Genomic DNA, 72,089 nt, shown 5'->3' with positions numbered 1-72,089 from the left:
ACATTGTAGTGAAGCTATGGGGAGATATAACCTTGCAGGTTAGATTTATGTGTCCTATTCTATGATGTGAGACGGGTTCTCAGCCCTGCGTTGTGGTGGTTCTGGTGAGCTTGAGGTATAACCCTTTCATTTGAGTTATTTTCATGATTTGAGTATGTTCGGACCGTTGCTTATTGGTGCGCGTATTATGCTAGATGTGGCTTAGGACTCTATTGGTGTGATATGTCACCAGGGTAGTGTGTTGGGTCAGAGGAGATCGTTGGGATCATTAATGAAAATAAATGGATTCGATTTCAATATGTTTGATGGGTAAACATCGAGGTTCGGTTCAAAAAACAATTGCTATGGTAATTGCCAGAGGAGAAATGGCTTCATGAATGGTTGATCTGAGAAATGGTTATGGCTTATTGTGTGTTTCATTTATCATTGGCAGTATATGAAAGTATTGGAATGAGACTTTAGCTGATAAGAGGTTTTCTATCGGTATTTGGTTGTTATGGGCAGCTGCTGTGAATAGAAGTTATTGCTGCGAGAGTTAGAGTTATATAGTATATCATGGGATTTCTCTCGAGGTTGCAGGCATGGGTTACTACAGCTAGTTCGTGTCTATTCAAAGTATAGGTGTGAGGTTTTGATTGTATTGATGGTTTCAGAAGTGAAAATGTGGTTCTATGGTTTATGGGCTAGATTGAATTGTGTAATTTTAGTTAAATGGTATTATCGGACCTATATGAGATAGGGTGACGTGGGATCACCCCTGGCTATATGCATGGTAGGGTTATTTAGCTATTGGTGGGCTTTCAGAATAGCTCTAGGTACGTTCGAGGACGAACGTGTGTTTAAGTGGGGGAGGATGTAACGACCCGACCGGTCGTTTTGAACTTTTGCACTTTGATCGCCACTTCCCGGGCATGACTTACCTCGTGTAACGTATTATGACTGATGTAGATCGTTGGTTTTGGTTTTCAGGAAAAATCAGAATGAATTTGAAGGAACAGTCTCAGTTGAAAGCTTTGAATTTGAAAAGTTTGACTAAGAGTTGACTTATTTGGATATGAGCTCGGATAGGAAATTTTATGATTTGGATAGCTTCGTTGGGTGATTTATGACTTAGGAGCGCGATCGGAATGCATTTTGGAAGTCCGTAGAAGGATTTGGCTTGAATTGGCAAAGTTAATATTTTGGCGAATTCCGGTTGATAGGTGAGATTTTGATTAGAGGTCCGGAATGGAATTCTGAGAGTTGTTGTAGCTTCGCTATGTCATTTGTGATGTGTGTGCAAAATTTCAGGTCATTTGGACATCGTTTGGTCGGCTTTTTATCGAATTCGGATTTCGGAAGTTTTGGAATTCTTAGGCTTGAATCCGAGGGCGATTTGATGTTTGATGTTGTTTTGAGCATTCCGAAGGTTGGAACAAGTTTGAATTATGTTATGGGGTGTGTTGGCATGTTTAGTCGGGGTCCCATGAGGCTCGGATATGTTTTGGAAGATTTTTGCCGTTGTGAGCATAAGCATGTAATGATCCAAAAGTCCATTTTTAGTTCTAGAGATCGAAATTTGATTTCGAGACTTCCCGAATTTTGATAATGAATTATAGGACTGATCTGAAAGTTTGGTCTAATTTCATCAAGCCGCGATTGGGTTTTTGACACGAAACATGAGTTAATTGTTTAACGAGCGAAATGGGTATTGAACTGAGCAAATGAGCTCCGAATTGTATTTTGACTGAAGGGCTATGTTCATATTATTATTTGTGACTCATAGGAACAAGAACCATTGAATTCCGAGTTCGTATGATGGAGTTAGAGCCTTTTTAGTGAAAAGAAAAGCTGCTGCAATTTTCTGGTCAATTTCTGCATTTTTCGCACGTGTGAACAGTAACCGCATTTGCGTGAACAGTAGCCGTGTACAGTACCATGTACAGTAAACATGAACAGTATCCATGTACAGTACCCGTGTATAGTACATATGAACAGTACCCCATGAATAGTGTAGTGAACAGTACCGCGTGAATAGTGGCCCCGACATTTTCTGGGCAGATTCTTAAGTTCTGAAAATGGGACTCGTCCCATTTTCCATTTTTATCAAATTGGAGCTCAGGGAGAGGCGATTTTCAGGAGACTTTTAGAGAAAATAACGGGGTAAGTGTTCTTAACTTAATTTTGGTTAGATTACCCGAATCTATTACTAGTTTTGACATTTAATTGGTGATTTTAGTTGGGAAAATCTTGAAAACTCTCTTGGTTTAATTTGAAGATTTGAGGGTCGAGTTGATGTCGGATTTTAGTAAAATTGGTATGGTTGGACTCGTGGTTGGATGAGGTTTCATATTCCGTAATTTTTGTCGGGTTCCAAGACGTGGGCTCCACAGGCGAATTTTGAGTGCAATTTCGGATTTTTAATGGAAAATGTAGAATTTCATATGGAATTAATTCCTATAACTTTTATTAACTGAATCGAATTATTGTGGCTAGATTCGAGGCATTCGAAGGTCGATTTGAGATACAAAGGCATCGCGAGCTAGAGGATTAGCCGGTTCGAGGTTAAGTAATGATTGTAAATACTGTCCTGAGAGTTTGAAACCCCGGATTATACGTCGTTGTGTTACTTTGAGGTGACTTGCACGCTGGATGACGAGCGTGGGGTAGAGCACCATTAGGGATTGTAACCTAGTCCATCCCGAACGAATATTTTAATGCGTATTTGATAGTTAATTGTTTTACATTATTATATTTTTGGGTTGTATGCCATGTTTGGGGCCTTGTGCCGACTTGTTGAGACCCTTAGGGGCATTTTTACTATCTTTCCTCACTCTATTTGTTTGAAAGCATATTCTCAGTCATGTTTTACCTGTTTACTGCTCAAATCTGGCTTTATCACTATATTCTTAAAATGTGGAAATTGTTTTGGGCTGAGTTCCCTGTTTTACTAAGATAGACCGAGGGTCTGATTGTGAGATTGATGACTGAGATAGACTGAGAGTCTGATGGTGAGGTTAATGACTGAGAGAGGCCGAGGGCCTAGTTGTGAGGATTATATATCTATGGATCGGGCTGCACGCCGCAACAATGTATATATATGTGAGGTAAATGACTGAGAGGGGTTGAGAACCCAATGGTGAGGATATTATATATGTTATGGATCGGGCTGCACGCCGCAACAATACTTATATGGATCGGGCTACACGCCGCAACAATATAGCGTTTGGGCTGTAGGAGCCCCTCCGGAGTCTGCACACCCCCAGTGAGCGCAGTCGACTATCTATATGGATTGGGCTGCACGCCGCAGCAGTTATTCTGATTTCTGTTATTATGAGAGATATATGGTGAGAGATATACGGATCGGGCTGCACGCTGCAGCGGTTACTATATGGTACCAATTGAGCATGAATGCTGAGTGCGAGTACTGATTGGTAAGAGTTGAGTCACGAGTGACAGAGAGGCTAGCCCGAGGGGCGATAGATATATACATGCATATGAGTGATGTTTTTGCCTGAGAGGTCTGTTTATGGACTTATTGATTTCACTCCTCTTTAAAGTGAATTTCTATCGAATATATTGATTTATCGACTATTTTCACTCATCTTTATGTTGATCCTCTGTCAGAAAGTTGAACAAATGTTTTAAAATAACTTTTATTTAAACTGGGGTTTATGAGATGTTCAGAAATTAATCACTGATTTGGCATTGGTTATTTCCACTGATTTTTAAGTTATGAAGTGTTTATGATTACTGTTTTGCCCGAGGGGCTGTTTTACAAACTATGTTTTGCCCGAGGGGCCGATTATGTCTTTAATCTCTATTATTATCTTAAATGGCATTAAACCCCTACCAAAACTGCTGGAAAGTATTTCAAAATGATTTTTACTAAAAGCTGGATTTTAAAAGGGAAGATTGACTCGTATTATGATTTGAAGGCCTGTTGTGTTTATTGAGCCTAATGTGAATGTGGATTCATTGTTTCCTACTGCTCAGCCTTTATTTCTTTTATTACTTACTGGGTTGAAGTACTCACATTACTCTCTGCACCTCGTGTGCAGATTCAGGTATATCGAAACCCGGTAGCGGGTGTTGATAGCTCAGTCGCGGAGTCATCAGAGTTAGCAAGGTGGCTGCATGACGTTTGCAGCACCGCTTCCTTCCCCTCATTGTTGTTACTGTATTTAGTAAATTTTTAGACTTTTGTTGTATTCAGACCTTGATAGTTGCTCATGACTAGTGACACCCCAATGTCAGGCTGGTATTTTATTCTACACTGTTATTCCAGGATTTTATTATGAAACATTGTTTAATTTAAAGACTTAAAAATGACTCTTAATGCTTAAAAGGTTAAGGTGAGTGTTGTGTCGGCTGGCCTTGTCTTCACGAGAGGCGCCATCACGACCGGGCCGGTTTGGGGTCGTGACAAGGATTCAAGAATTCGAGCCTCTTAACATGATTTTTACTTGGCTTTATTTATTGTTGATATTACTGTTTTCTGTGAACCTTTTGTGCTAAATGTTATTTGTTTACCGCTTTAATATTGTTTGAATTGTATATAACTGTCTTCTTAGGCCACCCCTCCGAGTCTTCTGAAAATGGTGCACACGTTCGTGTGGCCCGCTTTTTCTGTAGAAATTGTACCAAATAAAACGAGGATGGGCTAGCAACAAGGCCGGGTAGACTTTAGTGCTCTCGGTACGTTGCCCCCTCTTTGGCTCCAGTTGTCCGCTCGGGTAACCCAAGTTTAGAACAAAACCCCAGGATTCAAACCTAGAAAAACACAGCCTCATGTCAGATCCTTAGTAGGAATGTTTGCCCGCATCACGTGCATTTGACTTTGGGGACTCAACACTGGGTTTGGGTCCGTCTAGAACAGGTGTACCCAAAATAATAGACCATCTTGATGCATACTATGTGCTACATGTTGCATTTCTTCAAGGGTAAAAGGGTCATTTGGCGGACCAATGATAATTGAGGGCGAATGAAAAAAAAAGAGGGTGAAGTGTGAGGATAAAGCGAGTAGGGCCCAATTATGTTTTCTGTCACATTTTGTTAAGAAAAAAAAGAGCTTGAAAATTCAAAAAAAAAAAATTGCACTTTTTCATCATTTTCCGAAAATCAAAAAATCAAAAAAAAGAGAAAGAAAAATCCAAAAAGAGTTTACATGTTTCATCATTTTTAAAAAAAAAAGGGACAAAAAATATATTTTCTCTAAATTAGTTATTTTTTTAATTCTCGCCCGTATCCAATCAGTCCGAACTACGCATACCTGATTCTCGTCTTTTGGGTCGTGATACGTAGGCAACCCACATAGGGTCCGGTCTTCCTAGTGAATCTTAGGTTCTTGACTTTGCGGGGTCTTAGCCAAATTTTGCACTTCTAGCCACCTTTTGGCCCAACAAACCATTTTGCAAAAATAGCCTCAACCATGCCTTGCATGTGTCTAGTAGGGAATGTTATTGTCTCACATAGTGTTGGTTTCAGTTTTCTCATAAAGGTGTGGATCTACTTATCTGAGTTTGAGAATGACAGAAACCCCGGGACTATCCAGTCAGGATCGCTCATTCAGGAGTTTCTTAAGGAGATTTTTTTTTATTTTTTATGTTTTGAGTCTGTTCTTCATTTTATATTGTCTTTTACTTTCTAGTTTTGTACAGTAATGTCGAGTCTTTTGTTATTGTACGTCCTACATTATATTTGAAAAAGTGTGTTGTAACTCAAAAATCCAAAAAAAAAAAAGATATTGCGTTTTTATATTTCTGTTAGATGTTTTCTTTAGAATACTAACTCTAGAAGTTCAAAAACAATCTCTTGTGGTTTTCCTTAGGAAATTAATACCTAAATAAAAAATTACTTTTATATTTCCTTTTAGTACATTAAGACTAAAAATTAAAAAAAAAGAGAATTTTCTTTAGTACCTCTTTAAAAGTTTTCTTTTAAGATATTAATTCCAAAAATCCAAAAAGATTTTCTTTTGAGGTTCTTTTTTGGGAAATTAATGAAAAATAAAAAAAAATCTTTTTATTTTCATTAGAACTTTAGGATATTGTACATAGAAGAAGAAAAAAACATACTTTATCTTTTGTTTATCTTTAAAGTTTCTTCCTTAGGTAATCAAAAGCTTAAATTTAAAAATATTTTTTTATCTTGTTCAATTCGCGTTTCGAAATACTTCTTCAGGGATATCAAATGAAAATTCAAAATATTTTCTTGGTTTATTCTTTAGATTTCCTTCCTAAAAAACAATCAAAAATATTTTTCTCTTTAGGGTTTTTTCCTTTATAATTTCCCATAGAGTATTTGTTTCAAAAATGAAAAAAAAAGATATATCCTCGTTAAGCTTGAGTTTAGAATAGGTTATAGAACGTTACGTCTAGAAAATTAAAAAAAGGGATTTGCTTATTTTATTTCTCTTTTCTCATCAGAGTAGTCATTAAGGTAAAAAGAAAAGAAAAAAAAAAGAAAATGAGAATGTTAGTTTGTTTACTTTATTCCCGATCTTCTCGAACTACGCAAAGATCTGATTCATGCGGCGTCATGATACGTAGGCAACCTACATAGGATTCGATCGAATCATTTTTTTATTTATTTTTTATTAAAAGGAAAAAAAAAAGAGAAAAAGGAAAAAGAAGAAAAAAAAAGAGAAAAAAGAAAAGAAAAAAAGGGAGTGAACTTATGGGATATGAGAAATGAGAAGAAAGAAAAGAGTGATAATTAAAAAAAGGAAGGAAAATGAGCAAGCAAGGGCTAGAAAATCAAAGAAAAGAGAGGATTGAAATGAACAAATTGGGATAATGCCAATTGACCTTCGTACCCTCGAAGTCATTTTAGAACCGATAATTGTAGCTAGGTGTATTGTACATAAAGTGAGATTATCTTATGTTAAATGCTCTAACGCTAACGTGATGACTTCATCTTCATAGCAGAAAGGTGGTTGGTTTATGGTTCTTAAAGTGATAACTCTTCTCTACAACATAAAGTCGAAAGGCAATGGCAGACGGCAACGGAATTGAGTTGGTTGGTACTGGTGCCCAAAAGCAATTGGTTGAACAGGGGGCAATGGGTTGGTTGAAGAGGTAAGGATGTTAAGACAACACATTGCGGACATGTATCGGGCTTGGATGACTGGGAAGGCACCAGCCCCGCCACCACCTAGCTTCTTAGATGCTACCCTTACCCAAACTTCAGCCATAGTGCCAGATGATCCCCCATACTCTCCAGATCCACCCGCTTATCATAGCTTTTCCAACCACCCTAGTAGCTTCATCACTCATCCTCCAATTACCTCTCCCCAAAATTGCCCTCCTGTCATATCCACTATCCCCATGATCACAACTTCTCAACAATCTTCCCTTCATAGATCCGACAATGAACATCTACTCAAAGCCCATGATGTCCAATATTACCCCTCAGAGGTTACCCACAAGGTACCTGACTCATACAATCAGAGCCTTCGGAATGAGCCTCATGTTGAAAATAAAAAGTTCACAGGAAAAGAAGGGCGTGATGAGCTATCCAGAAAGCTGAAAGGATCTAAAACGCCAAACCTTAATTTATATGATGGACGTGGAGATCTAGTAGCCCATCTGAGAGGTTACTGTAGTGAAATAAGAAGTGTTGGCGGGAAAGATAATTTGTTGATGGCATATTAAATGAGAGCTTGACTGGGGTAGCCTTGCAATGATATACTCATTAAGATGTCAATAAGTGGCATGCATGGGACGACATGGCTCAGGTTTTTGTTCGACACTTTCAGTACAATCTAGACATTATCCCAGACCGCTCCTCCCTATCCAAGATGGAAAAGAAACCGGAGGAAAGCTTTAGGGAGTTTGGGCTCAGATGGAGGGAACAGGCTGCTCGAGTCAGTCCCCCAATTGGTGAAGAAGAAATGGTTGAGCTTTTCCTACAAGCCCAGGGGCCCACCTATCAGTCATTTGATCCCAGCCTTAGGTAAACCTTTCAATGATGTGGTAAAAATGGGGGAGATGGTAGAAGAGGGAATCAAGTCAGGCAAAATCATGAGTTATTCTGCATTGAAAGACACTACAAAAGACATTCAGAACATCTCAGTAAGTTTGGATGGAAGAAAGAGAAATAGAAAAGATGTTGTTGAGACGCGTCAACGACAAGATCCAGTGGGCATTCCTACTCAACGCTTTCAGCCTCGATATCGACCCCATGGATATCCCTGTGCTCCAGATAATCCTCCCCAATGCTACTTCTTTCACAAAACCCCCAAAGTCGTACATCACCTTCCTAGTACTCCATCCACAATGCACCACCATATGCTCCACACTCACGGGGCCCGCGATTACCTTCACCACTTCCACAAATGTCCTACATGCCCCCTCAAGCATATCAACCACCTACCCACAAAAGGTTCCAACTGAGGCCAGAGTACAAGATGAAAAGGCAAAAGCAAAAGGAAAAGACTTTCGCTCCCATTAGAGAATCATATGCCAGTTTGTTCCAAAGGTTGAGGCAATTAGACATGTTGAAGCCGATTCAGATAAAAATGTTGAACCCTCTTCCAAAGAATTTTGATTATTCTCAAAGGTGCGCATATTGCTCTGATGCCCCGGGTCACAGCACAAAAAAGTGTTGGCATCTAAAAAAAGCAATTCATAAGCTTATAGATGCAGGTGGCATTGTCATGCAAAATCCAGATGCAGTAGACACTAGCCAAAGTCCATCGCATGTTCATAATAAGATGCATATGGTGGGTATGATTTGTTTTGAAAAGGAATGTGAGAATTCTTCTGAGATCCTCGGAGGTCCACGTGCTGTAAAGTTTTCAACGCTATCAGAGGTTGATCTTAAGAACGAGCCGTCAAAAGGGACCCAAATGCAATTCGCTAAAGTCAATATGATGGAGGCTTATGAAGGTCCTAGTAATGTTGATGCGGAACTCAGTGGCTAAGATGTCGTGCTTGGTAATTGGAAAGATGCTCCATTTCTTGGCTAGCCAGGGAGGAGTCTTGGTGGTTTATTTTGTTGTCATTTTTGTTGTCCGGGTTATTTTCAGGGTTGTAATACGGATATTTTCTTATGACTCAAACTCTTCTATCCTTTTATTTTGCTTAGTTTATTTAGTCGTAGTAGCTCGTTTAATGTTGTCTAGTTTTGTTCCAGGGTTGTAATCCCATCTTATTTTACTTGTTTTATTGTGCAAACCCTTTCAACATCAGTCTAATGCAATTTCATATTTTCTGTTATTCCTAGTCAGTGTTTGTTTAGTTCTCTTTTCCTTTTATAGTTCTTTTCCTACTGACTCTAGTGACATGACATGCACGCATAATTCTAGGCCTGGTCTTAAAAGTTAGCCTAATCATGAAGCAATGAAACAATTTTGAAGATAATATGGACATTTGAGGGAAGTAAGTACAGAGATTCTGAGATCGCTTAAAGCCTGAATTGTGTGAAACTGGGGCAAATAATTTGGTAAGTTAATGGGGGACAAGAATTCATTAAAGGAGAGTGCATGCCGGACAATTTGAAGCAAGCAACTTTGAGTTCAAGTGCATCTCAAGTTACAAGATAAAGTTAAGAAAGTTTTCTCTGAATTGACGAAGGATACCCATTGTGAAGAGGGAATCACCCAACGAGGGTTCTGTACTTGACAAGGTGCTAAAGAAAAGTGGAAGGCATATCAATGATATCAATGTCGAAGACGCAAAAGAAATATTGTGCATGATCTTCATTTTTCATCTTCAGGTTGCATGTGTTATACTTGGTATTCTTAGAGATTGTGAGACCCTCTTTCAGCTATCCAAACACTTTATACCCTTTGGCACCCCTTTGATCCTGTGCTGATTTCTTTGACCTCCCTCCTTTTGGAATCAAGTTAGAATCATAAAAAAAAATTAATCATGTCCCCATAGGTTTATTTTAGAAAGTTTATTCCAAAAGGAATATTCAAAAAAGAAGAAGAGAAAAATAGAGATAAAAAAGGGAAAAAGGAAAAAAGAAGAAAAAGAGGGGAAAAGGAAAAAAAAGAAGGAAAAAGGAAAAAAAAAGAAAACAGGAAAAGAAAGAAAAAAAAAAAGAAAAGGCAAGTAGTAACAAAAAGTAGTTTAGTGAACTACGTTTGACCTGATTCTTGTCACCACAAGATATGTAGGTAGCCTTATGGTTCGGTCATACCAAATAAAATATTTCATAATCCCACGAAGTCGAGAGTGGGAAATTCCAAAAAAAAAAGAGTCAAATTCCCTTGTTTCAGAATTGGGGCAAAGTTTTTAAAAATGGATTCCAAAAGTTATAAATAATTAACCCGGTTATCTTAGTTGTTTTGAGCCTTTGTGATATCCTTCCTTTCTAACCCCGTCCAAAAGCCACATTATAGTCCAAAAAAGACCTCCCAGATAATCTTTGAAAGTGTTGAGTTTAGACATGCCAGGAACATATGATGTTTTTACTATGGGTAATGCCTTGTCATCTACGGAATCAGAGGAAAGAAGAAGAAAGGGAAAAAAATGAGAGAGTCTTATCGGTGAAAACCTTCAGAGGCACTATAAAGCGACGGTAAGTTGAAAGAAAGAACAAAATGAGAAAGGCTTGATGGTGAAAACCCTTCGGGCACTACAAGTCGAATAAGGATCGTGAATCAGAGTGGATAATCGGAGCATTGAAGCCCAGTTTTACGGTTTAGGGGTATAACAAGAGTTGAACATCAGACTTGCTTGACAGATTAGGCCACAGGTGCATGTCATGGTCATTAGAGTTGGTATCCATATTTGATAAGTTTCTACTTTGTAGTTTTCTTGTTAGGAATCATCTCTTTCCATTGTCCTTTCGTCTGTTTCTTTTGTCTTATTTACTTCCGCTTCCTGAGTCTGTTTGGTCAAAACAAGTGAGAAATGACTTCAAAATTTGCCACCAGCTTTCCAATTGCACAAGACGGGATCTGGCTAGCATATCAAAGTGGCATAAGTCAGGAAAGAACAATGTGTGCACTGAGTTGGTAACAATCAACGTGCTCTGGGATTCATGTGAAATACAAAGGTTTGGTATATGTCAATTCATGAACAATGCAACAGATAGAGGATGTTGGGTGAACGGATCAAAGGTATATTCTATGATAAGGTTGACAGAGAAAGTGGTTAACCAGTGACAAGCAAGGTTTTCCAAGCGAAAATCAAAGTTATCATGGCAAGTGAAGGAGAAATAGACCTCAAAGCCAAGGCCAGTGGTTTAAGTCAGGAAAGAACAACATGCACACTAAGCGGGTGGCAATTGACGTGCTTTGGGATTCATGTGAAAACACAAAGGCTAAGTATATGTCAATGTATGAGCACAATGCAACAGATGAATGGTATTGGGTTTGAATGGATTAGAGGTATTTTTCGTGATAAGGATGATAGATAAAGTGGTCAGTCAATAAACAGGCAAGGTCTTGCGAGTTGAAATCGCAGTTATCATGGGAAGTGAAGGAGCAATCGCCCTCAAAGTCAAGGCCGCAAACCAACCACCATGTTTAAACTCACAAGTTTTCTTTGATTGAAACAGGGGCAGGAAATTTTGTTTGTTCCGGAGAAACCCTCTATGAGGAAAGTAGGTGCCAGACAGGCTCGGCTGTAAGTTTCTAGTACCCTCCTAGATGACAGAATTTAGTAAGTTCTGAGACCCTCACGAGTGACAAGGTCTGATGAGAGTTTTATTTTTGGGAAGTATAATTTAGCAGTTAAGTTTTTCACTTTTGAGATGAGACTTGGTTTGAAACTTTTCAGGGTAAGGGAATTTAGCTTAGAACTTATTTTGATAACAAGAATTGGTTAACACTCACAGATGTTCCCAATATCAAACTGGGGCAGAAAAATTTCTTTTATTTTGTCTGTTTTGTTGTAATCAGGTGCCCACCTGGAGAACAAGGGAAAACAGTTTCAAGTAACAAGGGAAGACAGTTCAAGTTTCAAGGAAAAGCAGTTTCAAAGGAAAGCGGGTCAAGTTTAGCAATCAGGCGCCCACCTGGAGAACAAAGGAAGACAGTTCAAGTTCAGCAATCAGGTGCCCACCTGGAGAACAAGGGAAAGCAGCTCAAGTTTTAAGGAAAAGAAGTTTGAGTTTCAGCAATCAGAAGCCCACCTGGAGAACAAAGGGAAAGCAGTTCAAGTGTTGGAAATTAAGAGTCCACCTAGAGAACAAAGGGAAAGCAGTTCAAGTGTTGGAAATCAGGAGCCCACTTGGAGAACAAAGGAAAAGCAATTCAAGTGTTGGAAATCAGGAGCCCACCTGGAGAACAAAGGGAAAGCAATTCAAGTGTTGGTAATCAGGCACCCACCTGGAGAATAAAGGGAAGCAGTTCAAGTTTCGAAGAGAAACAGTTCAAGTGATGGAAATCAAGAGCTCACCTGGAGAACAAAGGGAAACAGTTCAAGTCTCAAGGAAAAACAGTACAAATATTGGTAATCAGGAGTCCACCTGGAAAACAAAGGGAAGCAGCAATGTTCAAAGGAAGACGGTTCAAGTTCAACAATTAGGCGCCCACCAGGAGAACATGGAGAAGGCAATCCAAGTTTCAAAGGAAGACAGCTTGAGTATTGGCAATCAGGTGCCTACCCGGAGAATAAGGGAATTCACTTCAGAATGCAATTCAAGTCAGCAACAAAAGAAGCTCACAGCAAGAATGCGAGTCAACAGTCCGAGATGATTAACAGAAGTTAGTCACAATCCAAAATAAAAAATAAAAAATTAAGAAAGGCAAGAAGTAAATCCAAATGCAGAAGTTGATGAAAGATGTGAGCTGCTCCAGACATGATTGAAGTCACAAGCATGGTGTGGTGTCCAGTTTTGATCGGAAAAGCTAAAGAAGAATGGACTAGCACCTGCAACTAGCGAGCGTCAAGGTTCAAATCCAAAGTCTGCATGAAGAACCATTCAAGACTCAAGATCAAGCTTCAGAAGACTTATAGATAGGAATCTTGTAACTCATAGTTGACAGGCTTAGTTAGTCTTTTTCATTTTTTTTATTTTGATGTAATAACAGGACCGCAAACCGGAACCTCGACCGGCTCACCACCTCGGTATACTCCATCACTCTTCCTAATTTTGAACTACACGTGGCCTGATTCCTTTATAGCCAAGGATATGTAGGCAGCTCAAAAACCAGGGCTCGGTCACATTCCTCTTTCTCTTAGTTTTGGTCTCTCTAAATAACGGTCGGGTCAAAAAACCTGTCTAGTCATTCTTTGTCTGAAAATACTTCATTTTTCCAGTCAAAGAGGGGTAGCTGTAGACATGTGATTTTTGACCCTCCCCAAGATTTTTTATATTATAGCATGTAAATATTTAATTTAGGCCTAATATCTCTATTTCAACTAATTTTGACTCTTTTACTTTATTTTATTACAAGAAAATAAAAATTACAAAAAGATAGTTGCATTAATGTTTTGTAGTCATTTTAATCTTGAAAAAATACCAAAAGTAGTTTTGTTTTAACGGTCAGTCTTATTTTAACATTTATTTTACTTAAGTAGGACTAATTAATAAATGAGGTCGTATTTTAGTCTCGTTCATGGATAAAGAATAAAACTTGGGCTCAAACATCCCATTTTTAGGTCTAATTTTTGGACCTAGCCCATAATTTCCAAGCCCATAATTCCTAGGCACATACCCCTTAACCTATAAAAACCTAGGGACCTAATACACAAAACGACCTAAGAAACTAGGAGCTGAAAGAACAAAAAAATGCCTAAGGAGCCGCAATTCACGGCCTTATCTGAACCCTATATTCTTCTTCATACAAAAACAAAAAAGGAACCCTAGCAGAACCTGTCATCACCGTTTTCAGAAAATCAAAGAGACCCATAGGACCTAGGCATAAGCATCCGCCATTTTTGAACAAAAATGAAGAAGGCCTAAATCCTTCCAGCTGCTGGAACAAAAAGGAGATCAAAGAGAAGACCAATGGACCTTTAACCATCCCTTACGCCGGAAAACATGGCAGAACCCTAGGGTAAGGAGACCTCAGCCGTTTGAACCCAGACCACCCCCCTAAACTTCGTCTTCCTCATCTAGACCCTAGCCTATCTTCTTCTTATCCATCTAAGACCTAAGCTACTAAACCTAGAGACTCTAGGCACGGTTGAACGAGAAGAAACGACAACACCCCTGAACCCTTTCTCCTTCGACCCATCTCCAAGACCTCTCCTCCCTCACTAGACCCGCCGGTTTATCACCGGAAACCAGTTCCCCCATTGCTGTCTCGCACCCAATAGTGACCTTACGCATACACACTCAAAAACAAGCAGAAACAGAGTGAGAAATTTCGAGGATAACAGTCATCTGCTTCAGTTATTGCAGAAGAGTCGAGTTGGGTCTGTTCAGTTCCGTTCGAGATTCTGGCGAGGTTCCGAAGCTGCTATGTTTTATTTTCAAGTCCGTATCTGTTAGTCGAGCATCGAAGCAGTATTGTGAATGAAGTTATGTTTCATCGGAAGTTCAGGTTCATATTTTTCGATTCGTTTCTTGTCTCAACCTTGATTAATTTTGATTTAGTGTTCAGTTGATATGGATTTGGTGCTTGAATGAAACAATGTTCTTGGCTCATATAACATTTGGTCTCTATGCTCGCCTACTGTTCATTTGGTTATTTATGTGTAAGGTAGTTTTATGATTAACAGTTATTGTGACTTAAGAATAGTTCCAAAGATTTTTTCTTGAAAATTAGATTCATATTAGTAGTTCCTCATCTTGGTTATCCGATCATTTTAGACGGGTATTGGATTGTCAAATTTGTGCCATTGAACAATAATGGGCCCCGGGAAATTGAATATGGGGTTTTACATTGGCACAGTATTTTTGGTTTCAATTACTGAAGTATTGATAGGAATTTGCTGAACCGTCCGTTCAGTAATTGGGCCTCTTAATAATGGGTTTGATATTTGATAAATCGGATTTGCAAGATGTTAAATAATTCATGAATATTCGTAGTAATGCTTTAGGCGCGCTCTTAATATATCACCGTGATTGTGTATACGTTCGTGTAACATAATTACGATTCTAAAAACCAATTCGGAGTATTCATTCGTGCAACTTCATCAAACTTTCTTAATAATAAACTTGTTTTAACAGGCCGCTAATTTTATTTAGTTCATATAGTCTAAGGTGTGCCATCCGCTTTTTAATCATACATGGCCCTCGTAATAATTTCATAACTTAGATGTAAAAATGGAAAATATTCGTAGTTTGCTTTAGACACGTTTAATATACTATCATGGTTGTGGACATGTTCGCGTAACATGATTACGATTTCTAAAAACAAAACCGGAGTCTGTGTTCATGCAACTTCGGCCAAATTTTCTTAATAATAATAAAGCGTTATTAATTGTGGACACGTTCGCGTGACATGATTTGTGACGCGCCAAAAAAATGGGTACACGTGCGCGTGACCCGTTTCAAGATAATTTCTTAATTAAAAGAGGAAAATACACATAGGTTCTAAAATCAGTAATTGAGCAATTTTAATAAGCCAAGAATGATCAAAGCGACCGTTCTAGAACCACGAAACTCGGGAATGCTTAACACCTTCTCCCGGATTAACAAAATTCCTTACCCGGATTTCTGTGTTTGTGGACAGTAAAACAGAGTCAATCTTTCCTCAATTCGGGATTTTAAACTGGTGACTTGGGACACCATAAATTATCCTAAGTGGTGACTCTAATTTTTAATATAAATAATCCTGTTTCGGTTGTCACTTAAATTGGAAAAAACTCCCTTATGCCCTCTCGGGGGTAGGAAAAAGGAGGTGTGACAGAGTATACTAAGGTGGAGAGCCGGTCGAGGTGCCTTTCTATCGAGGTTCCGGTCCGCGGTCCTGTTATTACATCATAAATCAAAAAATGAAAAGACTAGCTAAGCCTATCAACTATGAGTTACAATATTCCTATCTATAAATCTTCTGAAGTTTGATCTTGAGTTTTGAATGGTTCTTCATGCAAACTTTGGATTTGAACCTTGACGCTTTCTAGTTGCAGGTGCTAGTTCTTTCTTCTTCAGCTTTTCAGATCTAAACCGGACATACCATGCTTGTGACTTCGGTCATGTCTTGAGCAACTCACATCTTTCATCAACTTCTGCATTTGGATTCACTTCTTGCCTTTCTTCTTCTCTTTTTTTATTCTGGATTGTGACTAACTTCTATTGATTATCTCGGACTGTTGACTCGCATTCTTGCCGCGAGCTTCTTTTGTTGCTGACTTGAATTGTATTTTGAAGTGAATTCTTTTATTCTCCAGGTGGCGCCTAATTGCCAACATTTGAACTGCATTTCTTTCGAAACTTGGACTGTCTTCCCTTGAAACTTGAACTATTTTTTTCTTGTTCTCAAGGTGGGCGCCTGATTTCCAATACTTGCATTGTCTTTATTTGAAACTTGAACTGTTTTCCCTTGTTGTCCAGGTAGGTGCCTCATTTCCAACACTTGCACTGCTTTTCTTTCGAAACTTGACTTGTTTTCCCTTGTTCTCCAGGTGGGCTCCTGATTGCTGAACTTGAACCGCCTTCCTTTGAACATTGTTGTTTTCCCTTTGTTCTCCATGTGGGTGCTTGATTACCAATATTTGCACTATTTTTCCTTGAGACTTGAACTGCTTCTCCTTGTTCTCCAGGTGGGTGTCTGATTTCCAACACTTGCACTGTTTTTCCTTGAGACTTGAACTGCTTCTCCTTGTTCTCTAGGTGGGTGCCTGATTTCCAACACTTGCACTGCTTTTTCCTCGAAACTTGACTTGTTTTCCCTTGAAACCTGTGTTGTCTTCCTTTGAAACTTGAACTGCTTTCCTTGTTCTCCAGGTGGGTGCCTGATTGCCAAAACTTGAATTGTATTCCCTTGCTCTCCAGGTGGGCGCCTGATTGCCAAAACTTTAACTGTATTTCCTTACTCTCCAGGTGGGCGCCTGATTGCCAAAACGTTAATTATATTCCCTTGATCTCCAGGTGGGTGCCTGATTGCCAAAACTTTAATTGTATTCCCTTGCTCTCCAGGTGGGCGCCTGATTGCCAAAACTTTACCTGTATTCCCTTGCTCTCCAAGTGGGCGCCTGATTGCCAAAACTTTAACTGTATTCCCTTGCTCTCCAGGTGGGCGCCTAATTGCCAAAACTTTAACCGTCTTCCTTTGAACATTGCTGCTTTTCCTATGTTTTTCAGGTGGGTTCCTGATTACCAACATTTGAATTGTATTCCTTTCATCTGAAACTTGAATTGTTTTCCAGGTAAGCGCTTAATTGCAGCCACTCGAACCATCTTCTCTTGCTACTCATAATTGTTTTCCCTAGAAACTTGCACTATTTTCCCTTGCTCTCCAGGTGGGCACCTGATCACTGAACTTGCACTGTTCTCCTTTGAAATTTGAGCTATTCTCCCTTGTTCTCTAGGTGGGCGCCTGACTGCTGAACTTGAATCATATTTCTTTCCTCTGAAACTTGAATTGTTTTCCCTTGTTCTCCAGGTGGGCGCATGATTGCAACAAAACAGACAAACCAAAAGAAATTTTTCTACCCCAGTTTGATATTGGCAACATCTGTGAGTGTTAACCAATTCTTGTTATCAGAATAAGTTCTAAGCTAAATTCTCTTATCCTGAAAATTTCAAACCGAGTCTCATCTCAAAAGTGAAAAACTTAAATGCTAAATTATACCTCCCAAAAATAGAACTCTCGTCAGACCTTGTCATTTGCGAGGGTCTCAAAACTTACTAAATCTCGTTATTCAGGAGGGTACTAGAAACTTACTACAGAGCCTTTCTGGCACCTGCTTTCCTCACAGAGGGTTTCTTCGGAACAAATGAAATTTCCTGCCCCTGTTTCAATAAAAAAAACTTGTGAGTTTAAACATGGTGGTTGGTTTGTGGCCTTGACTTTGAGGGCGATTGCTCCTTCACTTTCCATGATAACTTTGATTTCAGCTCGAAAGACCTTGCATGTTTATTGACTGACCACTTTCTCGGTCACCCTTATCACGAAAAATACCTCTGATCCGTTCAGACCCAATTCCATTCATCTGTTGCATTGTGCTCACGCATTGACATATACTAAACCTTTGTGTTTCATATGAATCCCAAAGCGCGTCAATTGCCACCCACTCAGTGCGCATGCTGTTCTTTCCTGACTTAAACCACTGGTCTTGGCCTTGAGGTTTATTGCTCATTCACTTGCCATGATAACTTTGATTTCTCCTTGGAAGACCTTGCTTTTCATTGGTTAACCACTTTCTCTGTTAACCTTATCACAGAAAATACCTTTGATCCGTTCACCCAACATCCTCAATCTGTTGCATTGTTTATGAATTGACATATACCAAACCTTTGTATTTCACATGAATCCCAAAGCACGTTGATTATTACCAACTCAGTGTGCACGTTGTTCTTTCCTGACGTATGCCACTTTGATGTGCTAGCTAGATCCCGTTTTGTGCAATTGGAAAGTTGGTGGCAAATTTTGAAGTCATTTCTCACTTGTTCTGACCAAACAGACACAGGAAGCGGAAGTAAACAAGACAAAAGAAACAGAGTAAAGGACAATGAAAAGAGATGATTCCTAACAAGAAAACTACAAAGTAGAAACTTATCAGATGTGGATACCAACTCTAATAACCATGACATGCACATGTGGCCTAATCTGTCAAGCAAGTCTGATGTTCAACTCTTGTTATACCCATAAACCGTAAAACTGGGCTTCAATGCTCCGATTATCCACTCTGATTCATGATCCTTATTCGATTTGTAGTGCCCAAAGAGTTTTCACCATCAAGCCTCTCTCATTTTGTTCTTTCTCTCAACTCACCATCGCCTTATGGTGCTTGTGAATGTTTTCACCAATAAGACTCTCTTATTTTTTTTCTTTTCTTCTTCTTTCCTCCGATTTTGTAGATGACAAGGCATTGACCATAGTAAAAACATCATACACTCCTGGCATGACTAACTGAGCACTCTCAAAGATTATCTGGGAGGTTGTTTTGGACTGTAATGTGGCTTTTGGACAGAGTTAGAAAGGAAGGATATCACAAAGGCTCAAAATAACTAAGACAATGGGGTTAATTTATTTACAACTTTTGGAATCCATTCTAAAACTTTGCCCCAATTTCTAAAACAACGGAATTTGATTCTTTTTTTTCTGTTTTTTCTTTTTTGATTGAGTTACTAAGAAAGACCGCCCCACTCTCGACTTCGTGGGATTATGAAATATTTTATTTGATATGACTGAACCGTAAGGCACCTACGTATCTTGTGGTGACAAGAATCAGGTCAAACGTAGTTCACAAGACTACTTTTTGTTACTATTTTCCTTTTTCCTTTTTCTTTTTTTTTTTCCTTCTTCTTTTTTTTTCTTTTTCTTTCTTTTTTTTTCTTTTTTTGTTTTTTTTCTTTATCCCTATTTTTCTCTTCTTTTTTTTTTGAATGAACTTTCTAAAATAAACCTATGGGGACATGAACTCTTTTTTTTCTTTTTTTTCCGTATGACTCTAAATTGATTCCAAAATAGGGGAGGTCAAAGAAATCGGTACATGCTCAAAAGGGGTATGAAATGGTATAAGTGTTTGGGTAGCTGAAAGAGGGCCTCCCAATCCCTGAAAAATGCCAAGTACAACACATGCAACTTGAAATGAAAATTGAAGATCGTGCACAATATTTCTTTTGCGGCTTCGACATTGATATCGCTAATATGCCTTCCACTTTTCTTTAGCGCCTTGTCAAGTACAGAACCCTCGTTGGGTGATTCCCTCTTCACAATGGATATCCTTCTGTCAATTCGAAGCAAACTCCTTTGGCTTTATCTTGTTACTTGAGGTGCACTTGAACTCAAAATTGCTTGCTTCAAATTGTTAGGAAACACTCTCTTGTAACAAATCCTGTCATCCTCTCAACTTCCCGAACCATCTGCCCCAGTTTTATATAATTCGGGCTTTAAATGATCTCAAAATATCCAAATCTGTACTTATTTCCTTCAAGTGTCCCTATCATCTTCGAAATTGCTTTAGTACTCTATGATTAAACTAACTTGTGAGACCAGACCTAGAATTATGCGTGCATGTCATGTCATTAGAGCTAGCATGAAAAGAACTATAAAAGGAGAAGAGCACTAAACAACAAAAAAATGACTAAAAATAACAGAAAATTGCACTAGACAGACGGTGACAGGGTTTGAACAACAAAACAAGCGAAATAAACCGCGGTTACAATCCTGAAATAAACCTAGACAATACTAAACGAGTTACTACGACTAAAGGAACTAGGAAAAAATAAAAGGATAGAAGGGTTTGAGTCACAAGACAATATCTGAATTACAACCCTGAAATAATCCGGACAACAGAAATGACAACAAAATGAACCACCAAGACTCCTCCCTGGCTAACCAAGAAAGGAGCGTCTTTTCAATTAGCAAGCTCGGCATCTTAGCCACTGAGTTCCACATCAGTATTACCAAAACCATTACCAATTTCAATATCATTAACTTCACCAAGTGGCGCATTGACTTCTTTGACCAACCCTTCGTCATTGCAAACCATCCCAACAATCGATGCGTTGTCATCTACATGTAGATGATTATGTGTGACACTTGGGGTATTACTGCCTTGGACCACAATTATTCCTTCTTGAATCATTCTTTCTATTTCCCTTTTCAAAGCACGACAATCTTCAACATTGTGCCCCTAGGCATTGGAATGGTATTCACACCTTTTAGAAGGGTCAAAGCTTCTTGCACATGGGTCCACATGATTTGGAGGAATAGGTGCAATCATGTCATAATGCTTTAATTTCTTAAACAAGTTTGCATAGGACTCTTCTATTGGTGTAAAATTATTTTTTAGCCTTTGTTTCCTTCCACACCCTTGGCTTGAATGTGGGTTATAGAACACTTGAAAATTTTATGGAGGCTGGTGGGGATTCTGCGGTGCTCGTGCTCGCCCTTTGGAGTGACCCAATGGTTGGACAGATGGCCGGACATTGTTCGGAGGATAATACTGGGGTGGATTATGTGGAACTCGGGGATATTAATCGGATCGATATTGAGGCTGAAAGCGTTTAGCAGGAATGCCCATTGGATCATGTCGTTGGTGGGACTCAACAACATTTTTTCTATCAATCAGAGAACTGACCCGACCAACTTCTTTATTCCATCTGAGCCAAAACTCCCTAAAACTTCCCTCGGGTTTCTTTTCCATCTAAGATAAGAAAGAGTGGTCTGGGATAATGTCTACATTGTACTGATAGTGCCGAACAAAATCTTGAGCCATGTCACCCCATGCCTACCACTTATTGGTACCTTGACGAGTATACCATTGCAAAGCTGCCCCAATCAAGCTCTCACTGAAATATGCCATCAACAAATCATCTTCTCCGCTAACACTTCTCATTTCACTGCAATAACCCCTCAGATGGGCTACTGGATCTCCACGCCCATCATACAAGTTAAACTTTGGCATTTTAAACCCCGCGGGCAGACGAACATAAGGGAACATGTTAATCTGATTTCCCATCCCTTGCATGCTCCTTATGGACTGTTCTATACCTTTCATCTTCCTGGATATCTCATCTCGCCCTTCTTTTCCTGTGAACTTTTCATTTTCAACATGAGGCTCATTCCAAGAGCTCTGATTGTATGAATCAGGAACCTTGCGGGCAATTTCTGAGGGGTAATATTGGGCATCATGAGTTTTGAGTGGATGTTCATTGTCGGATCTATGAAGGGAAGATTATTGAGAAGTTGTGATCATGGGGATAGTGGATATGATAGGAGGGAAATTTTGGGCAGAGGTAGCTGGAGGATGAGTGATGTAGCTACTAGGGTGGTTGAGAAAGTTGTGATAAGCGGGTGGATCTGGAGAGTATGGGGAATCATCTGGCACTATGGTCGGAGTTTGGGTAAGGGTATCATCTAAGAAGCTAGGTGGTGGCGGGGTGGTGCCTTCCCAGTCATCCAAGCCTGATACATGTCCGCAATGTGTTGTCTTAACATCCTTACCTCTTCAACCAACCCATTGCCCTGTTCAACCAATTACTTTTGGGCACCAGTACCAACCAACTCAATTCTGTTGATGTCTGCCATTGCCTTTCGACTTTATGTTGTAGAGAAGCATTACCACTTTAAGAACCACAAACCAACCACCCTTCTTCTATGAAGATGAAGTCATCATGTTAGCGTTAGGACATTTAACATAAAATAATCTCACTTTATGTGCAATGCACCTAGCCACAGTTATCGATTCTAAAATGACTTCGAGGGTACGAAGGTCAGTTGGCATCATCCTAATTTGTTCATTTCAATCCTCTCTTTTCTTTGCTTTTCTAGCACTTGCTTGCTCATTTTCCTTACTTTTTCTTTTCTAATTATCACTCTTAATGTTCTATAACCTATTCTAAACCCGAGCATATATTTTCTCTCTTTTTTCCTTTCTTTTTGAAACAGCTACTCTATGAGAAATTATTAAGGAGAAACCCCTAGAAGAGAAATATTTTTTGATTCTTTTTTTTTAAGGAAATCTAAAGAATGAACCAAAGAAAAATGTTTTAAATTTTCACTTGATAACCTTAAGAAAGATTTCGAAACGAGAAATGAACAAGATAAAAAAAATATTTCAGGATTTCAATTTTTGACTATCTAAGGAAGAAACTCTGAAGATAAACACAAGATGAAGTATGTTTTTTTTCTTCTATGTACAATATCTTAAAGTTTTAATGAAAATAAAAAGAATTTTGTTTTTCATTTTTCATTAATTTCCCAAAGAAGAACCTCAAAAGAAAATCTTTTTTTCTTGTGATTTTTGAAATTGATACCTTAAAGAAAACTTCTAAAGAGGTATCAAAAGATTTTTTTTTTCTTGTTTTTGAATTTTTAGTATCAATATATTAAAGAAAATATAAAAGCATTTTTTTAAATTTTGAGTTCTATATGTTAATTTCCTAAAGGAAAAAACACTAAAGATTTTTTTTTGAACTTCTAGAGTTAGTATTCTAGAGAAAATATCTAACAGAATTATAAAAACGCAAAATCTCTATTTTTTAGATTTTTGATTTATAACACATTTTTTTCCAATACAAAATAGGAAATACAATAACAAAAGACTCAACATTACTGTACAAAACTAGAAGGTAAAAGACAACATAAAAAGAAAAACTCAAAACATAAAAAAGAAAAGAATATCTCCTTTTAATCCACTCCTGAATGAGCGATCCTGACTAAATGGTCATGGGGCTTTGTCATGCTCAAACTCCGGTAACTAGATCCATACCTGTATGAGAAAATTTAGACCAAATAAAGTTAAAGACTTGGAACGCTATGTGAGACAATAACCCTTCCTGTTGGACATATGCAAGGCATGATTGTGACTATTTTAGCAAAATGGCTTATTTGGCCTAAGGGTGGCTAAAAGTGCAAAATGTGACTAAGACTCCGCAAAGCCAAGAACCTAAGATTTACTAGGAAGACTGTACCATATGTGGGTTGCCTACGTATCATGCCCCGAAAGACGAGAATCAGGTTCGCGTAGTTCGGGCAGATTAGATACGGGCGAGAATTAAAGAAAAACAACTAATTTAGAGAAAATATTTTTTTTGTCTTTTTTTTGAAAAATGATGAAACATGTAAACTCTTTTTGGATTTTCTTTTCTCTTTTTTTTTTTATTTTTGATTTTTGGAAAATGATGAAAAAGTGCAAAACCATTTTTTTTTAAATTTTTCATGTTTTTTTCTTAACAAAAATGTGACAGAAAACATAGTCGGGCCCTTCTCGCTTTATCCTCACACTTCACCCTCTCTCTTTTTTTCTCTTTTTTCTTTTTTTCTCTTTTTTTTTCCATTTTCCCTCAATTATCATTGGTCCGCCAAATGACCCTTTTACCCTTGAAGAAATGCAACATGTAGACATCGGATGCATCAAGGTGGTATGTTATTTTAGGTACACATGTTCTAGACGGACCCAACCCCTGTGTTGAGTCCCTAAAGTCAAATGCACGTGATGCAAGCAAACGTTCCAACTAGGGATCCGGCATGAGGCTGTGTTTTTCTAGGTTTTAAAACCTGGGGTTGTGTTCTAGACCTGGCTTACCCGAGCGGACAACTCGAGCCGAGAAGGGGCAACGTACCGGGAGCACTGAAGTCTACCTAGCCTTGTTGCTGGCCCAGCCCCGTTCTTATTTGGTATAACTTCTACAGAAAAAGCGGGCCACACGAACGTGTACACCATTTTCAGAAGACTCATAAGGGTGGCGTAAAAAGACAGTTGTATACAATTCAAACAATATTAAAGCGGTAAACAGATAGCATTTAGCACAAAAGGTTCACAGAATACAGTAATATTAACAATAAATGAAGCCAAGTAAAAATCATATTAACAAGCCCGAATTCTTGAACCCTGAACCAGAGATTCTGGGTTCTTGTCCCCAACAGAGTCGCCAGAGCTGTCACACCTCCTTTTTCCTACCCCAAAAAGGGGTATAAGGGAGTTTTTTCCAATTTAAGTGACAATCAAAACAGGATTATTTATTAAAATCAGAGTCGCCACTTGCGATAATTTATGGTGTCCCAAGTCACTGGTTAAAATCCCGAATCGAGGAAATTGACTCTTAATTACGGTCTGCGAACACAAAAATCCGGGTAAGGAATTCTGTTAACCCGGGAGAAGGTGTTAGGCATTTTCGGGTTCCGTGGTTTTAGCACGATCGTTTCGATCATACTTGGCTTAATCAAATTGTCTAATTACTTACTTTTAGAACCTATGTGCATTTGCCTTTTTTAATTATGAAATTATCTTGAAACGGGTCACGCGTACGTGTACCCGTTTGTTTGGTGCGTCAAAAATTATGTCACGTGAACGTGTCCATAATTAATAATGCTTTATTATTATTAAGAAAATTTGGCCGAAGTTGCGTGAACGCATACTCCGGTTTTGTTCTTAGAAATCATAGTCATGTCACGCGAACGTGTCCACAACCACGATAATATATTAAATGTGCCTAAAGCAAACTACGAACATGCATCATTTTTGTATCTAGGTTATGAAATTAATACGAGGGCCATAGATGATTAAATTATGGATGGCACACCTCGAACTATATGAACTAAATTAATTAGCCGCTCATTAGCAACCATTTTATTACTAAGAAAGATTGATTAAGTTGCGTGAACGCATACTCCGAATTAGTTCTTAGAATCGTAATTATATCACGCGAATGTATACACAATCACAATAGTATTTGCACATATCTATGTCACAAAGTGAAACCTTACTTATTTTTTTCAAATCATTTAAGAATTGTTAAAACAATATCAGAACTCAACAATTAAAATCATCACTTTTTAACTCAAATTAATCCAAGAACATGCCAAATATTAAGACGATAAATCAAAACTCTTCCAAACCCTTTTAAGTAATAACTCAAAAACCCAAATGAGCATTAAGCACTCTAACAATGTTTGTGAATTGGTCGTTCCCATGCAAAAGATTAATAAGAGGAAAACAAGTCATGGAAGTCCAATACGATTATATCAAGTAAGGAAAACAAGGGTTCAAAATAAATTTTCAAAAGCACACCAACGACACTCTATTCAAGTCATGTGGGAGTTTATTTCCATTTGATTATAAGTACCTAAACAGACTTTGTACATGAGGCAATTTCAATGAACATCCACGCGGGAATTAGAATCATAAATTAGGAATCATGTATCAATTTAAAGGAGACCAAGTTGACAAAAATGCTAAAGAATCGAACCTTGATGCAGCAAAAGATTTTTCATTAACAAAAACTCCATGAATCTACATAAAAGCTTCGCCGGAACTCAACAAACCTCCAGCAACGCCGGAAAACAGCTATGGTGATAGTGCGATGTAGCTGGATTTGCTGTATTTTAAGGGTTGTTTTGAATTGGAGTTTGGGGTAGCTTTGACAGAGATGTTGGAGCTGCCTTGATGGTGCAAATGGGAGCTTTCAATGGCTGATTTTCATAGCTTCTTTGAGCTGGAGTTTAGGTGATGTTCATGGCTCGTTTTAGAGGTGTTTCAATGGCTCCATGGTTGTATTTTTGTGGTGGTGTAGTGCTACTTCCGGCTTATGTCAAATAGTATTTTTTTTTTACTAATTTTGATGGTTTATTGGAGAAGATGAAGGGAGTAGAAAGGCTACTGCTACTACTAGGATACCCTCTAAGCTCTCCAAAATGAAGAAGATGAGTGTGTGTGCTTTCTGAAATCTGCCCAGCCCCTCCCGTTCCCCAGATTTGTTTTGGCGTTTTTCTTGTGTGTCTCTTCTGTGTGTGCATGTGTTATATAGCAAGAAAAAATGCGTGAAAGGAAAGATTCCCCGGCTCTAATTTTGTCCTCATTCTCCTTTTTTCGTTCCAAATTTGAGCCTCTGTTTCCGTTTTTTTTCTTTTTCTATTTTTTCTCTTTTCCCGTCTTTTGTTCCCCTCCCCCTCTTCCTATTCTGTTTTCTGTCAGCCCTTTTATAAAATGTGTGTGTCCATCCTTATTTTGGAAGGAAGAAGAAGATAAAAAGAAGCCTTGTGGTCCCCCTCCCCTCCCATGTGCTAAAAAAACGTGAGTGGCAAATTAAAAATAGGGTGCAAGTGAGGTTTGTTATGGAGAGATAAGGTGGTGGGATCCACATTTTCCATTTGATTTCCCTTTGCATTTTTGCTTTTCACGTTCCTCTCTTCTTTGCCTATTTTCCTTTTGCTTGTTTGCTTTTCATTTTTCATTTCCTCATTTCATTCTTCTTTTTTTATTATTTTTCTTTATTCTAAAGATGAATCTAGATAATAGTTTTATCTAAAATAATAAGGAATAATTAAATGAAAGACAAGATAATCATATTAAAGAAATCTAAATACTACTCAATATTTACTAAATATGTACAACTTAAAATCACACTAAGCCAAGTAAAAATATTTTTTAACTTCTCTTTTTATCTTTTGTAAAAATATCAATAAGCTAAAATAAAAGGAAATATTTTTGTAGTTTTTTTTAATTTTCAAGATTGAATAAAGCAAAAAGAAAAAAGTTTTAAAAATGGCGTTATTAGGCCTACAACCAACATCTAAGCACTAAAAGGTATAAAATTTCGGGGAGGGTCAAAAATTACATGTCTACACACGCCATATGTCGAAGCATGTGAAATACTTAATGAGATGGCGGATACTTTTCGGCATGGAAAAGTCGAGCTAATGTGCCACAAGGTAATCCTAATGTTATTCACCTTCACAAGGAGCTCTATGACCACGGCCAAGTAATAGCCAAGTTGACTACTGCCATGAACCAATTGGCCAAAGCTCATTTGCAACAAGTTCAAGGGCCAAAACTAGTGAATGCCATGGAAGGAGTGAATATAATGATCAATAAGAGAAGGCAACGAGGTCAACAGGTTCAAAACAATCCGGACCAATTTGAGCAAAGTGGTAGTGGGTACAATCAAGATGATGTATATGATGATAAAAGTGAAGAGGTTCAATATGTGAACAATTATCAGAGTCAACGGGGCAATGCTGCGAATCAACAACAGTGGAGATCACAAGGAAATTGGGGAAATCAAGGTCAACAAGGAAATTGGAATAGTGGCAACAACAACAACCAAAGCAACTGGGGGAACAACAACGGGCAACCAAGGAAACCAAGGCAATTAGGGTGGCAACAATAATAGTAATTGGGGAGGCAATAACAATCAAGGGGGTTGGAATAACAATAATCAAGGGAATCGAGGGTAGGGCTTTCAAAGGCCTCTGATGTATCAATAACCAAACAACCCGCCTCCATATCCATCACAAGGTCCTAGCTCTTCCAATAATGAGATGGGACGGATAGAGACAATGTTTGAGAAAATGATAAAGAAAAATGCCGACTCTGATGCCCAATTTTACTCCCACAACACTTCTATCCGCAACTTGGAAGTCCAACTTGGCCAAATTTCTCAAGCTTTGAATACTCTCCCTAAGGGGGCACTACCAAGTGACACGGTAGTAAACCCGAAGGATAGGAACAATACGGTCCATGCTATGGCAGTGTCTACAAGAAGTGGTAAAGGTGGAGTTGCTAGTACCTCTAATCCAAGAAAGGTTGTAAGTGATGATGTGTTGGTGCAACATGATGATGAGCAAAGCAATGATGCGCAAGTGAATGATGAGATTGTGAATAATGAAGTGAGGATAGACATTGATTACAACGTGGAGGAGACACAAAATGATGTGAACCCGTCTAGGGAACACGTGATAGACATACCAGAAATGGTAGTGCCCAAAGCCAAGGCTCTTTTGCCAAGGCCTCCTCCACCATATCCTCAAAGGCTAGCAAAACAAAACAATGAGAACCAGTTCAAGAAATTTATTGATATGATGAAAAGTTTGTCCATAAATGTGCCTTTGGTTGAAGCTCTAGAACAAATGTCGGGATATGCCAAGTTCATAAAGGACTTGGTAACAAAGAAGATATCAATGAATTGTGAAATTATCAAAATGACACATCAAGTGAGTGCTATTGTGAACCCCATGGCTCCAAAGTTAGAAGACCCCAGTGCCTTTACAATTCCATGCATTATTGGTAGTGCCGATTTTGCCAAAGCTTTATGTGATTTGGGGGCAAGCATTACCATGATGCCATATTCTATGTTCAAAACATTGGGGATTGGGCAACCGAGGCCCACATTCATGAGATTCCAAATGGTGGATATGACAATAAAGAGGGCATTGGGGATAATTAATGATGTGATAGTTCATGTTGACAAGTTCATATTTCCCGTAGATTTTGTGATACTTGACTGTGAGGTTGACTACGAGGTGTCGATCATATTGAGGAGACCATTCCTAGCTACAGGGAAGGCCTTAGTTGATGTGGAAGCAGGGGAACTCACCTTCCAGGTAGGCGATGAAAAAATTATATTCCATGTTTGCAAGTCAATGAGGCAGCCTAATAGCAACGAAGTGTGTTCGTTTGTGGATCTTGTGATCGAGGTAATGGTTTAAGACACAAGTGCTGCGATTAATGTGGAAGACCCTTTGGAAGTTGTATTGTTGAATCATGATGTGGTTGGGAAGGAAGGCTTGGTTGAATATGTCAATGCTTTGCCAGAAAGGGGTTCATATACATATGAGCCCTGGAAACTTTCCTTGGACCTTGAAAACCGGAAGACTCCACCAACTAAGCCTTCAATCGAGGAGCCTCCCATATTGGAGTTGAAGCCTTTGCCTTCACACCTCAGGTATGAGTTCTTATGCTCTTGTTCCACTTTACCTATTATTCTTTCCTCGTGCTTAACTAACGTACAGGTAGATGCCACCCTTGTGGTGCTCCAAAGAAGGAAGAAAGCAATAGGTTGGACATTGGCGGATATTCGGGGTATAAGCCCCGCCTTTTGCATGAACAAAATCATATTAGAGAAGGATACCAAACCCTCCGTGGAACATCAGAGAAGGTTGAACGAGGCCATGCAAGAGGTTTTCAAGAAAGAGGTCATCAAGTGGTTGGATGTTGGGGTTGTCCACCGTATTTCTGATAGTTCATGGACTTCGCCGGTACAATGTGTCCCAAAGAAGGGGGCATGACTATGATTACAAATGACAACAATGATTTCATCCCCACAAGAAATGTCACCGGTTGGAGGGTATACATGGATTATAGGAAGTTCAACAAAGTGACTCGGAAAGACCATTTTCCGCTTCCATTCCTTGATCAAATATTGGATAGGTTAGATGAACGTGTTTATTATTGCTTCTTGGATGGGTATTCTGGGTATAACCAGATTCTTATTACACCTGAAGACCAAGAGAAGACCATATTCACTTGTCTGTATGGCAAATTTGCATTCTCAAGGATGCCGTTTGGTTTATGTAATGCACCGGCTACTTTTCAGCGGGGTATGATGGAAATATTCACGGATATTGTGGAGGACTTCCTCGAGGTGTTCATGGATGATTTCTCTGTTGTGGGGGATTCTTTTGATAAGTGTTTGGGTAATCTTGATAAAGTCTTGCCACGTAGTGAAGAGACCAACTTGGCACTTAATTGGGAGAAGTGTCACTTTATTGTAAAGGAAGGTATTGTCCTCGGCCATAAGATGTCCAAAAATGGTATTGAAGTGGATAAAGCAAAAATTGAAGTGATATCAAAACTCCCTCCTCCTATTTCCGTCAAAGGAGTGAGGAGCTTTCTAGGGCATGCAGGGTTTTACCGTCGGTTCATCAAGGATTTCTCAAAGGTGGTGAACCCCTTGTGCAAGTTGTTGGAAAAAGATGCAAAATTTGTGTTCAATGATGATTGCATGAAGGCTTTTGAGCTACTCAAGTATAGGTTGACTACCACTCCCATCATTACCGCACCAAATTGGAGCTTACCATTTGAGCTCATGTGTGAGGCTAGCGATGTGGTGGTAGGAGCGGTATTGGGGCAAAGACTCAACAAGATATTCCATCCAGTCTACTATGCTAGTAAGACCATGAATGACGCCCAAGTCAACTATACAGTGACCAAGAAAGAACTCTTAGACATCGTCTTTGCTATGGAAAAGTTCTGCCCATACCTCATGGGTACCAAAATGATTGTTCACACCGATCACGCGGCGCTTCGTTATTTGATGAGTAAGAAGGACTCAAAGGCTAGATTGATGATGTGGGTACTTCTTCTACAAGAATTTGATCCTGAAATCACAGACCAAAAAGGGAGTGAGAATCAAGTGGCGGACCACTTGTCCCGTTTGGAAGAGGAGGGGAGGCCCCATGATGGCCTTGAGGTCAATGGTTCATTTCCGGATGAACAACTCCTTTCCATGTCTTTGACCAGGATGCCTGTTGATACCCAATTTTTCCCTATATATTTTAAATATGCATAAATACCTTCAAAATAGCATATATGCATATATAAGCATGCACAAGGTTTTTATAATTTTTCCCATAATTTTAAGGGTTTAAATTGATTTATTTTCCCCCCTTTTATTCATAAAATCCTCAATAATTATTTCCAAAATTATTGTTATGATAATTTATTTATTTATTTCATTTCTGTACTTATACCAAAATATGGCTAATATAATTTTTATAATTACATTTAATATTTTTTTTAAGCTAAATTGCATATAATTGCAATGTTAGCCCATTTTAAGGTATAATTATATTTTTATGCGTAAAATTGGTCCCTATATTTTAAAATGATAATTATGTATTTTAAATAATTTTGGCACATTAAATTATTTTTCAGAAATTACCTATTATTTATTATAAATTAAAATAGGGAAAGTGGCTATTTAAATAATAGCCAGATTTGGCTTTCAATTGTAGCTCAAATAGGACCCCTCCCCAGCCCAATCTCCTACCCAATTAACCTGATCCAAATCCCATAAACACCTACCCAAACCCAGAAACAACCTACCTTATTGAATCCTGACCTTTGATCTCCTAGATCAATGGTCTAAACACGCCCTTTCCTTTTTTAATTCCTAAATGACCCTCTAACCCTACTCATTTCTAAACCATCGCCGCCTTCAGATGCTCTCGTCTATCTTCTCTCTCAACCTAACCCTAATCATTCTTCAACCGCCGCCTCCTTCTCCGGTCATCTCCAGCGACCACCTTTCAATCCCAAGCCTCCAATGGGTCTTCCATCGCCTTGCTCATCATCTCTGAGGCCTTCAAGGGTCCTGGGCCATGCCGATTTGGATCTAGGGTTTCTATTTCTGTTGTCCATGGCTTCTCTGGTGTGACTTTGGGCAAAATCACACCATATATGTTACGATCTGTGAAGTTTACAATAGGTTCTTTCGTTTCTATTTGGGTTTCCTTTGAAACCCTAACTCTCGTTTGAATCTCTTAGATCCGTGCTATTTTTAATGCTTTAAGTCTGTTTTTATCAATGTTTTGCACTATTCTCGAACTTCTTCTGAAAGATCCTCAACTTTAAGCCGTTTCACTTTCTTTAAAAATTAGGATTTCTCGGAGTTTCTTCTACACTTGTTTTAACCGATTTTTCTTTATGATTAAACCTCTTTCCTTGCTTATCTTGACTAATTTCATGTTCTTAATGCTTTTTCAAATCGACTCTGTTAAAAGCCCTAATTCATTAGATCCTCTTTGTTTTGTTCTGTGTGTTAGCATGACTACTTGATCTTGTTAAAGTTTCTATCGGTTCCCATGCTTCGAATGGGTTTTCTACTGAGTCTTTAGCCTATTGTGTCACTTTTGTGTGATTGTTATTCATCTTGATTTGTTCATCTCTTGCTTCTTTCTGTCGATATGGCTGACCTTACCTGTTTGCTATGTATGTTCGTTCTTCTCTATTTATATGTTGCAATATAGAATCATGACCATCTCTTGATTTGATTCTGATTCCCTTATTTGATGGTTCGATTGAAAGGTTTTCTTTAGAAACCCTAAAATTCTACTCGTCTATTTAAATTGACTAATTTCATTACCTTATTTGTTGTGGTACTTGGTTCTTGCTGAATCATTCCTTACTTGGGGGTTTTCTGAACCTAGTCCTAATTGACTACCCTATGCTTACTAAATCTTGATTCTTTCCTTACTTAGTCCTGTACTGATTTTTGTTTCTTGCCTTATATGCTGTTGTTTCTTACCGTTTGAATTAACTCCCTTAACTTAAGAGAGTACTTCCTTGATTTTCTAATTGATTGATTCTGAGTTCCTCAATTTATGATACTATGATTATTACCTTATTTTACTACATATTTTCAACTATAAATACCCTAAGTCTTTTATTAACACACACGAACACTTAGGTTCAAAAACTACCTCTCTTACTAAAAATCTCTACTCTCTCTCTCTCTTGTGCTATTTTCTACTATTAGTTGGTTGCAAGCCAAGGCTAATCATTTGTGCTCTCTTGTTCTCTCATTCTGCTTACTTTTCTCTCACTGGTATGTCCTAGTTTTAATTTAAAGCTCCAACAACAACATGCTTCTCTTATTGTTTTAGTTTCTCTTATTTCTAGTTTTCTTCTACTTGTGGTTCTATTGTGAAACTTGTAGTTAAGTTACATTATCAACAAGTTATTGCCTTCTCCCTTCCTTTAAATTAGTGTATTCCCTTATGTGTGTTTCAAAGCATGCCTTGCCAATTGTCTTTTACTTGTTGTGTACTTACCATCCTATGAATCCCCAAATCCCTATCACCCTTCTATGTGTTTGTGTTCTTCATGATTGGTTTGTGACTATGCCAGTGTCAACTGTTTCTGAGCATGTCTAAACCAGTCCTAAGACCCTTGTTGGGTTATGTGTTTGCAGCCAAATGTCTATGTGTCTCAAACCCCTTGACCCCTGTGTGACTACTGAATTCATTTGGATTCTGTAAACTAGCTATGTGTGGTCCTATCTTAAGGTGTTTGAGCTTTGTTTACTACTCAAACTTCTTTTCCAAACAATCTCTGTTGCTTTACTAATTGCTTTCAAAACAGACTTTCTAATACAGTCCTTAATAAACCTTTTTCAACTTGTGTCCTGCACTTTCACTTTACTTTTAGTCAATAGGTTCTGCCCCCTCTAGTATGTGTACTGCCTTGGGATCCTCTTGAGAGCCCTCTGAAATATGGAATACTGAGGCTGGCCTTTCCACACTGCACTGGTTCAATTCTTGGTTGTTAAGTCTAGGTGTAAGTATTGCCTAGGGTCCTTGAGACCCTTAGGGAACTTTGATGACCTAGACTCTGATTTGTCTATGGAATTGAGGCTTATGACACCATTGGAGGCTTTGGGAAACTCGTGCCTAATTGAAGGCTCCTTATAGAATAGCTTTTTGGTTTTTCTATTTTACTTATGTAATTCATTCATTGGCCTGTAATAATTTATAAATAGATATTTGGGGTATTTAGTAAAAAGGTAGGTAGATAAATACTTTCTAGGGTAATACGGGTAGAGGTCCTGCTCTTAGGACATTATTTTTAAAAGTCTGACTGCTTGCATAAATAGAAAACATGCTCATAGGTTTGCCCTCTTGAATCTGATTGTTGTGCCTAAATAGAAATCATGCCAATAGGATTTCACTACTAAGTTTGTCTGCATCAAGTAGAAATCATGTTCATAAGGTTCTGCATTTTGTCATTTTACAAACCATGTTTTTAGGTTCCAAACAATCATGTCTTAAATTAGTAGATGTCATGCCTATAAGACTCAATTCCAATTCAGTTCTAATAAGTATTCTTGTATGTTGCTGCAAATCAAGTAAAATCAGTAATCCGCCTAGATATCAAGCCTATAGGGATCTCCACTCGCAATTCTGTCTGATAATTTAAGTTAGCCTAATGAATCAACTCCAATACACCTAGTTCATTTTTTTAAAAACTGGTCTTATTAAGTGTTAAACATTTCTTGAAACAAGTTCTTTCAAAATTGCCTCAATCTCATTAGATATCATGCCTATAGGTATTAAAGGAGTCTATTTCGAAAACCTATTTGTTTCTGCACTAACATAGATACCAGTGTTCGCCATATAGGAAAACCTTAGGGCGTTTTCAAAAACTGCATTTCCCTGAAGCTGTCTCTGTCGCTTAACGTTTTTGATTCTAACAGGCTTTTAAAAAGAGTCCCTAGGCAATCACTAGGGTGTAACTTCTGAGTATAAAAGGTTTTGTCTGTTTCTACATCTTCACTTAGATATCCTGCTTTAGGACATCAATTAATAAAACCTTAACTATGTTTGAGTCGTGCTGCTTTGTATGTTTGTTTGAGAAGGAAACTTTGGGCCTCTTAATTGCTCCCATTATGTGTGAAAGTCCTAAATGTTTTGACTGTCACCTTAGAGTTTTCGCCTTTCTAAAATCTTAGAGGTACGTCTAGAACTACCTATAGGTAGAGGTCCTAACTCCCTCTGGAATCGTTAAGAAGGGACAGGTAGCAGCATGCAATAGGAATCATTGACCAAACACTCGCTTTGCATGACCAATAAGGGAATGGAAAGGGTAGACATGGGATATGATGACTACGCGTTAATGTCACGTGTATCCCCTCATTGAGGAGTGTTTACCGGATATTGTGTGGGGTGATCCTATAGGATAAACAACCTAGGACCCCTCTTTACCAAAACCTCTCTCTTTATTTAAACTTTTGTTTACAACTTGTTCAAACATTTATCTTGTCACTCGAGTTATCTAATGTGCTTTACTTGAAACTTATTTTATTTAACTGTTTATATGGACTAATTTGTGAATATAAGTTCGGCCGGGATCCACAGTTGTGGACCAAGAGGGGTGACTAACACCTTCCCCTCGAGGATACTTCGAGCCCTTACCCTAATCTCTGGTAATGCAAACCAACTCAAGAGTTAATCGCTCTAGGTGTCCTAACGCACCATAATCCGTTAAGTGGCGACTCTTCAAATACCCAATTCCCTTAAGGAAATGAGTCATTACACCTCGTGAATGTCGAAACCTGGACCTTTTCCCCCGTCAAAAAGGGGAGGAAATAGGGGGCGCGATAGCATGAAAACTCTGCTGGGGATATTTTTAGGCTCTTACCATAACAAACTTGTCTTTTACAAATTAGTCCAAGCATGTTTATCCCGTACCCTTCTCCCTTATTTGAGTTTAGCAGTCTTTTTTTCAAGCATTTATGATTTCTTTATTACCCTGAAAACTGACTTGTCTCTTTGTTTTCCTTTTTCTGTAACTGTCTTTTCAATTATTTAAATGCAGTATTTTTATATTTTTCCTACGTGAAAATACTTGCCTACATGTTATTAATTGCTGCATAAATCATGCTCCACATCATATTCCACTCGTGCGTATCAAATCCCATAGCAACGCTTTAATGAGTGGTTGCGCTCTTCCTATTTATTACCCTTAAATTCGAAAAGGCTTATTTGCGGTAAAACCAATCGATCAGCGGTGTAGTCGACGGTTCCGTGCCTTCCCCCTCAAGTTGTCCGCTTGAGGGTACCAATCTAAAACCACATAGAAACCTTACTCTGTTTAAATTGTGCATGCATCATGGTCAAACCTAGACGGGTCAGTTATGTTGTCCACATAATGATCCTTTAAGATAAGCCTTATCCAAAGTCCATCGGGTTTTCCATAGTCCCAACGGACGCAACCACATTCTGTGCATTAATTTGGAGGACTAAATGTCGATATGCGGATCATAAATGTATAAATAGTTGAGTCTGATAGGGGTAAGGCCTAACCCTTTTTATTTTGCAGAAAATGAGGCACAAGGTCCCCATATTCGGTATGGTTAGCAATATCCCTCCATTGTTGCTAGATTGGTGGGAAGAACTTTCCTCAAGTGACAAGAAGCATGTGAATAAGTACCTGGGTAACTTTCCATCCCTGCTAGATATTGAACCAAACAACAAATTGATCGAGGCTGCTACCCTATTCTGGGATAGTGAAAGAGCTGTGTTCCATTTCGATGACATAGAAATGACACTGCTTCTATAGGAACTAGAAGGACTTGCAGGGTTTACTTGGGACAGTTCTGGGCTTTCGCTGCCGAAACACCGTACGGGCAGGGGATTTTTGAAGATGATGGGGCTAAAAAAGAATGTCGACCCAGTGTGCCTGAAGGATTCCTACATACCTTTCGAATATCTCCACGAGAGGTATAGCCATAGCAAGTCTTTCCGCACTTATCATGATGAGATCACCCTCACTTCACTGGGTCACATCAACCGTAGAGTGTTCGTGTTCATTGTGTGCTTTCTAGGGCTTGTAGTGTTCCCAATGAAAAGGGGAAGAATCCACACTAGGTTGGCCATGGTCGCCAAAACTTTGATGGAAGGGATTAATGGACAAACATATACCATAGTCCCCATGATCATAGCTGACATCTACAGGCCCTGGAGCGCTGTAAGAGAGGGGTCAAGCATTTCGAGGCTTGCAACTTATTGATGCAGTTATGGTTGTTGGAGCATCTCCAAAAGGGTCACTATCGCCAAGAATTTTTGCGAAGGGCTTGGAACGATCACATTGCTTTCCATCACCCTAAGCAGATGACCTATATTCCGGAAAGATTTGCTCAGCCGAAAAGTGCTAGTGAATGGGTAGAGTTCTTCGACAATCTAACCTAGGGACAGGTGAAGTGGATGGTTGAATGGTTTCCAATGGACGAGTTCATTATTAGGTCCAGGGATGCTCCGCATTTGGTGTTGATCGGGTTAAGAGGGATATATCCATATGTCCCTATGCGAGTTATGAGGCAAGAAGGCAGAAAACAGGTTGTACCATGGGTCATCAACATGAGTCACTTCAGGGCAGATTTCCAAGACGATGACATACCTTACAAGTGCCAAGCCCAGCACATGTGGCGCTGCAAAATCAATGTGGAGAAAAGCACTGTTGAGCCAGACAGATATCACGTGGGGTGAGAGCCTCTCTACCCTACATGGTTAGAGGACAATCTAAAAGGAACGGTGATACCGGGGACTGGTCGAGGGAACAAAATCATAGACGAGGAAGCTGAACCTCAAGTCAAATACAACAGGCTGCGCAAGAGAGTCCACGACTCTGAGAATGAGCATCGGGAGATACATGAGAGGAACGTGAAGTTGATTGAGGAATGGAAAGAGATGGTGGTCACTTACAACAGGAAACTAGAATACCTGGAGAAAGGAATAGTGAAGCTAGAGGGCAAAGTCATAAAAAGGATTGAAAACTATCAGAATGCTGAAGGAGCCGAGGGAGGACATTTGGCCCGAGCCTACTTGCTGCTGGGACTGTGCGAAATGGGAGATCTGTTTGATGGTGTCCGGAATATCGAATCTGGGGAAGGTCCTTCTGGGACCAAATAGATTAGATTTACTTGTTTTTCTTAAAATGTAATAACGCCAAGTGCCCGTAGTGACTTGTTTTATTATTATTGTCGTTTTTGGATTCGTACTTTTATATTATGAAATAAAGCATTTATTGGCATTTGAAGTTCTCCAAATTTATTTGTCGCTAGGTCTACCTCGGGCACAATGAGGCTCCCAAATTAGGATACGAGTTTATATTTCGTAATATGTCTGTAAATATTGAAAACATTTCAGGATCCCCACTAACTTGTTACCTTTTTATTTTGTTTATTTTTTATTATTATTCTCATCCCCATAGGTTGGTTCATCCATACTGGCCTCGTCAGCATATCATACCAGTTCTAGAGGCCCTCCACCTCCTCCTCCTCCAAGCAACCAAAAAGCAGAGGGAAATCAAAGATGAACAACTTAAGTGGAATCTGAAAGGAAAACATTGAGAATGCAGAGACTTCTGATGGCTGTAGTAGTCCGACCCCGAATGACCTGGTTTTAAGACTTGAACAAAAGATACTAGAACTACAAGGAGAACTTGAGCAGGTCCGCAATTTGGCAAACTTGTCACTCACCCTCAACGTCCCTGATATCCACCAAGAAAACACAAAGAATCCAACGCCTCCTCAGAATACACAAAACCAACAACCACAAAATCCTACCGTACCAAGTCAATACGCAACTTCACCTTAAAATATCAATCCATTATTGGTACCAACTCCACAACAACAACATCATCAGCCAATTCCATACCCACCAACCACCACTTACCACACCCCTCAAAATACACCGCCACTCATTCCCGATCCACAAAACTCCACCAATAACCATCACTACACCCAAGTCCCTGGCACTCATCAGAGCAACCCCATATACGTGGAAACTACACCACATTCTACCCAGCCAATATCCTGTACACCGGAATCCTCCGAAAAGGACCTGCTCATTAAGAACATGGCCGAAGAACTCAAGAAATTAACAAGCCGAGTTCAAGGTGTTGAAGGCGATAGAGGAATAGAAGGTTTGAACTATGAAGATCTGTGCATATAGCCCGATGTGGAATTGCTGGAGGAATAAAAACCTCCCAAGTTCGAAATGTTCCATGGAACAGGTGATCCCAGGGTTTACCTAAGGACCTACTGTGATAAGCTAGTCGGGGTTGGAAAATATGAAAAGATTCGGATGAAGCTCTTCATGAGGAGCCTTACTGGGGACGCTTTGTCTTGGTATATCAGCCAGAATCCTAAGAAATAGTCAAATTGGGTGAGCATGGCGTCAGATTTCATGGACCGATTTAGGTTCAACACAGAAAATCCATCGGATGTCTTCTACATTCAGAATCTCAAAAAGAAACCTGCTGAAACTTTCCGTGAATATACTACTCGTTGGAGGTCGGAAGCCGCCATGGTTAGGCCCGTTTTGGACGAAGAACAAATGAATAAATTCTTCGTCAGAGCACAGGATCCACAATATTACGAGAGACTGATGGTCATCGAAAATCACAAATTCTCTGATATCATCAAACTCGAGGAAAGGATCGAGGAAGGAATCAATAGCGGGATGGTAACAAATTTTAAGGCACTGCAAGCTACGAATAAGGCACTCCAATCAAGTGGCATATCGAAGAAAAGAGATGTTGGGGCAGTAATGGTGGCCCAGGGCCCAAAAACTCCACTCACATATCAAACACCTCCACCCACATATCAAACACCTCCACCCACATATCAAGCATCATCACCTACATATCAACCCTCATCTCTTAGATATTCTTAACCAGCCATTGTCCATCATACCTACAATTCCCAACCATCTCACTTCCAATCACTACCAACCCGCCAAAATTATCTAAGACCAAGACCCAATTTCTACCGCAAGCCACCTAGACAATACACCGCTATTGCTGAGCCCATCGACCAATTGTATGAAAGGTTAAAGGCCGCAAGTTACGTCACTCCTATTCCCGTTGTGGAACTAGAAAATCTATCCCAATAGGTCAATCCGAACAAAACATGTGCATACCACTCCGGTATGAAAGGGCATACCACTGCTGAGTGCCGAAAATTGAAGGATAAGATCCAGACACTCATTGACAACAAGGTCATACAAGCAAAGGAAGCCACACCTAATGTCTGTAACAATCCCCTCCCTGATCATAGAGGTGACGGTGTACATGCTATAGAAACAAATGAGGAATGGGACCCTGAGAGGTCAATCAGGCTTATCCGAGAAGGTGATGACTTTAAGGTTGCAGTTACAGTCACTCTTATCGTGGTTCAGACTCAGGCACCTATTGACGTTGAGGTAACTGCATCAATTCCATTCGAGGTGGAAGTAGCTCCACCCGTAGCCACCTCCGCTCCATTTGAAGTAGAAGTGGTCACACTTTTTACTGTGACGGTGTCAACCACACCCCCATTCAACTCAAAAATGATACCCTGGGATTATGTCGTCGAGGCTCGGCGAAAAGGGAAGACTAAGATAGGGGAATCTGATGCCGCACAAGGGGTGACTAGAACTGGAAGAGTCTACACGCCTGAACACCTGGGAGGTTCAAGTAAGGATGCCACTGCTATGCAACCTGTCATTGAGACCGGGCTGGATGATCTATGGCAAAAAGTACATGCGAAAGAGTATTCTATTGTTAATCACCTGAACAAAGTCCCTGCTCAGATATCTATCCTGTCGCTATTACAGAATTCAGAGGCACACAAGAGCGTCTTGATGAAAGTACTGAGCGAGGCTTATGTACCCAATAATATCACCGGTGGAGAAATGGCCAACATGGTCGGTCAGGTGCTGGAGAGCCATAAGATTATCTTCCACGAAGATGAGTTGCCGCCCAAAGGTCTGAATCACAATCGAGCATTGCACATTATGGTACAATTTGAAGATAAGTTTATTGTTAGGGTCCTGGTTGATGGAGGTTTGAGTCTAAACATTTGTCCGTTAGACACCCTGAAAAGGTTGGATAAAGATTTCCATGAAATACGGATCGGAAGCATGAATGTGAAAGCTTTCGATGGGTCCCAGAGGGCCACGATTGGGGAGATCAACCTTTGCTTGCAGATGAGGCCAACCTGGTTCGACGTTGAATTCCAAGTGCTTGACATACCAGCCTCATATAATCTTTTGTTGGGCAGCCCGTGGATCCATGTTGCTGGAGCCATGCCCTCCATACTACATCAGGTCGTAAAATTCGAATGGAACCATAAAGAGGTAATCATTCATAGAGATGGGAGTAACCCCATCTACACTAGTCAAACCATACCGACCATTGGACATAGAAGGGGGCTAGGAGGGGAAACCTACCATCACATTGAACGGGTCAATGCCATCGAGAAGGATAAGTGGTGGAGTAAAAAAATAGAAAGCATACTAGCATGGTCCGGATATTAACCCGGCAAAAGGTTGGGAAAGAACCTTAAGGGTATCACCAAGCTGATACGGCTGAAAACCCATGGTACCACCTTTGGGCTCGGATACCAGTATACATGGCAAGAGTACAGGGAGTGGTCGCCTCTATGGCATGGACCATATTACCCTCTTAAGCAACCGGTACCCTGTTTGGAACAAGCTTTCCATCAGGCTGACACAATATGGGGAACTACGGAAGAAGAAGCACTAGCTGCTGAAGGACCTGTTCTTGGAAGATGAGTATATGGACTGCAGTGCCATAATTGAGGAGGAAGAGGAAGAAGGCTTCTCCATTCAGACTGTGGCAAAGGGAGTTGTTCTTAGAAACTGGACCGCCACACCATCCCGAGCCCGCCGAGTCCCTGGGTAGCTTGGCAGAATTTATAGCCATTCTAGGCATTTTAAATTTCCAGCAATTTTGTTTTAAGATTTCTTTGTTTCAAAATAAATGCTCGATCCACTGAGCCAAGCTTTGTTTGAACAATTTTCTTAGTTTTAATCAAATGCATTTGTCCTTTACCATTATTCATTACTATTTTTATATTTTTTCCTTCTACAGTGTTATTATTACTTTCCCCGATGAACCAGTGACTGTGACATGTAATGAGGCAACACAACATGAGAATAGTGACTCAGAGGAAGAAGATGAGATACCCGAGGAAATTGTCTAGGAAGTTGAGAATTTTGAGAACAAGCCTAAATCCAACTTGGACGAAACAGAAGCAGTAAATTTGGGAAATGTCGAGACCGCCAAAGAGACCCGCATCAGCATTCATTTGTCACCAATAGAAAAGGAAGAGTACATCCGTTTTCTAAAGGAATATGAGGATATCTTCGCATGGTCGTATGATGATATGACCGGTTTGAGCACATCTACAGTAGCTCACAAGTTGCCTACCAATCCCATGTGCTCGCCAATCAAGTAGAAACTCAGAAAATTCAAACCAGACATGAGTTTGAAAATCAAGGAGGAAGTTACCAAGCAGATCAAAGCCAAAGTTCTCAGGGTGGTTGAATACCCAACCTGGTTAGCTAACATCGTGCCAGTTCTGAAGAAGGACGGGAAGGTCAGGGTATGTGTTGATTATCGGGATTTAAACATAGCAAGTCCTAAAGAGACGACTTTCCACTGCCAAATATAAACATCCTGATCAATAACTGCGCCAAGCATGAACTCCAATCCTTTGTAGATTTCTTCACAGGTTATCATCAGATCTAGATGGATGAAGAAGATGCCAAGAAGACAACTTTTATTATGCCTTGTGGTGTATACTGTTACAAGATGATATCGTTCGGTATAAAGAATGTTGGGGCTATTTACATGAGGTCCATGCCAACCATCTTTCATTATATGATACATAAGAAGATAGAGGTATATATGGACGGCGTCATTATCAAATCCAAGAGGGCCGCAGATCACATAGCAGACTTGAGGGAATTCTTCGACAGGCTCAGGAGGTACAATTTAAAGTTGAACCTCGCAAAGTGTACATTCGGGATTCCTGCAGGAAAGTTATTGGGATTCATTGTCATTCGCCAAGGGATCGAGCTAGATCTGACTAAAGTCAAAGCTATTTAGGAGTTACCACCACCCAAAAGCAAAAAGGACGTAATGAGCTTCCTGGGATGGCTCAACTACATCAGTCAATTCATAGCACAGTCCACCATAATATGTGAACCCATCTTCAAGATGTTGAGGAAAGATGCCGAGACAAGTTGGACCGAGGATTGTCAGAAAGCTTTTGACAAGATCAAGGAATACCTGTCCACACCGCCACTTCTGGTCCCGCCAGAACCAAAATGACCTTTACTACTTTATCTATCTGTGTTAGATGGAGCCTTCAGATGTATTTGGGACAACATGATGAGACACGAAGAAAGGAGCAAGCCATATATTACCTGAGTAAGAAATTCATACCTTATGAAGCACGGTATTCTCTGCTTGAACGCACTTGCTGTGCTTTGACCTGGACAACCCAGAAGTTGAGGAATTATTTCTGTGCCTACACTACCTACCTCATATCTAGGATGGATCCTCTAAAGTACATATTTTAGAAGCCCATGCCTACTAGGAAGTTGGCTAAATGGCAGATACTACTAAGTGAGTTCGACATCGTCTATGTAACTCAAAATGTAGTCAAGGGAAAAGCATTAGCAGATCACCTCGCTGAAAATACGGTGGGAGGAGAATACGAACCCTTGAAAACGTATTTTCCTTATGAAGAGGTATCATTCGCAGGAGAAGACATTACGGAAGCATATGACGGTTGGAGGTTGTTCTTTGATGGAGTCGCAAATTTCAAAGGAGTAGGCATTGGAGCAGTTTTGGTATCAGAAACGGGTCAGCATTATCCGGTATCTGCTAAACTCATATTTCTCTACACTAATAACATGGCAGAATATGAGGCATGCATACTAGGGCTCAACATGGCAGTCGACATGAACATTCAGGAGTTGTTGGTGATCGGCGATTCAGATTTGCTTGTGCACCAGGTGCAAGGAGAATGGGCTACCAAGAATTCCAAGATATTACCATATCTGCACCATGTGCAGGAATTGAAAAGGAGGTTCACGAAGATAGAATTACGACATGTGCCCAAAATTCAGAATGAGTTCGCCGACGCATTAGCCACCTTGTCATCAATGATACATCATCCAGATAAGAACTATATTAATCTCATTCCAATAAGGATCCATAATCAGCCAGCATATTGTACTCATGTCAAGGAAGAAGTAGACGAAAAGCCTTGGTTCTATGACATCAAGGAGTACTTATCCAAAGGAGAATACCTGGAGCATGCAAATCACACTCAGGAATGCACGCTCCGAAGATTGTCAAATCACTTCTTCCACAGCGGAGGGAACTTGTACAGGAGAACTCTGGATTTGGGTTTACTAAGATGTGTCGACGTAAAAGAATCTTCTAAGCTACTTGAGGATGTGCATGCTGGGACCTGCGGTCCGCACATGAATGGCTTCATTCTTGCCAAGAAAATACTCAGGGCAGGTTACTTTTGGATGACCATGGAGATGGATTGTATTCAGTATGTCTGCAAATGCTTTCAATGCCAAGTGCATGCCGACATGATAAAAGTGACACCAAACGAGCTCAATACAACAAGCTCACCTTGGCCATTCGCCGCTTGGGGAATGGATGTTATTGGTCCAATTGAGCCCATGGCTTCAAACGCACACCGGTTTATTCTGGTAGCCATTGATTACTTCACAAAATGGGTAGAATCTGCATCTTACAAAGCTGTAACAAAGAAAGTCATCGCAGATTTTGTCAAGGATCGTATTGTCTGCCAATTCGGAGTTCCTGAGTCCATTATTACTGACAATGCCACCAACCTCAACAATGATCTTATGAAAGCTATATGTGAAACTTTCAAAGTCAAGCACAAGAATTCCACCGCCTACAGACCTCAGATGAATGGAGCCGTAGAAGCTGCCAACAAAAACATTAAGAAGATACTAAGGAAAATGGTATAGAATCACAAGCAGTGGCATGAGAAATTACCCTTTGCTCTGCTAGGGTACCGCACCATAGTTCGCATGTCAACCGAGGTAACCCCCTACATGCTGGTTTATGGTACCGAGGTTGTCATCCCAGCCGAGGTAGAGATTCCTTCTTTAAGAGTCATACAGGAAGCTGAACTTAGCGATACGGAATGGATAAGAAGTCGCTATGAGCAATTGGCCCTTATCGATAGAAAGAGAATGAACGCAATATGTCACAGCCAACTGTATCAGAACAGAATGTACAGAGCTTTCAACAAAAGGGTCAAACCAAGACAGTTTGCACCAGGGCAGCTGGTATTGAAGAAGATCTTCCCACATTAAGATGAAGCTAAAGGGAAATTCTTTCCCAACTGGCAAGGTCCGTATATGGTTCACAGGGCACTAACAGGAGGAGCACTCATACTTGCAGAGATGGATGGAGAGATCTGGCCAAAACCAATCAATTCAGATGCAGTCAAGAGATACTATGCCTAGATTATTTCACATTTTCGTTTCTGATGTAATTGAACTACGCTTGACCTGATTCCCGTTTAAGAGGGGATACGTAGGCAGCCTTATGGGTTCGGTCATATCATAATAAATTTTTCATTTTCCCCCAGAATCAGAAACTAGGGCAGAATTTTGATGAGGGTCATCAAAATTCTGGGACAAGTCCAGCCAGCGCCATCACATGATAGGAAGTCAGTCATTAGTCAAGAACTAGGGCAGAATTTTGAGAAGGATTCCCAAAATTTCGAAGAAGATTCAGCAAGGTCCGCCATCCGTAAGTGGTTAAAAATCATCTACCAAACTGGGGCAGAATTTTGAGGAGGACCCTCAAAATTTCAACATAAGAGAGTTGCAATGCCTTTAAAATGTGTCACAGTCGCTAGTTCATCAAAAGTTACTTGATATATCAATACGCTTCCAAAACAATCCTATTTTATCAATGAATGCATATTTTTCAAAAATTCTATTTTTCATAATAGTTAGGTGCTACCTAGGGGAACTCGAAGGGGGCTTCCAGAGTGGAGCAAAGCAAGGCCGGCAGACGAAGCAAGAACCAACCTCCCCTCATGAAACTTATGATTTTTCTTTGAATGCAGGCACATTAGACGATATCATTTGTACACAAAGCAAATTCATCATCCATCCGGATGTTAGACGCTGAACATATCCTAGCTAAGATATACTCTACCCTTATATGTTATTTTCTCTTTGCATGAGTCTAATCTCTGACTCCATATTTGCATGAGTCTAATCTCTGACTCCACATTTGCATGAGTCTAACCCTTGACTCCACATTTGCATGAGTCTAATTCCTGACTCCATATTTGCATGAGTATAAGCCCTGACTCCATATTTGCATGAGTCTAATCCCTGACTCCACATTTGCATGAGTCTAAGCCCTGACTCCATATTTGCATGAGTCTAATCTCTGACTCAACATTTGCATGAGTCTAATCTTTGACTCCACATTTGCATGAGTCTAACCTCTCACTCCCCATTTGCATGAGTCTAGTCCCGAACTCCATATTTGCATAAGGCTAAGCATTGCCTTCTCTCTGCATGAGACTAAGCCCTGTCTCAAATCTTGCATGAGTCTAATCCTTGACTCCATATCTGCATAAGGCTGATCCTTGACTCCATACCTGCATGAGTCTAATCCCGAACTCCATATTTGCATGAGGCTGATCCTTACCTCCATACCTGCATGAGTCTAAGCCTTGACTCCATATTTGCATGAGGCTAATCTTTGCCTCCCCGTTTGCTCTATTTTCTACTACTATCTACCTGCTTTTCAATCGGGCTAAGCCCTGTCCTCTACCCCGCAAGACTAAGCCTTGTCTTGTCACATCATATTATTGCATATCATGGGCTGAAATATCGCCAATCTGTCCAAAGGAGTCATAGTCTAAAGGCGCCATCTTCATAGCCGGAAGACACCATGTCATGGCCTTAGGATATCTCAAATTTGCATATCATTATTCAAAGGCGTCATGGTTCGGAGGCACCATTTTCATGGCCCGAGAACATTATTTCATGACCTGTCAATCCCTCATTAAACAATTCATGGCCTAGGCCGTCATGGTCCAAGGACATCATCTTTAACCGTCCGAAGACAACCTTCATGGTCCAACCGCTATCTTAGTAGGAGCGATCTCGCTCCAGTTCCCTCTGATCGTCCCGAGCCTTAACCGCTCATCATGCCTCTTCCACATCTCATGTCCGTTCTTACAATAATTTCATCGGCATACTCCGCAGGTGAATCCAGAACTACACATGGCCTGATTCGTAAAAAACCAGAGATATGTAGGCAACTTGAAAACTGGAGCTCGGCCTCTGTCTTTCAAAGCATCCCATCCGGTCAAAATTGGCCATCATTTCTTTACCCGAAAACTCTTTCATCTTTCCCAGGTAAAGATGGGCAGCTGTTGATACCCAATTTTTCCCTATATATTTTAAATATGCATAAATACCTTCAAAATAGCATATATATATATATATATGCATATATAAGCATGCACAAGGTTTTTATAATTTTTCCCATAATTTTAAGGGTTTAAATTGATTTATTTTCCCCCCTTTTATTCATACAATCTCCAATAATTATTTCCAAAATTATTTTTATGATAATTTATTTATTTGATTTCTATACTTATGCCAAAATATGGCTAATATAATTTTTATGTATTTTTATAATTACATTTAGTATTTTTTTTAAGCTAAATTGCATATAATTACAATGTTTGCTCATTTTAAGGTATAATTATATTTTATGCGTAACATTAGTCCCTATATTTTTAAAATGATAATTATGTATTTTAAATTATTTTGGCACATTAAATTATTTTCCAAAAATTACCTATTATTTATTATAAATTAAAATAAGGAACATGGCTATTTAAATAATAGCCAGATTTGGCTTTCAATTGTAGCCCAAATCGGACCCCTCCCCAGCCCAATCTCCTACCCAATTAACCTGATCCAAACCCAAATAAACACCTACCCAAACCCGAAACCCACCTACCCGGTTGAATCCTGACCTTTGATCTCCCAGATCAATGGTCCACACACGCCCTTTCCTTTTTAATTCCTAAATGACCCCCTAACCCTACTCATTTCCAAACCCCCACCGCCTTCAGATGCTTTCGTCTCTCTTCTCTCTCAACCTAACCCTAATCATTCTTCAACCGCTGCCTCCTTCTCCGGTCATCTCCGGCGACCACCTTTCAACCCCAAGCCTCCAATGGGTCTTCCATCACCTTGCTCATCATCTCTGAGTCCTTCAAGGGTCCTGGTCCATGCCGATTTGGATCTAGGGTTCTATTTTTGTTGTTCATGGCTTCTCCGATGTGATTTTGGGCAAAATCACACCATATATTCTACGATCTGTGAAGTTTACAACAGGTTCTTTTGTTTCTATTTGGGTTTCCTTTGAAACCCTAACTCTTGTTTGAATCTCTTAGATCCGTGCTATTTTTAACGCTTTAAGTGCGTTTCTTCCTATATTTTGCACTATTCTCAAACTTCTTCTGAAAGATTCTCAACTTTACATCGTTTTACTTTCTTTAAAAATTAGGATTTCTCGGAGTTTCTTCTACGCTTGTTTTAACCGATTTTTCTTTATGATTAAACCTCTTTCCTTGCTTACCTTGACAGATTTCATGTTCTTAATGCTTTTTCAACTCGGCTCTGTTAAAAGCCCTAATTTCTTAGATCCTCTTTATTTTGTTAAGTGTGTTAGCATGACTACTTGATCTTGTTAAAATTTCTGTCGGATACCATGCTTCGAATGGGTTTTCTACTGAGTCTTTAGCCTATTTGTGTCACCTATGTGTGATTGTTATTCATCCTGATTTGTTCATCTCTTGCTTCTTTCTGTCGATATGGCTGACCTTACCTATTTGCTACGTCTATTCGTTCTTCTCTATTTATATGTTGCAATATAGAATCATGACCCTCTCTTGATTTGATTCTGATTCCCTTATTTGATGGTTCGATTGAAAGGTTTTCTTTAAAACCCCTAAAATTCTACTCGTCTGTTTAAATTGACTAATTTCATTACCTTATTTGTTGTGGTACTTGGTTCTTGCTGAATCATTCCTTAATTGGGGTTTTTCTGAACCTAGTCCTAATTGACTACCCTATGCTTACTAAATCTTGATTCTTTCTTTAATTAGTCATGTACTAATTTTCTTTTCTTGCCTTATATGCTGTTGTTTCTTACCGTTTGAATTAACTCCCTTAACTTAAGGGAGTACTTCCTTGATTTTCTAATTGATTGATTCTGAGTTCCTCAATTTATGACACTATGATTATTACATTATTTTTACTACCTATTTTCAAATATAAATACCCTAAGTCTTTCATTAACATACACGAACACTTAGGTTCAAAAACTACCTCTCTTACTAAAAATCCCTGCTCTCTCTCTCTTGTGTTATTTGCTACTGTTAGCCGGCTGCAAGCCAAAGCTAATCATTTGTGCTCTCTTGTTCTCTCATTCTGCTTACTTTTCTCTTCACTGGTATGCCCTAGTTTTAATTTAAAGCTCCAACAACAACATGCTTCTCTTATTATTTCAGTTTCTCTTATTTCTAGTTTGCTTCTACTTGTGGTTCTGTTGTGAAACTTGTAGTTAAGTTACATTATTAGCATGTTATTGTCTTCCCCTTCCTTTAGATTAGTGTATTCCCTTATGTGTGTTTCAAAGCATGTCTTTCCAATTGTCTTTTACTTATTGTGTACTTACCATCCTATGAATCTCTAAATCCCGATCACCCCTCCATGTGTATGTGTTCTTCATGACTGGTTTGTAACTATGCCAGTGTCAACTATTTTTTAGCATGTCTAAACCAGTCCTAAGACCCTTGCTGGGTTATGTGTTTGCAGCCAAATGTCTATGTGTCCCAAACCCAATGACCCTTATGTGACTACTGAATTCATTTGGATTTTATAAACTAGTTGTATGTGATCCTATCTTAAGGTGTTTGAGCTTTGTTTACTACTCCAACTTCTTTTCCAAACAATCTCTGTTGCTTTACTAATTGCTTTTAAAACAGACTTTCTAATACAGTCCTTAATAAACCTTTTTCAACTTTTGTCCTACACTTTTACTTTACTCTTAGTCAATAAGTTTTGCCCCCTCTAGTATGTGTACTGCCTTAGAATCCTCTTGAGAGCCCTCTAAACTCTAGCATACTGAGGCTGGCCTTTCCACACTGCACTAGTTCAATTCTTGGTTGCTAAGTCTAGGTGTAAGCATTGCCCGGGGTACTTGAGACCCTTAGGGAACTTTAATGCACCTAGACTCTAATTTGTCTATGGAATTGAGGCTTATGAGACCATTGGAGGCTTTGAGAGACTCGGGCCTAATTGAAGGCTCCCTATAGAATAGCTTCTTGATTTTTCTATTTTACTTATGTAATTCATTCATTGGTCTGTAATAATTTGTAAACAGATATTTGGGGTATCTAGTAAAAGGGTGGGTAGATGAATACTTTCTAGGATAATACGGGTAGAGATCCTACTCTTAGGATATTATTTTTAAAAGTCTGACTACTTGCATAAATAGAAAACATGCTCATAGGTTTGCTCTCTTAAATCTGATTGATATGCCTAAATAGAAATCATGCAAATAGCATTTCACTTCTAAGTTTGTTTGCATCAAATAGAAATCATGTTCATAAGGTTTTGCATTTTGTCATGTTAGAAACCATGTTTATAGGTTCAAAACAATCATGTCTTAAATCAGTAGATGTCATGCCTATAGGACTCAATTCCGATTCAGTTCTAATGAGTATTCCTGTTTGTTGTTGTAAATCGATTAAAATCAGTAATCTGCCTAGATATCAAGCCTATAGGGATCTCCACTTGCAATTCTGTCTGATAATTTAATTTAGCCTAATGAATCAAATTCATTACACCTAGTTCATTTTTTAAAAAACTGGTCTTATTAAGTGTTAAACATTTCCTGAAACAAGTTCTTTCAAAATTGCCTCAATCTCATTGGATATCATGCCTATAGGTATTAAAGGAGTCTATTTCAAAAACCTGTTTGTTTCTACATTAACATAGATACCAGTGTTCTGCATATAGGCAAGCCTTAGGGCGTTTTCAAAAACTGCATTTCCCTGAAGCTGTCTACGTCGCTTAACGTTTCTGATTCTAACAGGGTTTAAAAAGAGTCCCTAGGCAATCACTAGGGTATAAATTCTGAGTATAAAAGGTTTTGTCTGTTTCTGAATCTTCACTTAGATATCCTGCTTTAGGACATCGATTAATAAGACCTTAACTGTGTTTGAGTCGTGTTGCTTTGTATGTTTGTTTGAGGAGGAAATTTGGGCCTCTTAATTGCTCTCATTATGTGTGAAAGTCCTAAATGTTTTGAGTGTCTCCTTAGATTTTTCGCTTTTATAAAACCTTAGGGGTACATCTAGAACTACCTATAGGTAGAGGTCCTAACTCCCTCAGGGATCATTAAGAAGGGACGGGTAGCAGCACGTAATAGGAATCATTGACCAAACACCCGCTTTGCATAACCAATAAGGGGATGGGAAAGGTAGACATGGGATATGATGACTACACGTTAATGTCACGTATAGCCCCTTATTGAGGAGTATTTACCGGACATTGTGTGGGGTGATCCTATAGGAAAAACAACCTAGGACCCCTCTTTACCAAAACCTCTCTCTTTATTTAGACTTTCGTTTTTACAACTTGTTCAAACCTTTATCTTGTCACTCGAGTTATCTAATGTGTTTTACTTGCAACTTATTTGATTTAACTATTTATATGGACTAATTTGTGAATATAAGTTTGGTCGGGACCCACAGTTGTGGACCAAGAGGGGTGCCTAACATCTTCCCCTCGAGGTTACTTCGAGCCCTTACCCTAATCTCTGGTAATGCAGACCAACTCAAGAGTTAATATCTCTAGGTGCCCTAATGCACCATAATCCGTTAGGTGGTGACTCTTCAAATACCGAATTCCCAAAAGGAAATGAGTCATTACACCCCGTGAATGTCGAAACCCAGACCTCTTCCCCCGTCAAAAAGGGGATGGAAAAAAGGGGCGCGACAATGCCTTGGTTTGCCGATGTGGCTGACTATCTTGTGAGTGGAATTGTCCCAAATGAGTTCTTTTTAAACCAAAAGAAGAAGCTTAAACGAGATTGCTTGGATTATTATTGCGACGAGCCTTATATTTTCAAAATTTGCACTGATGGTGTTATCCGGAGATGTGTTCCAGAAGAAGAGCAATTGGGTATTCTTAAAGCTTGCCATTCCTTGCCTTATGGTGGTCACCAAGGTGGGGTGAGAACTGCTACAAAGGTCCTAAGTTGTGGATTCTATTTGCCTACCTTGTACAAAGATGCTAGCGAGCTAGTTCAGTGATGTGATGAGTGTCAAAGAGCCGGTGGAATTTCCAAGAAGAAAGCGATGCCTCTCACTACCATCCTTGAGATCGACATTTGCGATGTGTGGGGTATCAACTTTATGGGTCCATTTGTGAGTTCATGTGGGAACACTTATATTCTTGTTGTTGTGGATTATCTCTCCAAGTGGGTTGACGTTATGGATTTTCCCAACAATGAAGCACGGAGTGTGGTAGCCTTCTTGAAGAAAAACATATTCACAAGGTTCAGCACCCCAAGGGCCGTCATTAGTGGTGGGGGTTCTCATTTTTGCAACAATGCCTTTGACACTTTACTCTCCAAGTATGGTGTCACTCACATGGTGTAAACTTCCTATCACCCCTAGGCAAGTGGGCAGGTTGAGGTCTCCAACAGGGAGATCAAGATTATTCTATCCAAGACTGTCAATGCAAACCGGACTGATTGGTCAAGAAAACTTGACGATGCTTTATGGGCCTATAAAACAGCTTACAAGATTCCAATTGGTATGTCTCCATATCGGTTGGTATTTGGTAAAGCATGTCACCTCCTGTTGGAATTAGAGCATAAGGCCATGTGGCGTTGAAGAAGTTGAACCTAGAGTGGGATGTAACTGCCAATCTTCGCGTGGAGCAATTGAATGAACTTGATGAGTTTCAGTTCAATGATTACTCCAGTTCGTCATTGTATAAGGACAAGATGAAGTACCTACATGATAAGTATATCCGGAACAAAGAATTCAAAGAAGGTGACCTTGTTCTTTTATTCAACTCTCGGTTACGAATGTTTCCAAGAAAGCTACAAAATGGAGTGGTCGCTTTGAAGTGGTGCATGTAACTCCCTTTGGTGCTCTAGATTTGAAAAACAAGAATGGTGAGATCTTTAGAGTCAATGGGCATCGAGTGAAGCACTACCTTGGTACGTTTGAGGAAGGCCACGTTGTGGCATTGGTTCATTTCAAGTGAATGATGGTAACATGCGTCATGCCGCGACGTTAAATCAGGCGCTTCTTGGGAGGCAACCCATGTGTTTCTTTATTTTGATTTTCTTCTTAGATTATACATTGTTTTGGACTAATTGGTTATGAAGTGTATGTAGGAATTGGTTGTGCAGTGCAGAAAGTTGACAGGAAGAATTTGGCTAAGTGTTGGAAATTCGTGGACCGCGCTCAAAATTTTGCGATCCGTATGAGCATTTTGCGGCCGCACCTTTTTTGTCCGCGGACGCGTAATTGAAAAGAGCAAAATGCCAACTCTCTGAAGTTGGACTATCAAATATCCTTCAGATTTCACGACCGCGTACATATTTTGGCAGTCCGCGGTGTATTTCGCGGCTGCGTCCATTATTCCGCGGACCGCGCCCATGTATGAGGTTGTTCTTCATCAGGTAACAAAAGGTGGACCGCGATAGAATTTCGCAGCCGCGCTCAGGTAAGGCAGTGGGTTCCAAAAGTTTCTAAGTATAAATAGGGGCTCCTTAATCATTTTATACTTTTCGACTCCTAACATTTCACCGCACAAAAAGCATTGTTCCTCTTCTCCAGCTCTCAATTTCACCTCATTCTAATCAAGAGTTCATTTCCTACTAAAACTTTATAACTGGTATGTTCAATTCCATGATTTGATTTTATCTTTTTCTTTTCTTTTCTCTTTGTTTTAATTTTTCTTTTTAGTTAGCGTTAGATATATGCCATAATCTTAATTAATGCTTAATTGTTGCTCAAGTACGTGTGGGTAGTGTTTGTATGCCTAATGGGGGCTGGGGTGAATAACTTTGCATGATCAATTTCTACTATTCTTAAGTAATTAGTGAAAACCCTAGGCTAAAATGTTCGTCAGTACCAGTCTTTTGTGAATTTCACGGCCATGGTCAATTTTCTGCGGACCGTGTTAGGGTATGCAGCTGCGTTCAGTTTTTCGCAGTCTGTGATACCCTAGCTTTTAATTACTGAGTATTAATATAATTTCACGGTTGCGATCACTTTTACGAGGTCCGCGGTTGGTCCATTGCGGCCGCGTCTGATTTTTTGCGATCCGTGCCTTTGAAATTCTCAGAATTTGTTAATTGTTTTTGCGGCCGCGTTCACTTTTTTACGGCCCCCGGTTGATCGTTGGCAGTTGCGTCTAATTTTTCGCCGTCCGCGTTTGTCCAAGATCAGAGTGTTAGTAGTCTAAATCTCAAGTTCACTTTCTGCGGTCCGCGATGGGCATTTCGCGACCGTGCTCACTTTTACGCGGTCCGCGGTGCCTTGTACTGAGAAGTAGTGCTGCATTTTATATGTATTTTGTTTAACATATGCTTGAAGCCCTTTTTCTAACTATATTTTATTGCTTGTATGCTGCAGACAATGGTCCGTTCCAGAGGCAGATGTGATACATCTAAAGGGAGGGTAGAACCCTCCCGAGGCAGGGGTAAAGGAAAGACTAATGTCACACCTCCTTTTTCCTACCCCGAGAGGGATATAAGAGAATTTTTTTCCAATTAAAGTGACAATCGAAACGGGATTATTTTTAGATTCAGAGTCGCCAATTGGGATAATTTAGGGTGTCCCAAGTTACCGATTTTAAATCCCGAATCGAGGAAATATTGACTCTGTTTTACAGTCCGCGAACACAGAAATCCGGGTAAGGAATTCTGTTAACCCGGGAGAAGATGTTAGGCATTCCCGGGTTCCGTGATTTTAGCATGGTCGCTCAACTGTTATTATTGGCCTATTATCTGATTTTAATCCATGTTTTAACCTATGGTATATTTTAACTTATTAACCGCTTTTAATTAATTTTAGGAAAATTCAAGGTTATTTAAAACACATCGCAAGCCACGCTACATGAAATGTACCCGTGACTCACGACACATTCTATTTAACCTTGTTGGAAATTAGAACCGGGTCACATGAAATGCACACCCGAACTTTAGAAATTAGGCATCACAAGTACGTCACAGTAACCGTACCCGTAGCCATGACAATTTTATTGATCGCGCCTAAAACAAGCTACGATGTTTATGAATTACTCATTTCCTAAATTTAAGAATTAGCGTAAGGCATGATTTATGGAAACGAAATGCTAAAGTAAAGAATTAGTCGTGTTATACGGTCAAAGAATCTAACACGTGAAATTGAGTTTTCTACATAATTATGCTTCCCTCAACCAAACGTCCATTTTTCTCCTTACTGCCTTTAATTCAAGGCACAAAATTCATCATTTCAATTCAGTAGACCATTCTTATCCAATTCTCAAACAAATAATGACAACCCATAACTGATTAAACTTGCATTTTAATAAAGCCCAAAACCAAACTTAACAGATAAGACAATAACTTGACAAACGTATTGACATTATCTACACCAACATATTCATTCGACCAACTTTCCAAAATTCCATGAGCCAAAAATGGACAGAATAATCAATCAACAACCGGTACTCATTCAAATCGAATAAAACAAAACCTAGAACAATGAATCCTTGAAGGTAGACAACCAAAATATGATATACAGATCAAATAGAAACATGTTGAAAGAAATGCAATGAAAACAGTGGTTAAGAAAAGAGTGAACCTTTTAGAGATGAAGATCTTCTATTGCTGAAATTTTCCAACGTTTACAATGATGAGGAGATCCAAATTAACGTACAAAAAAACAACTGTGACCAAGAACCCGGATCATGAACCTTCAACAACGAGTTTCGACCACGACCTCGGACTGAACCTCTTGCCGGCGAGCTCAAATTTCGACTTAACCTCTCTGGCAATGGAATTTGTTGGCTATTTTGAGTGGGGTAAGGGTCAGTGAGTTTATTGTTCGCTAGTTTTTCAAAATCGAGAGGAAGAAGATGAACGATGGGAAAGGCTCGTTTGAAAGAAGAAGAAGAACAATGGGGTGTAGGTTCCCTGGAGAAAAACGACATGGGGGATCTTTTTCTTGGTTTTTCTTAGCTTTTTCAGCTTTTTCTTAGGTCCTTTAAGGCGTTAGGTGTTAGCCCCGTTAGCTGATTAGGCGTTACCCCTATTATATAGGTCTAGGTCTAAATGTGTATTTTTGCGCTAATTGCTCTTAGGTCCTTAGGGTCTTTTTATTTATTTTTTGTTCCAAAGAAGAGTTTAGAAGGGTCCCTAGGGTTAGCTTAATGGGTATTGGATATTGGACTTAATGGGCTTGGGAATTATGGGCTAGGTCCAAAATTAGGCCTAAAAATGGGTTGCTCGAGCCCAAGTTTTATTCTTTCCCCGCGAACGAGACTAAAATACGATCTCTTTTATTAATTGAACCTACTTGAGTAAAATAACTATTAAAATGAGACTGAATATTAAAACAAAACTATTTTTGGTATTTTTCAAGATTATAAATGACTACAAAACATTAATGAAACTCTTTTTTTGTAATTTTCCTTTTCTTGTAATAAAATAAAGTAAAAGAGTAAAAATGAGTTGAAATAGCTATATTAGGCCCAAATTAAATATTTACGTGCTAAAATATCAAAAATCTTGGGGAGGGTCAAAAATCACATGTCTACAGCTGCCCCTCTTTGACTGGAAACGCGAAGAGTTTTCGGACAAAGAACGACTAGACAGGTTTTTTGACCCGACCTTTCTTTAAGGAGACCAAAACTAAGAGAAAAGGGGAATGTGACCGAGCCCTGGTATTTGAGCTGCCTACATATCATTGGCTATAAAGGAATCAAGCCACTTGTAGTTCAGAGGTGAGTGAGATGATGGAGTATACCGAGGTGGAGAGCCGGTCGAGGTGTCGTTCCGCCGAGGTTCCGGTCCGTGGTCCTGTTATTACATTAAAAATCAAAACATGAAAAAGACTAGCTAATCCTATCAACTACGAGTTACAAGATTCCTATCTATAAGTATTTTGAATCTTGATCTTGAGTCTTGAGTGGTTCTTCATGCAGACTTTAGATTTGAACCTTGACGCTTGCTAGTTGCAGGTGCTAGTTCATCCTTCTTCAGCTTTTCGGATCAAGACCAGGCATGCAGTGCTTGTGACCTCGACCATGTCTTGAGCAGCCCATATCTTTCATCAACTTCTGCATTTAGATTAACTTCTTGCATTTCTCTTTTTTTTCTTTATTGTGACTAACTTCTGTTGATCACCTCAGACTATTGACTCGAAATCTTGCCGCGAGCTTTTTTTGTTGCTGACTTGAATTTATTCTAAAGTGAATTCTCTTATTCTCCAGGTAGGCGCCTGATTGCCAATACTCAACCTGTCGTCCTTCGAAACTTGTTGTTTTCCCTTTGTTCTCCAGGTGGGCTCCTAATTGTTGTCTTCCTTTGAACACTGATGCTTCCCTTTGTTCTCCAGGTGGGCTCCTGATTGCTGAACTCCTTTGAACCTTGCTGCTTCCCTTTGTTCTCCAGGTGTGCTCTTGATTACCAACACTTGCGCTACTTTTCCTCAAAACTTGAACTGCTTCCCTTTGTTCTCCAGGTGGGCTCTTGATTGCTGAACTCCTTTGAACCTTGTTGTTTTCCCTTTGTTCTCCAGGTGGGATCCTAATTGCTGAACACTTGCACTGCTTTTCCTTGAAACTTGAACTGCTTCCTTTTGTTCTCCAGGCGGGCTCCTGATTGCTAAAATTCCTTTGAACCTTGTTGCTTTCCCTTTGTTCTCCAGGTGGGCTCCTGATTGCTGAACACTTGCACTGCTTTTCCTTGAAACTTGAACTGCTTCCCTTTGTTCTCCAGGTGGACTCCTGATTGCTGAACTCCTTTGAATGTTGCTGCTTTCCCTTTGGTTCTCCAGGTGGGCTCCTGATTGTTGAACTCCTTTGAACCTTGCTGCTTCCCTTTATTCTTCAGGTAGGCTCCTGATTGCTGAACTCTTGCACTGCTTTTCCTTGAAACTTGAATTGCTTCCCTTTGTTCTCCAGGTGGGCTCTTGATTGCTGAACTCCTTTGAACCTTGTTGTTTTCCCTTTGTTCTCCAGGTGGGCTCCTAATTGCTGAACACTTGCACTGCTTTTCCTTGAAACTTGAACTGCTTCCTTTTGTTCTCCAGGCGGGCTCCTGATTGCTATCTTCCTTTGAACATTGCTGCTTCCTTTCGTTCTCCAGGTGAGCTCTTGATTACCAACACTTGCGTTGTTTTTCTTCGAAACTTGAACTGCTTCCCTTTGTTCTTCAGGTGGGATCCTGATTGCTGAACTCCTTTGAACCTCGTTGCTTCCCTTCGTTCTCCAGGTGGGCTCCTGATTGTTGTCTTCCTTTGAACATTGTTGCTTCCCTTCGTTCTCCAAGTGGGCTCCTGATTGCTATCTTCCTTTGATCATTGCTGCTTTCCTTTGTTCTCCAGGTGGGCTCCTGATTACCAACACTTGCGCTGTTTTTTCTCGAAACTTGAACTGCTTCTCTTTGTTCTCCAGGTGGGTGCCTGATTTCCAGCTCGAACTGACTCCTCTGAAACTGTTGTTTTCCCTTTGTTCTCCAGGTGGTTGCCTGATTGCCGAACTCAAACTGACTCCTCTGAGACTGCTGCTTTTCTTTGAACCCGATTACAATTAAACAGACAAACAAAAGAAATTTTTCTGCCCCAGTTTGATATTGGGAGCATCTGTGAGTAGAACAAATTCTAAACTAAAATCCTTTATCTTGAAAATTTCAAACCAAACCTTATCTCAAAAGTGAAAAGCTTAGATGCAAAATTACACTTCCCAAAAGTATCCCTCTCGTCTGACCTTGTCATTTGCGAGGGTCTCAAAACTTACCAAATCCTGTTATCCAGGAAGGTATTGGAATTCACTAATGAACCTGTCTAGTACCTGCTTTCCTAACGGAGGGTTTCTCCGGAACAAACAAAATTTTCTGCCCCTATTTCAATCAAAGAAAATTTGTGAATTTAAACATGGTAGTTGGTTTGTGGCCTTGAACTTTGAAGGAGATTGCTCCTTCACTTCCCATAGTAACTTTGGTTTCAACTCGACAGACCTTGCCTGTTTATTGACTGACCATTTTTCTCTATCACCTTTATCACAGAATACCCTTGATCCGTTCAAACCTAATACCATTCATCTGTTGCATTGTGCTCATGCATTGACATATACTGAACCTTTGTGTTTTACATGAAACCCAAAGCACGTTGATTTTACCAACTCGATGTGCTTGATGTTCTTTCCTGGCCTTGGCCTTGAGGTCTATTGCTCCTTCACTTGCCATGATAGCTTTGATTTCCACTTGGAAGACTTTGCTTGTTATTGGTTAACCACTTTCTCGGTCAACCTTATCACAGAAAATACCTCTGATTCGTTCAAACCCAAGCCCTCTATCTGTTGCATTATGCTCATGAATTGACATATACCGAACTTTCGTATTTCACATGAATCCCAAAACACGTTGATGGTTGCCAACTTAGTGTGCATGCTGTTCTTTCCTGACTTATGCCATTTTGATGTGCTAGCCAGATCCCGTCTTGTGCAATTGGAAAGCTTTTGGCAAATTTTGAAGTTATTCTCACTTGTTCTGACCAAACAGACTCGGGAAGAGGAAGTAAACAAGACAAAAGGAACAGAGTAAAGGACAATGGAAAGAGATGATTCCTAACAAGAAAACTATAAAGTAGAAACTTATCAGATGTGGAAACCAACTCTAATGACCATGACATGCACATTTGGATTAAGTGGCCGAATCTGTCAAGCAAGTCTGATGTTCAACTCTTGTTATACCCCTAAACCGTGAAACTGGGCTTCAATGTTCTGATTATCCAATCTGATTCACGATCCTTATTCGACTTGTAGTGCCCGAAGGGTTTTCACCATCCAGCCTCTCTCATTTTGTTCTTTCTCTCAACACACCGTCACCTTATGGTGCTTGTGAAGGTTTTCACCAATAAGACTCTCTCATTTTGTTCTTTTCTTCTTATTTCCTCTGATTCTGCAGATGACAAGGCATTAACCATACTAAAAACATCATATACCCTTGGCATGTCTAAACTCAGCACTCTCAAAGATTATTTGGGAGGTCTTTTTTGGATTGTAATGCGGCTTTTGGACAGGGTTAGAAAGAAAGAATATCATAAAAGCTCAAAATAACTAAAACAACGGGGTTAATTTATTTACAACTTTTGGAATCCATTCTAACAATCTTGCCCCAATTTCTATAACAAGGGAATTTGATTCTTTTTTTTCATTTTCTTTGTGAGATGGAATTTCTAAGAAAGACTGCCCCACTCTCGACTTCGTGGGATTATGAAATATTTTATTTGGTATGACCGACCCGTAAGGCTGCCTATGTATCTTGTGGTGACAAGAATCAGGTCAAATGTAGTTCACAAGACTATTTTTGTTACTATTTTCATTTTTCTTTTTCCTTCTTTTTTTCTTTTTTTTTCCTTTTTTTTCTTTATCTCTATTTTTCTCTTCTTTTTTTTTTGAATTTTTCCTTTTGGAATGAATATTCTAAAATAAAACCTATGGGAACATGAACTTTTTTTTTCCGTGTGACTTTAACTTGATTCCAAAAGAGGGGAGGTCAAAGAAATCAGTATAGGTTCAAAAGGGTATCGAATGGTATAAGTGTTTGGGTAGCTGAAAGAGGGCCTCCCAACCCCTGAAAATGCCAAGTACCACACATGCAATTGAGGATAAAAATTGAAGATCATGCACAATATTTCTTTTACGGCTTCAACATTGATATCATTGATATGCCTTCCACTTTTCTTTAGCACTTTTTCATGTACAGAACCTCTGTTGGGTGATTCCCTCTTCACAATGGATATCCTCCGTCAATTCGGAGAAAACTTTCGTGACTTTACCTTGTAACTTGAGATGCACTTGAACTCAAAGTTGCTTGCTTCAAATTGTCCGGGATGTACTCTCCTTTAACGAATTCTTGTCACCCTATTAACTTCCCAAATTATCTGCCCCAGTTTCACATGGTTTGGGCTTCAAATGTTCTCAAAATGTCCAAAGTTGTACCTATCACACCTCCTTTTTCCTACACCCCGGGAGGGTATAAAGGAGTTTTTCCAATTAAAGGACAATAGAAACGGAATTTATTATTAAAATATTCAGAGTCGCCACTTGGGAGATTTATGGTGTCCCAAGTCACCAGTTGAATCTCGAATCGAGGAAAAGCTTGACTCTGTTTAACAGTCCGCGAACCAGAAATCCGAGTAAGGAATTCTGTTAACTCGGGAGAAGGTGTTAGGCATTCCCGAGTTCCATGGTTCTAGCACGGTCGCTCAACTGTTATATTCGGCTTAATTATCTAATTTTAAACAATTATGAACCTATGTGCAAATTTTAGTTTTAACCGCTTTTATTCATTTTTTAAAGAAAATTGCAACGCTATTAAAACACGTCTCGAACCACGTCACATAAATGCACCCGTGGTTTTTGACATATTTGAATATCGTTGAGATTTGGATTTGGGTCACATAAGTGTGCACCCGAGTTTAGGAAAGTAGATTATTAAAATACGCGCCTAAAGCAACTACGCGTTTGCACTTTGCGAGGGCCATGGAATTTCGCTAAATGGCATGCCTCTATTTCTAAGGATAAACAAAAGTAATTAAGTGAGGGTCGTGCATTTTAAGATTTTATTTGGCACGGCGCACCTCACTCCCAATTTTAAAGGGAATAGTTGATTAAGGAAAAACCTAAAGGACTTCACATTACCCTTGTACTTAAGAATTCAAACTTAATTCATTAAACGGTGGACTCACAATAAAACGAGATACGGTGTACTTAAAACTTGGGTCTAGCGTGAGGCTCAATATCCTACAAAGTGCAAGACTGCCTAAAAATGCCAATCTCACAACAGCCCACGCCGGGCCCAAAAAGAGAGCCCAAGCTTGAGAATGGACCAGCTTCAACGAATTGGAGACTCAAGATCGAGTCCTCACATGGCACAAAACCTCAAGGCATTCAAATTCATAGTTGCAAAATTATATTGTAGCATGAAAATCGAAACAAATACTGATCGTCTTTTACACAAACACCAAAGCATATTTAACGTCAATTGATCTCTAGTCATACAATAATCCCTCTTGTTATCTATCATTCGTTACCATTGTCACTTCTAACCAACATCATGCCTATCCTCAAAATGACAGGGAAATGGAGAACATTTACTGATCTATACTCCAAAGGAGAGGTTATATTTCAGCCTTTATTGGTAAAGCTCACAATCAAGAAATCAACACCAAACGAACCACTGACTTCAGCTGAACTAACACAGATGTAACACATACAACTTGACTGAAATTATTTCGAGGCTAACTCATGTAAACCAAAGGAGCTAAACTCATAATTTACCCACTAGTACCAACCAGATTCAACAGGTAAAGACAGCAATGAGCAAACAGGACAAAGAAATCCAAATTGACTACAGAGTTTGATAAAAACATAAGAGGACAATACTTAATAAACTAACATGTTCTAGATTTTGATTTCATTATATTCATTGATAAGTATACTAAGTCGAATCTTTCTAAAGCTAAGTATTACATGTTGTGCATGAAGTTGAAAGAAGGAGAAATGAAGCTCAGTAACAAATAGCATCAGATTTCATCACATTCCAGATTTAAACTTCAAATTGCACTCATGTGATATCCATAGTCCCAAAAATACCTATGCAATCCATTTTAAACTTCAGAATCCTCAAAGACGAGGCTGACCCGACATCGAAACTCCAGCGAATTCAAAAGCTTGACCAAATGGCGAGAATTGCAACACGAATATTAGTCGAACTTTTGTTCATAGCTAATAATTCGTGCCGTAATTCTCATCACGAGCCAGGAAAGGAACGAGGCGGGATCTTGAAGAAATTGGGTCGTTTGAGGCTGAGTGTCTGAAATCGGGTCAGAAACAAGGGAAAGGGCGTTCTTGACATGAAATGGCCCCCTTTTTGATGAAAACTGAGGAATTCATGCTGGTTTTAACACGAACGGAGGATGTAATCCGGAAATTTTAGGCAAAAAGAAGAAAGCTTGGATTTTTAATCTTTGATCTGAAATTCGGAAAAATCCAGTGGTCTTTTGGAAAAAATGGTGGCAGGACATAAAAGAGGGGACGATGGGGGTTGTCTAGTCGAAATTTGGATGGATTTGGAAGTGTTCCGCCGCCGTGAGGCGATTTTTAGACAGCGGAGCTATGGTGGAAAAGGGTGGTGATTTCAGAGAGGGGATTAGGTTTAAGGCTCAGGAGATGGGGATTAATGAAAATAGGAGGAAGGGTTAGTCGTTTAATGGAGGGTAACGGGTGAATGACGTAGTTTTGCCCCACAACTACGCCGTTTGGGAGGGGAGGGGGCTAGCCGGGTTGGGGAATGGGTTTGGGCTCAGATAGGGTGGGTTTTGTTTGGCTTGGGGAGAGGAATCGGTTTGGGCTGAGTACCAAAATTTGGCCCAATTTCTAGTCTCATTTATTCCATTTTCATTTTAAGACAAATTATCCAAAATTCCTTTTCCTTTTCTCTTTTCTTTTTTTCTTCTTCAAAATTAAAATAAAAAACCTAAATAACAATTTATAAAACAATTAACTCCTAATTACTATTATTAACTAAACCAAATTAAAGGACAAACTACCCTAAATTCAAAATTAAAACTAAAATAAACTATTTTTGAGTCTTTTCCATTTTATAAAATTAATGACTAAGTAATTCCTAAAATGCAAAATTAACTCCTAAATGCATATGCACATTTTGTATTTTTCACTAATTAAAATGCACAAACAAAAATGCAAACAATTAACAGAAAATGTCACAAAAATCCACGAAATTGCAAACACTGAAAGAAATTATTTTGTTTTGAATTTATAGGAGTAATTCATATAGGGCAAAAATTACGTGCTCACAGTACCTATTTCCCTCAAGTGTCCCTATCATCTTCAAAATTATTTCATTGCTTTGTGATTAAACTAACTTTTAAGACCAGGCCTAGAATTATTCGTGCATGTCATGTCACTAGAGCCAGCATGAAAAGAACTATAAAAGGAGATGAGAACTAAACAAGAGATGATTAGAAATAACAGAAAATAGAAAATTGCATTAGACAGATGGTAAAAGGGTTTGAACAACAAGACAAGCAAAATAAATCGGGGTACAACCTTGTAACAAACCTAGATAACACTAAATGAGTTACTACGACTAAAGGAACTAGGCAAAGTAAAAGGATAGAAGGGTTTGAGTTACAAGACAATATCTGGATTACAACCTTGAAATAACCCGGACAACAGAAATGACAACAAAATGAACCACCAAGACTCCTCCCTGGCTAGCCAAGAAAGGAGTGTCTTTCCAATTACCAAGCTCGGCATCTTAGCCATTGAGTTCCACATCAATATTACCAAGACCATTGCCAATTTCAATATCATTAACTTTAGTCAGCAAGTTCCCTAGAGAATTCTCATGCTCTCTGTCACCACGCATCATCCCCACAAAGTGTGTATCATCATGTGCAGGTAAAGGATTATGCGCGATATGTTGGGTGTCACTGTCCTGGATCACAATTATCCCTTCTTGAATCATTCTTTCTATTTCCTTTTTCAAAGCACGACAATCTTCAATGCTATGACGTTGGACATTAGAGTGGTACATACACCGTACAGTAGGATCAAAACCTTTTGCATATGGGTTCGGCGTATAGCCGAGGAGCGGCTCAATCAGGCTAGAATGTTTTAACGTTTCAAACAAGTTTGTGTAGGATTCTCTGATGGGCGTGAAATTATCTTTTTGCCTTTGTTTCCCTCCATGCCCCAGTTTTCTAGGACTGTTGGATGCTCGAAAATGTTGTGAAGGTGCACGAGAATTTTGGGATGCTGGTGCTCGCCTTAGGGAGTGACCTAGTGGTTGGACAGATGGCCGGATGTTGTTCAGAGGATAATAATGGGGTGGATTATGTGGAGCTTGGGGATGTTCATGGGGTCAGTATTAAGGCTGAAAGCATTTAGAAGGAATGCCCACTAGATCTTGTCGTTGGCGGCGCTCAGCAACATCTTTTCTATCAATGGGAGGACTGTCCCGAGCAACTTGTTCATTCATCTGAAACAAAATTCCCTAAAACTTTCCTTGGGTTTCTTTTCTATCTGATATAGGGAGGAGCGGTCTGGGACAGTGTCTATATTGTACTGAAAGTGTCGCACAAAATCTTGAGCCATGTCATCCTATGTATGCCACTTAACGACATCTTGACGAGTATGCCATTCCAAAGCTGCCCCAGACAAGCTCTCACTGAAATACTCCATCAACAACTTATCTTTCCCACCAACACTTCTCATTTCATTGAAATAACCCCTCAGATGGGCTACTGGATCTCCACGCCTATCGTACAAATTAAACTTTGGCATCTTAAACCCTTTCAGCTTTCTGGATATCTCATCTTGCTCCACTATCTTAGCAGGCTTTGCAATCTCACCGGGAGGCTCAAAATGAGGAGCGTAATAGTATGGACCCGAGACCTTGAAAATTGGTTCTGGAGCATAGTGTTGGGCATCGAGTATTTTGAACACAATCTCGCTAGATAATCGAGGAAAGGTAGCAGGTGGATGAGCTACAAAAACATGAGTGATCAAAGGAGCGGGATATGAGGTGGTTCTGGGGGGTGGAGTGTGAAAAGGTTGTGGAGAGATATCCTGGACTTGTGACAGTGGTGGAATGGCGACAAGGTTTTCAGTGTAGTTAGTGGGAACTGATGGCGGAGGACACCCACTAATCCAGGCTTGGTATATTTCGGTCATCTGTCCTTTCAACCTTAAGACCACTTCTTTCAACTCAGATTCTGATTCAACAATTCCCTTAAATGGATCAATAACCCTTGTGTCCAAGTCTTTGCTAGCCATGGCTACCTTGCTCTTTGACCTTGTGTTGTATGGATGAATTACTTAAGAACCACAAACCAACTACCCTTCTGCTCAATGAAGATAACAAAAGGAACAAAATGGGGACATCCTGTTAGCATTAGGGCATTTAACAGCTAAAAATATCAATTGAGTGCAATGGACCTAGCAACAATTAACGGTTCTAGAATGACTTCTGGGGTCACAAGATCACTTGGCATCATCCCAATTTTGTTCATTTCAATCTTCTCTTTTCTTTCTTTTCTAGCACTTCTTGGCTTGCTCATTTTCCTTCATTTTTTTCTTTCTGATTATCGCTCTTTTTTTCCCTCTCATTTCTCACATCCCATAATTTCACCCTTTTTTTCTTTCTTTTTTTCTTTTTTGGTTTCCTTCTTTTTCCTTTTTCTTTTAATAAAATAAAAATTATTCGATCGAACCCTATGTAGGTTGCCTACGTATCATGACGCCGCATGAATCAGATCTTTGTGTAGTTCGGGAAGATCGGGAATAAAGTAAACAAACTAATGTTCTCATTTTTTTTTCTTTTTTTACCTTAATGAAAAATCCGATGAGAAAAGAGAAATAAAAGAAGTAAAACCTTTTTTTTTGAATTTTCTAGACTTAGCGTTCTATATCGTATTCTAAACTCAAGCTTAAACAAGCATATATTTTTCCTTTTTTTTTAAACAGATACTCTATGAGAAATTATTAAGGAAAAACCCTACAAGAGAAAAATATTTTTTGATTCCTTTTTTTAGGAAGAAAATCTAAAGAATAAACCAAAGAAAAATATTTTGAATTTTCATTTGATATCCCTGAAAAAAGATTTCAAAACGAGAAATGAATATGATAAAAAATTATTTTTGGATTTCAGTTTTTGATTACCTAAGGAAGAAACTCTAAAGATAAACAACATATAAAGCATGTTTTTTTTCTTCTATGTTCAATATCCTAAAGTTCTAGTGAAAATAAAAAGAATTTTTTTTGTATTCATTTTTCATTAATTTCCCAAAGAAGAACCTCAAAAAAAATCTTTTTGGATTTTTGGAAATGTTATCTTAAAGAAAACTTTTAAAGAAGTACTAAAAGAAAATTCCTTGTTTTTTAATTTTTAGTCTTAATGTACTAAAGGAAATATAAACACAATTTTTATTTTAAGTTCTAACTATTAATTGCCTAAAGGAACAAGCACCTCAAAATTTCTCTTTTTTTTTTTAATTTCTAGGAGTAGTATTTCTAAAGAAAAATTCTAACGAAAATATAAAAATGCAAAATATTCTCCTTTTTTTTATTTGTGATTTATAATACATTTTTTAAATACAAAAAAGGAAATAAAGACTGACAAACTTAACTAGACTATGAAAGACTCAAAAATCAACTAAATGATTGAATACTACTATACAAGACTAGAAAGTAAAACATGAACAATTGACTCAAAAACATAAAAAGGCTCACCGGGTAGCTCCTGAATGCAGTGATCCTGGGGTATCTGTTATGCTCAAACTCCGGTAAGTAAACACACACCTGTATGAGAAAATTAAAATCAAATATCTTAATAGACCTCGAACTCTATGTGAGACAATAACCCTTCCTGTTGGACACATGCAAGACATGATTGTGACTATTTTTCTAAAATTAACATATGTGGCTAAAAGTGGCTGAAAATGCAAGATTTGGCTAAGACCCCGCAAAGCCAAGAACCTAAGACTCACTAGGAAGACTGGACCCTATATGGGTTGCCTACGTATCATGCCCCCAAAGACGAGAATCAGGTATGCGTAGTTCGGACAGATTGGATACGGGCAAGAATTAAAAAAACAACTAATTTAGAGGAAATAATTTTTTTTTTATTTTCAAAAAATGATGAAAAATTGCAAAATCTTTTTGAATTTTTCCTTTTTTTTTGTCCTTTTCTTAACAAAAATGTGACAGAAAACAAAACTGAGCCCTACTTGCTTTATTTTTTTTACACTTCATCCTCTCTTTTTTTCTTTTTTTTTTCTTTTTCATTCGCCCTCAATTATCTTTGGTCTGCCAAATGACCCTTTTACCCTTGAAGAAATGCAACATGTAGCACATAGGATGCATCAAGATGGTCTGTTATTTTGGGTACACCTGTCCTAGACGGACCCAACCCCTGTGTTGAGTCTCCAAAGTCAAATGCACGTGATGCAAGCAAACGTTCCTACTAGGGATCCGACATGAGGCTATTATTCTAGGTTTAAAAACCTGGGTTTATTGGTTCTAGACCTGGCTTACCCAAGCGGACTGCTCGAGCCGAGGGGGGGTAGCGTACCGGGAATACAGAAGCTTCACCGGCTTTGCAACTTGTCCGAACCTCGTTCTAAAATTGGAATGACTCTAACAAAAGAGAAGTCATACGAAGTGCACACTTCCCAGATGATTTAGAAGACTCAGATAGAATAGGGTTTCGTTACAATTTATATACAGTCCAACAATATCAAAGCGGTAAAAAGGCGACATTTAGCACATTAGGTCCAATCATGTAAATAAAATAAGATAATAAATAAAAGCCAAATATAACAATTATTCTAAGCTCGAATTCTTGAACCCTGAACCAGAAGTTCTGGGTTCTTGTCCCCAGCTGAGTCGCCAGAGTTGTCATACCTCCTTTTTCCTACCCTGAGGGGGATATAATGGAGTTTTTTCCCAATTAAAGTGACAATCGAAACGGGATTATTTTTAGATTCAAAGTCGCCACTTGGGATTATTTAGGGTGTCCCAAGTTACCGGTTTTAAATCCCGAACGAGGAAATATTGACTCTATTTTACAGTCTGCGAACACAAAAATCCGGGTAAGGAATTCTGTTAACCCGGGAGAAGATGATAGGCATTTTCGGGTTCCGTGGTTTTAGCATGGTCGCTCAACTGTTATTATTGGCCTATTATCTGATTTTAATCCATGTTTTAACCTATGGTATATTTTAACTTATTAACCGCTTTTAATTAATTCTAGGAAAATTCAAGGTTATTTAACACACATCGCAAGCCATGCTACATGAAATGCACCCGTGAGTCACGACACATTCTATTTAACCTTGTTGGAAATTAGAACCGGGTCATATGAAATGCACACCCGGACTTTAGAAATTAGGCATTACAACTACGTCACGGGAACCGTACTTGTAGCCATAAAAATTTTATTGATCGCGCCTAAAGCAAGCTACGATGTTTATGAATTACTCATTTCCTAAATTTAAGAATTAGTGTAAGGCATGATTTATGAAAATGAAATGTTAATGTAAAGAATTAGTCCTGTTATACGGCCAAAGAATCTAACACGTGAAATTGAGTTTTCTACATAATTATGCTTCCCTCAACCAAACGTCCATTTTTCTCCTTACTACCTTTAATTCAAGGCACAAAATTCATCATTTCAATTAAGTAGACCATTCTTGTCCAATTCTCAAACAAACAATGACAACCCATAACTGATTAAACTTGCATTTTAATAAATCCCAAAACCAAACTTAACAGATAAGACAATAACTTGACAAACGTATTGACATTATCTACACCAACATATTCATTCGACCAACTTTCCAAATTCCATGAGCCAAAAATGGACAGAATAATCAATCAACAACCGGTACTCATTCAAATCGAATAAAACAAAACCTAGAACAATGAATCCTTGAAGGTAGACAACCAAAATATGATATACAAATCAGATAGAAACATGTTGAAAGAAATGCAATGAAAACAATGGTTAAGAAGAGAGTGAACCTTTTAGAGATGAAGATGTTCTATTGCTGAAATTTTCCAACGTTTACAATGATGAGGAGATCCAAATTAACGTACAAAAAAACAACCGTGACCAAGGACCCGGACCATGAACCTTCAACAATGAGTTTCGACCACGACCTCAGACTGAACCTCTCGCCGCCGAGCTCAAATTTCGACTTAACCTCTCTGGCAATGGAATTAACTGGCTATTTTGAGTGGCGTAAGGGTCAGTGAGTTTTTTGTTCGCTGGTTTTTCAAAATCGAGAGGAAGAAGATGAACGATGGGAAAGGCTCGTTTGAAAGAAGAAGAAGAAGAACGATGGGGTGTAGATTCCCCGGAGAAAAACAACGCGGGGGATCTTTTTCTTGGTTTTTCTTAGCTTTTTAGCTTTTTCTTAGGTCCTTTCAGACGTTAGGTGTTAGCCCCCTTAGCTGATTAGGCGTTACCCCTATTATATAGGTCTAGGTCTAAGTGTGTATTTTTGTGCTAATTGCTCTTAGGTCCTTAGGGTCTTTTTATTTATTTTTTGTTCCAAAGAAGAGTCTAGAAGGGTCCCTAATGGGCTTGGTGTGGGCCGATAGATTTGTGGGCGAAATAGCTTATCTGAAGTTCCGAGAATGGTGGCCCCAAAGGTCACTCACCCTTGAGAGAGAGTTCATAGAGAGAGACATCTTTCCCCACAATCCAAATGTCAAGAGGCAGTTTCAGGAGAGAAAAGGGTGGAAGTTCTTCACCAGCAAAGTTATGGATGCTAATGAATACCTTGAAGAGTTCTATGCAAACGTTGCCCACATTAAAAAGGGTACCACTGTGACAAAGGTCTGGAATTTGAAGATCAGGTTTGATGGACACACGTTGAATGAATGTGTTGGTTTCGAGGATGTGAAAGTCGTGCAATACTTGGAGAAAATGGCACTAGATGAAGCAGCTTGTCCATGGTTGGCGGAGATATTAGCCCTAGGGACGACACCGGCATAGCTCACAGCTGGAGTCCCAATAGCTAGAAACACCCTCAACTTTGAAGCCAAAGGGTGGTCCACATTTGTATGCAGACGGCTGTACCCATGTTAGCACGATAATGTTCTCCCACTCACCCAGGCAGTCTTGATAGCCTCCATTATGGCGGGGTATCCTATCAATGTGGGGAACCTCATGTACTATCACATCACAAAGGCAATTGAAAAGGAAGAAAAGCCTACCCCTACCCCAACTTCCTCACCATGTATTTCAAGGACCAAGGAGTTGAGAATAAGAATTATGACACAAAGGCAAAGCCTAAAAATCTCTTCTCCTGGTACAACCTCCAAGGACTGAACAACCCTAAAGCAAAGGGTAAACCCGCTATCTCCACTGGACAGTCTAAAGAGCCTAGGATAGTGTCCACCGGGTCAGAGCCTTCCACAACAGGGGGTCCTTCTACTGCCATGCCTCCTCCTTCATCTGGGCTATCTGTCACAGTGTCATTATTTGTGCCCTCATCTTCCACTTACCCTCAGACTGTACTGCGGGTTTCTCAAACTTTATCCTACATCAACAACTGGATGCAGACAGCTACATAAAAAATGTATGTCTTATCTAGTGCAGTAGCAGCATAGTCAGTCCCACCACAACTTTAGGACCTCCATCAGTGGAGGATTCATTGAATGAGCTTTTGGACAACCAGAAGAAGCTCCTGGACAACCAAAAGACGATCCTGAAGACTTTGGATACACAAGGTAAGCCCATCAAGGATCTGGGCAAGCAAATGAAGAAGATGAAGAAGACTCAGGCCTCAAAGGAGTCAGTAGAGCAGCTGAAGAAGGAGGTAGAGAGGTTTACTTCTGCTGGAGACATACCACTGGTTTTGCTCATGGAGGAGCAAGTCCTAGCAGCACAGGCAGCAGAGCATAAGGCACTAGCAGCTGGCCAATCTAAGGAGCCAGCTGCCACTACACATAGTGCTGAGGAGATGATCCAGATGCTCCGCAACCCCGCGGTCCCCCAGTCACAGGATTTGGAGATCTAGTTAGAGGACCCGGAGGGAGCTACTGATCCTATGTAGTCTGAAGACCCCACTCATGTGTCGGACCCGATACAGACCACATAGAGATTTTTCTTTACTCTCTAACCCTTTCCCTGATCTTATTTTAATATTAGCATTGAGGATAATGCTATCTATTATTTGGGAGGGGGGAGGGTCTATTTTGATTGGTGATGATTTGGTGACATTGGTATGTAATAACCATGATACTATTTTTCTTTATCTTTGCTTCTCTTTATTTTTACTTTTAGTATGTATATATTCGTTACTTTTACATTTTGATATGTATGTATTAGTTACTTTCACATTTTGGTATGTATATATTTTTACCATTTGATGTACATATTCATATTCATTTATGTATATATTCGCATTACTTCAAGTTGTATATATTCAGTTTGATTTCCGTAGCTTACTTCATAACTTCTTTCGTAATTGTAATTCATAGCTTCTTATTTCCTCTAGTAGTTTCTTTTTAAGTTGTTAGATTCTTTTTACATTTTATGAGAACAATAAGACTTTGATTTTCTTAATGTCATGGT

General features: G+C 39.3%; 1 protein-coding gene across 1 annotated transcript; it reads right to left on the bottom strand.

Annotated features, from left to right (window-relative positions):
• Nucleotides 1-22,972: 22,972 nt before the first annotated feature.
• Nucleotides 22,973-59,011, bottom strand: LOC142181860 (uncharacterized). Its single transcript, XM_075255482.1, has 3 exons — nt 58,932-59,011; nt 55,555-57,800; nt 22,973-23,213 (listed from the first exon to the last, which is right to left on the bottom strand). The coding sequence occupies exons 1-2, from the start codon at nt 59,009-59,011 to the stop codon at nt 57,095-57,097; spliced, it is 786 nt and encodes a 261-aa protein (XP_075111583.1). The 3' UTR covers nt 22,973-23,213; nt 55,555-57,094.
• Between the last annotated feature and the right edge of the window lie 13,078 nt (nt 59,012-72,089).

The sequence above is a fragment of the Nicotiana tabacum genome, chromosome 6 (genome assembly GCF_000715075.1).
Source record: "Nicotiana tabacum cultivar K326 chromosome 6, ASM71507v2, whole genome shotgun sequence".
NCBI lineage: Eukaryota > Viridiplantae > Streptophyta > Magnoliopsida > Solanales > Solanaceae > Nicotiana > Nicotiana tabacum.
The sequence above is the reverse complement of the archived record's forward strand: the minus strand, read 5'-3'. Positions and strand labels throughout refer to the sequence as shown.

Bases quoted from the DNA above. Each gene is read 5' to 3' on its own strand.
- LOC142181860 (XM_075255482.1), bottom strand. From the start codon at position 59,011: ATGGTATTAGGTTTGAACGGATCAAGGGTATTCTGTGATAAAGGTGAT. The intron at 57,801-58,931 runs GTCTGTCGAGTT...GCCTACCTGAAG, and splicing joins TCAGTCAATAAACAGGCAAG to AATAAAGGGAAGCAGCAAGG.